Source organism: Falco rusticolus, chromosome 9, assembly GCF_015220075.1.
Source record: "Falco rusticolus isolate bFalRus1 chromosome 9, bFalRus1.pri, whole genome shotgun sequence".
NCBI lineage: Eukaryota > Metazoa > Chordata > Aves > Falconiformes > Falconidae > Falco > Falco rusticolus.
This window is the reverse complement of record NC_051195.1, coordinates 31,202,195-31,260,006: the sequence shown is the minus strand read 5'-3', so window position 1 is coordinate 31,260,006 and position 57,812 is coordinate 31,202,195. Positions and strand designations below refer to the sequence as shown.

The 57,812-nt window shown below is 38.0% G+C and overlaps 2 protein-coding genes across 5 annotated transcripts; one reads left to right on the top strand and one right to left on the bottom strand.

Annotated features, from left to right (window-relative positions):
* Positions 1–650: 650 nt before the first annotated feature.
* On the top strand, positions 651–51,868 carry CFAP43 (cilia and flagella associated protein 43). 2 transcript variants are annotated; one of them, XM_037400311.1, is made up of 39 exons: positions 651–755; positions 3,855–4,108; positions 4,903–4,999; positions 7,750–7,917; positions 9,299–9,449; positions 14,042–14,192; positions 16,201–16,263; positions 17,379–17,458; positions 18,187–18,318; positions 19,462–19,578; positions 20,677–20,757; positions 21,560–21,708; positions 22,735–22,838; positions 23,859–23,999; positions 26,064–26,233; positions 26,994–27,146; positions 27,585–27,715; positions 28,343–28,508; positions 29,087–29,197; positions 30,827–30,904; positions 32,296–32,421; positions 32,845–32,949; positions 33,638–33,754; positions 34,548–34,757; positions 36,480–36,686; positions 38,083–38,172; positions 38,947–39,024; positions 39,851–39,976; positions 40,503–40,622; positions 40,704–40,811; positions 42,394–42,480; positions 42,785–42,873; positions 43,271–43,478; positions 44,244–44,356; positions 45,186–45,342; positions 46,161–46,325; positions 48,287–48,367; positions 49,359–49,512; positions 50,159–51,868. In XM_037400311.1, the coding sequence occupies exons 1-39, from the start codon at positions 670–672 to the stop codon at positions 50,314–50,316; spliced, it is 5,082 nt and encodes a 1,693-aa protein (XP_037256208.1). In that variant the 5' UTR covers positions 651–669; the 3' UTR covers positions 50,317–51,868. The 2 variants fall into 2 exon arrangements, with proteins under 2 accessions (XP_037256208.1, XP_037256209.1); XM_037400312.1 differs by lacking the exon at positions 38,083–38,172.
* Positions 51,869–51,874: 6 nt separating this feature from the next.
* Positions 51,875–57,064, bottom strand: SFR1 (SWI5 dependent homologous recombination repair protein 1). Of its 3 annotated transcripts, XM_037400316.1 has the most exons (5): positions 56,517–57,064; positions 54,658–54,772; positions 53,263–53,451; positions 53,065–53,217; positions 51,875–52,857 (listed from the first exon to the last, which is right to left on the bottom strand). In XM_037400316.1, the coding sequence occupies exons 2-5, from the start codon at positions 54,751–54,753 to the stop codon at positions 52,666–52,668; spliced, it is 630 nt and encodes a 209-aa protein (XP_037256213.1). In that variant the 5' UTR covers positions 54,754–54,772; positions 56,517–57,064; the 3' UTR covers positions 51,875–52,665. The 3 variants fall into 3 exon arrangements, with proteins under 3 accessions (XP_037256213.1, XP_037256211.1, XP_037256210.1); XM_037400314.1 differs by having other exon boundaries at positions 53,065–53,451; positions 56,478–57,064; XM_037400313.1 differs by having other exon boundaries at positions 53,065–53,451.
* Between the last annotated feature and the right edge of the window lie 748 nt (positions 57,065–57,812).

Here is a 57,812-nt window from a genome sequence, read left to right as displayed (position 1 = left end):
TAAAATACTTGGAGGTTCCTACTGTCCCTTCTTTCCAGTGGTCAGCTTCTCAGCTCTCCTTGAAGCTTCAGGAGCACCACCTTATGCACTGCAAGAACAACTGCAGTACCTCATGCAAGGAAAACCACAAGAAGTGAGGGGAAAACAGGTGTAACTGCCTCACCAAGCAAAAGGCTAAACACCACTGGAACCAGAGCAGCACATGCGTGGCCACAGCAAGGACCCGTGGGGTAGCTGAGGAACAGAACCCATGACTACTCCCCCAAGGCTGGCCCCTCTTATCTGATAAAACCACTGCTTTCTAGACACAGCAATAATGATTACCCACGTTAAAAGATTACAGATGTCACAGATGTCTGTGACTTACAGGCAGAATTACCGCATTAAACATAGGTCGCTGCCTATGTGAGACAGTTAGGTATGCTACCGACTGCGCGACTCAACACATCACAACGACCCATCCCACCCGCAAACAAACACCCTACTGCCCCCTTCCTCTGGCGCTGCTGGCCCTTTAAATACCTTCCCGTGCTGGTTGGTTGGCTGGCGCACGGGGGCAGGCCAATCAGCTGTCTGCTTTAAGCCTGGCGCGAGGTGTCGCGTCAGCTAATGGTAGGAGCTGTTCTTGTTTCTAGGAGACGGGTGCAAACAGGCCGGCGGTGTGGGGCGATGGAGGCGGCTGATGAGGAGCCTTGCGCCGAGGCCCCGGGCGACCGATGCTGCTCCTCAGCGGAGGAGGCAGCGCTGGAAGTGAGGTGGGGGCCGGCCAGGACAGCCTGCGCCCTCCGGGCCTCTACATACACCTCTGACCTTCAGCCCAGCTGGGCTGCCCCCGGTACTCTGGGGGCCTCGCTCCTCTCGCCATGGTCAGCTGTAGGCAGCTGTCAGAGAGCAGGGCCGGCCTGACAGGGAGGGGAAGGGGGGCCGCTGTGCTGTGGCTCCGCGTCAGGGCGGCAGGTAGTTGCGGGGGTGAGAAAGAAAGAAGCTCTTGGACTGCAGCATATAGTGGGGACAGAGCCATTGGTGGATTTAGATGAAACTTAGGTTCTCTGCCCTTAGTATAAGGAGGCTCAGAAACAGGGAGTAAGCAACCCTGACTAGTTTCAAGCTGGAGCTTGGTGAGTTGTGTGGTACGAGTTGTTGCCTCTTCCTGTGTAGTGGTTCTGGCACCATGCGGTTCTGATGAACTCTTGGAGCATGCTTTTCTTTCAGTACCTGCTCTCATGAACCCAGGCAGTTCAGTTCTGTTTGTGTCCATGTTTTTCTTCTCTTTTACCCAGGCTACTTCAACCTCTAGGATTTCTGTGGCTGTTCTGTACCTCTTAAACCCCACTGTCACAGTTTTCTGCTATTGCTTTTAACTTTCCTGATACTCTAAATCCTCACTCGTGTCTTTCTCTCTCAGCATCCTAATCTGCATGTCATACTTACAGATTTTCATTTTCCACAAACATGACCCACAGTACATATAGAAAAACACTTCTCTTCCAGAGCTCTTGGTAATCCAACAATTTGCTTTCTGGTTCTGAACAAATAGGAGCTGTAATGAGTTAAGCCCTTCATGCTCCACCTTGATTGAGACTTTCACAACAATCTAGGATGTTCAGAAATTTTTTTTCTGTGTAATGGGACAGATGTCTTGACTTCCTTGCCCACTCTAAGTATTTCAGCAGTTTTATCAACGCTTATGGATAGTATGGGACATAGGTCCATAATTCTAGGTGCAGCACTTCTTAGAGGAAAAAATTATTTGTTCCAGTAATGTGAGAAATATGGTTCAGCCTTAACCACTCTGATACTTGTGGAGTAAAAAAGGTAGTCTGAAGCATGTCGTTGCTATTCAGAGGGGGTCCCTTGTGCAAACTGGTGTTACTCGGAAGAGCTGTGATGCAGGTTTTCTTTGTGAAAACACCATTATGAAATGAAAATATTATGCAAAACAAAACAAAAATGTAAGCCCTTTTGAATGTGAAACAAAACCTATTCCCATAAAATAGAAAAGTTTAAAGTTTGTCTTATAAATTAATATGAGTAGTAGTATGTATATTAGTTTTAGAAGAAAGTGAAAATTATTTTGTAGTGGGCAATTGGAATGCATGTCTTCAGAAAACAGAACTTTAACAAAACTCATGGCTTCATAAAATCTGTTTTGTACAAACTAGCATTTTTCAGTGGAAAAATGCTTTGTAAGGAAATTTCTAAGCAACTCTTAATTACTTTGCTCCATCTACATTTCACCAACTGGCAAAGTTCATGACTGAAATATTTTGACACAGTGTTTATACAAAGCTGGAGACAGACACAGCATGGAAAATGTGAGCAAGCTATGGGTAATTACCTGACTGTGTATAGTACCACTCAAAGGTGCCATCAGATAACAGCCTGAATCCTTGTTCCCTTAAGCCTTTACTGGTTATATAAGGATGATAAATTTCACTGTCATCCCATTAATTTATCCCTGCATACATACTTTCTAGATTTCATTTTATCCTTGCAAACAGAACTTAAAATATACTTCATTCCCACTGATTCAGATCTAGTGTTGGGGAAAAGCATAGAGCTGCTCCTGTGAGCATGTTCATAAAGGTCTGCTTATGTGCCATGGCATGCCATGCATCTAGTTCTTGCATAAAAGGTCCAGAAAACATTCATCAGCTAAAATGTCTCCTCTTTGTTGCCATGGTATTCAGTTCATCTGCATGAGCACGTGGGCAGTGTGCTCCTGTTCTGGTCTGTAGCAAAAGAGGCCAAAAGCAGACACTACTCAAAAAATGAGAAGTTACTGCTGGACCTAAATATCTTAAGACTAGTCATTTAAAAATGTTCCTAATTATGAGAGTGCTGAGGCTGTAATATAGTCTAGTAAGAGTAGAGGATCAGCAGCTGAGCTGATCTTACAACTGACTTATGTTTGTGAAAGGAGCAAAAAAACACTGCTTGCAATTGCAGAGGACAAAATTTTTTTTTGAGTCAAATGCTCTTGTTTGGAAGAAGAGAAGGAATGGAAAGTTTCTGAATAGAAATTAGAAGAGAAGGTGCTAACAGCAGTGTTGTACATGGAGGGTATCTGTTACACTGCTGAAACTTTTCTGCCATCGTACTACCTGGCTATGCTGTGGCTCAGTCAGACACCTTCACGTAGTGGTAAATGCAAATCCCTTTGATAAGAGGACCCTGGTGTTTATCCATGCACTTCCTGAAAGGTAAACACATCTGCAGGCAGTTATGTATTTGTTGATACGTAGTAAGTTCATAAGCTGACTCCCCTTCAGTAATTTATTTCAGTCCTTGTGTAACACATCTTGTTTATATACCAAAGTTTTACCATGTTAAAGTACTAGTATCTTTGAAGCAGAACAGTCCTCCTGGTTAGGTTCATATAAACGCAAGCTGTGCTTTGTAGTTTTTATTTTATGGGGATGAGATGAACTATGAAAGTGTAAAAAGGTTAAACAAAAAATTTGGTCCCAAGTATGGATTGTACCTGTGTAATTCTTTCAGAATAAAGGTACACTCTATTACTATGATATGAGTACTAAACCAGAGCCTGTGGAGTGGCTAACTATTTCTAGTGAAAACTGAAAGAAATATAAGCATCTCTCCATGTTCTTATTACAGTCCTTTGTACTCTATCAGGATAAGATTGACCCTATGTTTTTGGATAACGCCGAATGGATGATACATAACACTAGATCTTGAAGTAATTGTGGTTTTGCAACATTGGTATGAGGAGAAGTCTTAAATCCCAAGCATCAGTTCAGTGTAACTTAGGCTACAATATTCCCTTTATTACAGTATTTTGAGAAATGTGTGTCTTTGATTAATGTTTTAACATTCAGTTACTCTTTCTGCAGTTGGGTTCAGGGATTCTCAAACAAGAACTTTGGCTTTATCAACAATCAAACTGTCTGCTACCCTTGTGGCAATTACATCCTCTTCCTGGACATTGAAACAAAGATGACAACAGTACTGCACTGTCAGACTGGCCAGGTGGGAGCCTTTGCAGTGAATGGGAACAGGCAAGTGCTGGCCTTTTCAGACCGGAAGCTGAATCCCATCATATATATCTACACTTTTCCAGAACTGAGTAAACTGACGGAATTAAAAGGTAGTGATGTGATAACCCTCCCCTCACCATTTCATTAAAACAATAGTAAAGTCATGCATTTTCTGAAGGGTTTTTTTGATAAGACTTGAAAAACAGTGTTATAGGAAACTGTCTCATGACAAGATGCATGGAAAACAGTAGCAGGATTTTCCACTGCACTACTTTTAGTTAAGCTCAGGCTAAGGAGGAGTATGACAATACAACATGGAGCTGTTTTAAAGGGAAAAGAAATGGAATGAAATGGAATTCCTTCTAGGAAAATATAGTCAGAATAACGAAAAATAACATACTGCAGTAGGCTTCCAGGCAGACTGCTGAAAGCCACACTGGGAAATCCGAGATGTGAGAAGAATGAGAGTTCTTGCAGTTAAACTCCGGAGTCTGGGATCTAATGGGTATTTCTGGCTGCCTCATAACATTTCTCTCCTTAGTTAAGTTGCTTACACTATCCATGTTTCAGTGCCTTGCCATTTAAATAAGGATCATACTGCTTGCTTATTTCATCCATATGAGTAAAGTTATGACTGCAAAGGATTTCAGGGTACTTGGGGGAAAAATACTGTACAAAATCAAGGTGTTATTGAAAAAAAATTGAAAAAATTCCAAGCAGTGAAACATAGGGAACATTTTTATGATCAAATCAAAACAATAATCTGGAGTGAGGCAAAGGAATCAGGGACTTAAAGAATGTCTCTGAAAAGTTAAAGTGGAACTGAGAAGAGTACCCTATCTGTGATAGCATATGGTAAAGTCCAGGGCAATTAAAGACCTTGTTCTTTATTTTTACATTTCAGGTAATGCTCAACTGGATTACACCTTACTTGCATTTAGTTTCACAGGCCCGTATCTAGCCAGTTACTCTTCAATCCCAGAATTTGTTCTTTCAGTATGGTAAGAGTGAAAAAAATATCTTTAATACCATTTACATGTTGTTCATACTTTGTGTGTGTACTGTTTTAGCATGAATTAAGTAAACAAATGTGGAAGACAGACTGGTTGCCTTCATCTCTTTTTTTTTTTTTTTATTGATCATTGTCTGCAAACTTTCTGTACCAAATTTGCTGTTTATTTTCTAGTATTAGTAGCCACTAGTCAGAATGACTGTTACTTTGCTACAGCTGCCTTCTACCTTCTTCAAAATTTTGTGTTTTGGAGTACTTCTAAAGTCTTCAGCATCAGCTAATTATCTGTTCACCCTAGGAAGCTGAGAACCATGCTGTTTGTGAAAGAAAGTTGCCTGCTGAAAAGAGGAAAAGCATTCTAAAGCCAATTTCTACTTTTCTGTTCACCTGGAATGTTCAGTGTTCCTCTTAATGTTGTGTTTGATCTTAGTTCTGTCATACAGTTTTGCTCAGTGATTACGCTACCATGGGTCACTGGGTTAGATCATAATTTTCTGCTCATTGTCATGAAAAGAAATACTAGATAATACAGTGCAGATACAGAAAGTTGGAATATTTAATTTTTTTAATTTTCTGCAAAAATATAATCCTGCTCTTGCTTCCATTGCTTTCATTGACTGTAGGTTCTGAGCACTTCTTCAAAACAAATGGGGAGGGTGTAATAGGAGGAAGGCAAGCAAGGACACGTAAAGAATATTCTGTATACCCCCAATTTAATGATGACCTTTCCTTGTACAATTAGCGAAGAGGCAGAAACTCCTATAACTCCAGAATTTTAGTAATGATAGTAGATACTATTACAGATGCCGCTTCTTTATCTCTTGTGAAGAAAAAGAATGTTTGCTCTGAACTCTGTACACAGTAGTTCAGGAAGGATGTCTGCGTGTGTAGCACAGTAGAAACAAGCAAGACAGCCTCACTGGCCTGATGGGCTTACATGCTTGTAACTTACAGCAGAAACAGCACACCTGGGCTAATGTGTTCCTTGTGTGCACTTAAAACACCACCCTCTTGAAAGATTTCTCTAGTTTATTCTTAAAAATGGAAATATCTAGAAATGTTTAAATGCTTTGAAGTAGCGGCAGTTTCCGAGGCCAAACAATTTAAATCTGTTTGAATCAGCATGAATATGACTATCAGCAGCTAATTGTCATGAAAGAACCATCCTAGATTCCAGTTAGAAAGAATTTAGTTACAAAATGGAACCAATTTACAATACTACACTCAGAATTTCTAATAACTTGAACAGAGGTGTGTGAATTTACTGTGAGATCAGGACCTTCATTTTTGCAATTGGATTATATTGTGCATTCCTTGTAGAAATGAGTGTGTATGGATGCAAGAAATCTCAATCCTTAGCATTCTTAATGTGTCATTATACGATGATTGCACAGTTTCTGTATTTTAAGCAGATAGTTTGAAATCAGAGGTATAAGAGATGTTTTGAAAGTTATGTCAGTCTCAAAATACAGAAAGCTTATGGATAACCAAAAGCTGCCTTTCATCTTTTTCTGTTCAAAGGAGAGGCTTAATGCCAGATTCTTTTTCAGGTACATGTACTGTATAGTTTCAGATCTTAATAAATTATCTGCTCTAAAAGAGCGTTGGCACTATCTGTTAGGTATGAGGTGAGAACATGCTGACAGATATTTAGAGAGCGACACGCTGGTATCTTTTAAAGTCAGAATTGCAGCTTATAGCTTACTGTAATTTTAATGAGAGTTACTGTGTATGTGTGAATACTTCTCATTTTTTGCATATGCTATCAATATTAACCGTTGTCTTGCATTCTGATTTGTTTTTGTGAGTGAATTTATTACAGGCCAGAACAACAGGATTATACAAATCCATTTACAGCAGTGTATGCATTTCCTCTCAGCAGTAATGACAAATACTAAAGCTATAAATGTTATTTAGATTAGCAATCAGATATAATGTCCAAGAAATTAAGAAACAGTTTTAACCATTTTCTTCAAATGATGATAATCAGTTCTTGGACAGCACCTAAAAATGCAAATGCAGTCAAGAATTAATCTGGATAATGGAGAAATATGCAAATTAGATGTTGAGAATATAAAATAGGTTACAGTGGACTAAAGAAAAGTCAGTGGAAAGCAGATTCTCAGGCTTTTGTTAGCTATACATAACAGCCCCACACAAATTCTGCCCTGTTTTGTGCTCAAGTTAGTTAATGTAGCCATAGTTTGTATGTCTGCATTCACAACACAGTTACTGTATTACCTAAGTAATTCATCCATAGATAATCACGAGCTGACTGTGTTTTATTTCCTAATTATAATATCTTCCAAGTTCGAGTATGCAAGCCTTAAAATAATTGTTATGGACTGGAAAAGCAAGGCTGAGGTCTGGGGTGCTGAAGAGTTGTCTTGCTCCATTCAAGTAGTCACTGATGGAATGATAAAGAAAAAAACAAGTGTCTTGACTGTTGGTCTTTTCACAAAAGGAGGTGTATGATAACGTTTCTAAAATTCCATATTTCAGAATTATTTTTTTATTCAATCTTTTTGTAACAGTAATAATTTTGTGTGGCTAATTAATCACCTCCTTTTCATTCTCAAGGGGACCTAACTATTTTGCAGCAGAAATTTTTGTGAGTGACAAAGTTTTTGTTTACTATACTTGATATTGAATGTTAGTCACAGTCACATCCAGATCTTTGGCTTGAATGTTTTTAACTTATTTAATGGATTTGATTTTCTTTCACTCTCCCTAATGAAGGAACTGGCAAGAAAGTATCCTCCTGTGCAGTGAGTCTCGGCCAGGGGTAACAGCTACCTCTTTAAGTTTTAACCCTATGAATTGGCAACAACTGTGTGTTGTTGATGAGAGATCTGTTACTATCTGGTGTATTGAAAGGAATAATGATGAGCATCATCTTAAGCAAAAGTAAGTGGAACACCCTTCAGGTTAAGAGAAAAATCTAGAAGTATTTTTGCTAAGACTAGTAACCTATATCTGTTTGCAAAGAATTTAATCCAATTTAGTTCACCTAGCAACTGCAGTCAGTAATTGCTAAATCACAACCAGTGTGAATCTGTCTAGTCAATCAAGTGAACTGAATTTATGATTTCATTTCTTAGCACTCACATGTCCAAAATTATGCATCTCATGAAGGTAATACTAATCAGCTGCTTTGGCAGCCTCTATCAAAAGCTACATGACCAAACTCATGACCGCCTGGACTACTTTCCTGCAAGTGGCTATGTTGAGCCTTGCTTTTGTAGCTATGAAACCACTAAATTTGGGTCAGGTTGCTTCCTAGTAAGCATAGTTAAACAATATGTTGTTTTAATCACAAATTGTACCAAAAGCGGTATCAGTTTTCTGTGTAATTTCCAGCTTGTGAGGCCGATTTACAGATCCAGAGCAGGTGGCCCTGTCAATGCAGTTCACTGAGCACAGCAAACCTAGAATTTATGCTAAATTTTTTTTTGAGGCTGGTATAAAAGTAGTATGTATTATTCAGGTTGGAGTCCTTGAGGTGTAACACCTATGCTGTTTCAGTGGCAACTACTCCACAATTCCCAAGTGTGTTTAATCTTGTTAACTATGACTATAACCAACATATTGCCACTGATGAGGTTATACTAGTGAAAGTACAGACAAGGCCTTAATTTGTGATCTGAAAACCATACTGAAGGTTTTTTGCTTTTTTTTTTTCATTATATACATATGAAAATACATATATACTCCTTTTTCCTCACTTTTCATTCCATTCGATTGAGGTTAAACCTCCACTGAGAACTGTTCATTTTACAGAAATTTTTTCAAAGTCATAAATCAACAGTTTGTGGATATAGAATCCTCAAGCCAGTCATATGCTGATTACCAGAGTGCATCATGCAAATACTGCTGCCAATCTTTCATGATCGTTAAACTTTCTCCAAATAAACATTAAGCATAAATCCTTGCAGCATATAAAAGTTAGGAGTGTGACTATTAATCCTGGTTAATAAGGAAACAGTAATGTAGAACAGTTGTTTATACAAGGCAACAAAAAAAGACACTGAGCTAGAACATGGCAATCCATTTCTGCCAGTTAGGAACATTTTATTATTTTTTCTTGTAGTAGAATTACTATTACTTTTCAGTGAAATGGTATGTGGCATGTAGAATGATTGTTTACCACAATACTCCATTACTGTTGCAGAAGTAAAGCCCATTGACTGAGTTGGTGTCTCAAAGTTTTGGAAATGTGCTCCTCAGTTTTATATCAGCATTTGCTGTTAATATTTCTTCTCAGACAGTATCTCTTGATTTTTCACAGCCCTGTGAAACTCCCTGGTGGACAAGGGTCCATGAGTCCTCACAAGGATTGGTTTTTTCCGGTTTCTCATAGTGAAGATCCATACCATGGCCCTGATTTGCCAGTTTCAGCCATTGCTGGACTCGTAGGAGATGAAGCAGAAACATACATGGTAGTTACTGATTGTTTTCCTTTTTACTATTCCAAGTCATTATACTTTTATGCAAATAAATTAAAATTTCAATAAATTACATTAATAATTTTAATGTCTGTTAAACAGATAAAACCCAGTAAATAGATCTGTTTTCTCAACAATATTTTTAAAATCCGTTTTGACAGGCATGCTGCTACTGCACAGTGCAGTACAATGTAGAGATTTCTGACACAGGCACTAGCATAGTAATGTATGTGTGCAGTGGGGGTACTAATCTGTGTCCCAGAAGCAGTATAAAGCATGTATTTAACCATATCCAAGCTATTATGACCTGCTGGAACCTTGAAAACCTATTCCCAGGTTACTTCCCTTTGCGATTTTTTTCTTTTTAACTCTGAAAATGTCTCAGGCTATGGAAACGTTGAAAGCTTTATTCCAGACAGCAACGCCTGCTTCTGAAATACCTTGCCATACCAATGTCAGTGTTGGGACCTGGCCATTTGTCTCACTTGTATTTGATCATTTACTTGTTAGACTCCCTTGAGATGCCTTTTTTGAGAGGCTTCAAAAATGTTTTCATTTTGTTTGGAATTTACTTTCATCTGACTACCAACTAGAAGCATCTGCCAATGTGAAAACATTTAACTTGCAAATCTAGGATTCTTTTCTAAGATTAAGACCATCAATTTAGATTTTGTGACTTAAGATATATATTACACACCAAAACCACCATGCATAAGAGTATACCACAGTTTTCTGCTATAAACTTTATTCTTACAAAGCAGAATAAAAAATAGGGAATGGTGCTTTGCTGACCTTACCCTCTTTTCATGGCTTCATGCATTCAGATTCACAGAGGTTTTTAACTGTGTAACTGCTGATGCCCTTGTTTTCCAGGATAATTGATAACTGCAAACAAACATCCTCTACTGATTCTGATTACACATCAACTGCTTATATTTCAGATCACTTAGAACATGGAAGATGAAGATAATAGATGCTTATTAGGGGCATTGAATTTTTCTTCTGCTTTATTGCCTCTTACATTATGTGCAGATGATGAACTGCAAAAAACATTTTGTTCTTTAGCCTGTGAAGTGAATTAAGAGAGTTATTGGAGGGAAAAAACCAATTGTCATATTAGATCTGTAAGGCTTAATAGAATTTGTCTCTTCTTGAATGGATGCTATTCCAATCAGGAATGGTAAGTTCTTATGCTTGAACTTACAGAACCATGTTGTGAACTTTTCCACACAGAAAAGTTTGTACTTTCAACCATACTAGATACTACTATAGGGTCTTTGCATTCCCAGCTGCTTTCATAAAAACCTAGATTTCTTTTTAGGATCTTCAAGGTGCTAAATATGTTCTCCATATTTATATGTTCTCCATATACATAGAAATATTTCTGGAGTAAGAGTAGATTGTTCTACTAGTCTTTGACAAAGATTTCCTTTTCTTTCAAATCAAATTGTAAATATTTTGATAGTTTTTTGCAGTCCAAATTCCCTAGATGCATGCATTTTGGTTGTGAATATTGACAAGTTAATGAACATCAGGTTATTTAGAAATGAAAGTTTTTTTGCAGAAATACAAACTGGTTTTGAGGTGCTACACTACAGTTTAGCACCAGGAGGCACTGAATCAATTTCTGGTGTATTTTCTTGCTCCAGATTAGCTGAGTAATTTTTTTGAAGGACTTGCATTTATTGTGCCTTGCAGTGCTAATTCTCCCCTCTGTGCATGCCTGCCGCACGTATGCTCCATCTCTAACCTAACAGAAAAACCGAGCCACTACTGGATCTTGTAACCTTGGGGGGGAATTGCATGCATATGCCTTTTCAGGTTAAGCACCCCCTTCCAGCACCCCAACTCGGAACATAAATTTTTGGTAAAGCAATTCCTGCGTGAGTTGATCAGAATATAATTGATGGAGAAGATACTTCTTTAAAATACTGTTTCATCAAGACCCTTGTGATGAAAAGTGTCTAATGTAGCAACTGTGAGATTGAAATGACTGAACTTGCTGAGTTCCTCAGATACCCCGGTATCTTTGGATTACTTTTGCTGTAATGGACTAGAGTGTCCGAAATAGAGGTACTGTAACTACCATTCTTCAGTGGGTTTATAAATTGACAAGCTACTGCAGCAGATGTATCAATGGTTACTATCACTGATGATTTGTATGCCTTTACAAATGTCTGTGAGCAGATTGGCCTAAAATCTGTGCCTCAACATTAGTAAATACCTTGGAGTTACTTTCCTCTCTACTATCATCAATGCTTTTTCAATTAGTAAGAGACAACCTGCTTCTCTTGTGGTGGTTAATGAGGTGCATTCGGTTGAATCCACTGGGACCAGTATCATGGCCTGATGAAGCTCTACCTGTCTCTGCAGAATTCAACAGAAGGATTTTTGTTCTTTATCACTAAATCCAAATCAGTTGAGATCAATGATTTTCATATTGATGCAAGCGTCCAAAGTGGAGAACCATTTATTTACAATTTAAAGGAATCGTCTTCCGCCTGTAGTCTTTAGGCCTTGAAGGCTGTAGCCTACTCCTAAAGAATGTGTGAGAGGCATGTAAGAAAAGCGAGACCATCCCCCAGTACACTTGTTCGCTGCTTTGAAATGTGTTAGGGTTCCATAGTCTGCAGGATACTGGGGCTGGGTATGTACGGAAGTGTAACCACAGCGGGGCAGCAGAGTGAAAGGAATGGAAATATCCTACAGCTCTCAGTACTTTTCTTTCTAGCATTAGATTGATTTAGTTTTGTTTCGATATTTCTTACAGCTGGGACCTGAGCTTTCTGAATATGCTTTACCATGACAAGCCCATTTGAGTCCACTCTGTCCCCAATAACAATTTTATTCCATTGTCTTTTAATGAAAACTTTCATGACAAGGATTGATCCATCATGGATTTTTTTTCCCTAAAGAGATGCTACTCAAAAGGGAGAGAAGTTAAAAAAAAGATGTTATTATCATTATCGTTATGATGATGATTCAGCACTGTACCAATGCACAGTTCAAGAAGTGACCTGGTTTGGGATTTACATAATCTCATCCTAGGATTAACGGATTTATCTAGGTTATGTGTAAAGGCAGTCGTGGCAGCAGGTACAAAGGAACATTGCAGGAGCTGTCTTTACATAGGAAGCTTCGGATTCAAAGCAGTTCTGTTACAACTGTCCCAAAGATTTGTGATATTCAAGTCTCATAGAATCAGTGAAAATGACTATATCAGATTTTTCTCTGAGTGCTATAAAGCCCCATTTGTTAAAAGATTTATTACTGTTTAGTCCTAATTGATTTATAAAGTAAATGTTGGTATGTTTTATTTCTGTAGCAGCTTCCCCCTGAGAAATTAAAAATGCTTTGAAGGCATAAATAGAGAGTAAGTTACTTACCGAGAATCATACAGCAAGTCCTTGGCATATTTTAGTAATGAAATCTGGGTACTTATGATTCTCTGCCCTATGTTTTCATCACAAGTCCATCCATATTTCCTCTTTTTATAGAACCATTACTGAGACAGCAAGTGTTTTATAGAATTATAGTCTTCTGGTTTTTTCCACCCATTGTATTATCTAGTGTTCCTCACCATTTCTGCTCACATGCTTGGTTCTTTGAATCTTCTCTTTTAAACATTCTCCCAAGATTTTCTTGTATTTTGTTCCCCTCTCCCCATCCCCAAATTCTCTTCAATCTAGTTCTACCATGTTATTTATGGGGTCTCTGTTACTGTTGTATCTGAACTGTTTCACTGTCTTTAATAATATTTGGTGGAGAATCTGTTCTTCCTGTTTTATGGATGATGGTTTTATGAGATTTATTATAGCAAAATGAAATTCAAGGCACATGGGAAGTCTGTGGCAGGGATATTTCTAGAATTTACTTGCAGAAGATGCAAAGGTTGACAGAGCTCTTTTACAGAACAATTTGGATTATATGCGAAAATAAATTATTAAAAAAACGTGTTTTAGTACTGCCAGGTATGCAAGACCACATGTGCAGGTTTTTTCTACAAAGTGAAAGACTGTTCTGAAAAGCATTTGTCAGGGTGAGGTTGTAGTGGGTAACCATTTCAATTTGGGCTTCCAGTACTATTCTGACTTTAAAAAAATCCCAAAAGTCTAGGGGCTAAATGTGTTGAATTTTATCTTAACTTAATCATTAAAAAAATTGGGAGACGACCTGGTTGTGGTGGGCCAATATCTTTGTAAGGGTAGGGAGGATAACAGAGGGATTTCCAAGTTAGAGGACAAAACTGTAACAGATGCAAATGCTGGAGAATAAATCCAGATAAATTAAAATTTAAAAATATCTAATTTTTCAGTGAAAATATAATTAATCATTTAAACAGGTTCTATGGAGTGAAGTGAGTTCTGCACTGCTATCTCTAGACAGACTTTTCTGGAAAATCTTGTTGTTTCTTAAGTTACTAGCCTCAGTGAAGGAATGACTGAATAAAATAAAGCTGATGTTGTACAAGTGGTCAGACTCAATGATGTAATGATATCTTTTTTTTAATCTTAAAATGCATGTAACTGCTTGTACAGTGTACACGTGTTTGTCAAGTGTTGACTGAAGTTATTTTTGTGCTGAAGCCTAGAAATTATATTAAGCCTTCAGTGCATCCTACTGCCCACTGCTGGACCACAACCTCAGAAATTTACATGGGCTGTAAAGAAGGATGTATTTTGGCAATTGATGCTGAGACACGCAGTGTTTCTGTTCTTCAACAAAAACCTCTACCTGGTAAGAAATAGCTGCATTGTGTGTTTTATTCAAGTAGGGAGGAAAGTGGATAGGTGAAAGCTTTTTTTTGCTTTCTTCTGTTCTGCTATTCTGTACCTTACAGAAATTATAAAGCTATATTGTAGAACCATATTTCTTTTATTACTGTGATAAACATTTAAGAATGTCTTTTGAACTTCCGTGTGGGTTTCTTCAGCACCCAATAATGGGCTTTCATTTTTCTTTGGTAAAAAAAGGGAAAAAGCTCTAAATACATCAAAACTGATAAAATAAGCAATAGTTGCAGAAGCCCAGATCTTGTTAACCAGCCCTACTAGACTGACATTAAGCTATTAATATACCCGCCATACAAAGTCTTTTTACTATTAGTTAAGCACCAATAATTTATTTTATTTTGCATGAAAGATTGACTTGTCCACATTTGGTATGTTAGATAATGTTAGAACAGATCTTTGAAGACTCGTGATGAGTCTTCAAACAAGAAAACTGAATTTAATGTAATGTTGCTTAATAGAATTCCTTGAGGTCAGCTCTTACATAAACAATTTTCTAATGAAAACAAGGCTGTAAAGACTTATCAGGCTTTACTGCAGAAAGTATGAAGCACACAGAGTGAACAGAAGGTGTCTTTGGCTTCAAGGAAGTCTGCTTTTAATTTATTCTAGAATGGGAGGACCTTGGATTGATTGCAACTTGCTGAGGCAATTTATCTGCCCTATATATATTCCCACCTGTCTTTTTTCATGGGGACCTTTGGCAAGCTAGTGACTGACTAAAGTTTTCTAGCAACAGCCACCCATTCCATACCTTTTTTTTTCTGGGAATCACAAGGTCTCTCCTCTGCTGCCACCGCACACTAGCCTTCTGTGCCCATTCAGAGGACTCCCAAGATAAAGGACAGTGAGACACAGCCAGCATAAACTGTGCTGGCAATGACAGCCTGTACTCTATCATCCTTCGTAGGGATGGAAGTTGTCAGTCCTGCCATGCACATGAAGTTCACTGGTTCAGTCAGGTCTAAAAGGAGTACTGGAATATGCTTCTCCCTAACACTAGTGCTGGGTAATATCCTGTGGTAGACCAGCATAGCACAGTTGCTGTAATAAGTACTGAATCAATGGTAATAGATGGGCTGGTGATAATCTTGCTTTCTTCTTCTGCTATGTAATACATTATTTTTTAAGCTGCAGCAAGTATTTCTGACTTTCCCAAAGTACTGTATCTCTGATCATTTTTGATAATTGACACAGAGACGGGAGGTTGCTCTTAAGAAACCCCAACAAACCAGCATTATTTCTCTGCATTTGAAATTACCAGAGTTTTAAGTTTACCAAATCAAGAGTTGGAAATCATCAGTAAATAAAAAGCAGAGGTGTGACCAGAAATGTTTATGCCAGTTCAATAGAACACAACAAGAATATTTGCCATTCAGGCTTTTCCTTGGCCTGTATATTCTTCTTTGAGTCTTGTCCTAAAACTGTAACAGAATTGTGTGTATTCATATTGTACTGAAGCTTCTGCTTAATTTAAAACATATTGCAATCTGTATGTATTTAGCAGAATGCTTAAATGCATGTCCAACTTTAAGCACATACTAAATTCCTGTTATGGTGTTGCAAACAGAATCATAAGCAGCTACAACTTTTCACTTGGGCATGTTCTTTAGACTGACTAAAGTTTCCTTCATAACTACATCGAATGAAAAAAATCATAGTTAAAAATAACAATACCAGAACTTAACACTAGGAGAAAAATAAATCTGCATCTGTACCACTCTCCATGCCAGGTATTGCTGTCTCCCTTTTACAGCTGTAGGCTGAATCACAGAAAGATTGTAGCTGCTGAGTTGCATAAATGACAGAAATTGTGGATATTGAGGAAGAATTCACATTTTTGATTCAGTATACTGGACCTGGCCTTTTGTTCAGTAGACTGGAATACAATGCGTTTTATTGCAATGTTGACATATAAACAAGGTTGATGTTATAAATTGTTTTCTTTTGTGCAGATTACATGCGTAAAATATCGGACGTGGTGTCATATGTTCGTAGAGAAGTACAGAAAAAGAAAGGTATTTCCATGTTCAAATCAAGCTAATAGATTTTAGGCAGCACCAGTGATGCCTGGGAGTAATAATGTATGAGTAGAGCTGAAAGCCACCGGTTAGAAAAACTCAGCTCACACAGACCTCTGTAAGACACATTGATGGCAATCTTTTATATGCTTACATGACAAATGATTAATAACTTTTGTGCTAATAGACAGCCAAATTAATAGCCTCAGGAGAAACTGTGGCAGTGAAATAATTTCTGATCATTCTAATTTAAATTGGAATAAGTGATGCAGTAATAGGTTCCCTACTGCTCAGTTTTAGTAACTTTTTTTAGAACTGCAATCATTTGTAATTTAGTTGAGTTAGGATTTAGGGATTGTTTTGAACACTTTGTTTTGGGCTCCACAGTACAAAAAAGATATTCACATAACGGGTGAAGTTCAGCACAGGGCCACAAAGATTATTGCAGAGTCTAAGTACATGACATACAAAGATGGGCTAAGAGAACTGTGTTCAGCCTGGAGAAAAGGAAATGGGGGATTTTACTATTGCTTCAGCTACCTAATGAAAGGTTACGGAGAACATGGAACCAGACAGAAAAAGGACACAGTTTGCATCAACAGAAATTCTGTGTAGATATTAGGAAAAAAAAAATACTTTCTTGGTGAAGGTAGTCAGACACTGGGACAAGTTGCCCAGAGAAGTTTTGAAATGGCCATTCTTGGGTATGTTCAAACCTGGATATTACTCTGGACAACACGGCCTAACTTTGATATTGATTCTGAGTTTGAAGTTGGCTCTGTGTTGAGCTGGAGGTTGGATCAGAGGACTTCTAAGGTCCCTTCCCACCTAAATGGTTCAGATTCTATTACTGACAAACTTTAATGTGGCTATTTAGCAGCCTTTACAAAATCAAGTAACTTCTCATATTACTTTCTAGTTCATCAGACAACAGTAGTACTATCATTTCAAATTATATATACCAACATTTTCCTTCATTATCACAGCAGAAAGTCCAAAGAATATATAGCCCATGAAGCCCTTATACTCACAAATCATCCCAGATTTAAAATTGAGACACATTGTTGCAATAAATTAAATTTTATATTTTTGTCTTGGTTTTGTTCTCTCAGGTGGCAAACCAAAGGACCTGCAAAAACCAGTTTTGTTTGCCATGACATTTTGTAATGAGGGACTGTACGCAGCTGGAAGTGTAAGGCATCCTTTATGCTTTTAACTTACTCTTATTGCGTGAAATGGAGTATTCAAATGGGGTATATTTGCAGAATTCACTGCAAAGACAGGAGTTAGAAAAAAAGAGAAGGGCCACAGAAGTATAAAGGTTCTTTCTGGTGTTGTATATATTTTGTTTGTTAACACTTGAGATGAGAAATGGGAAGGGAGCAGGGTGGAAAGAGATTCCATTTTTGTAGTCAAAGAAGCAACAAAAGAGAACAATTCTATTTTTCACAAAATACAAGGAATGTTCTAGAGGAACAGGAAAGAAGGATGGAAAAAAATAGGAAAGGAGAGAAAATGGCCAAGAGAACTGCCAAATTGTTTTGTGCAAAATGTAGCTCAGTGTTTAACCCAAACTGACAATGCCATTGTACATTACTGCTTAAGAGTGGGACAAATTCTTATACTGTCTCAAAAAAAAAATAAATTCTTAAGTATTAACTGATGAGAGAGTCTGTTGTTATCAAATATGAACTGTTACTAAGACTTGTATGAAAGAACACTTTCATTTTTCAATAAATTTCTTATCCAGGGTGAGTCCTCTGGATTTAAACGTACTGGAGGCAAATGAGACCATTAGAGATGGGATACAGTTAAACACTGTTACTTTAGAGTTTTTCAGAAGTTCTTGCAGTTCATTTTGCCAGAGTGTGCTAGGATAAATGACTTAGACCTTATGTGGATTTGTACTTTTATCCACAGGAGGGCATTTTATTCTTCTATCACATCAGAGGTCTGCAGTATGAAATGAAAATCTGTGCTGATATCTTACAACCCATATCCAGCCTCATATTCTCTCCTGATTACACTGTACTTCTGCTTGTCACTGACCAGGTATAGCATTTGAGATAATAATATTACATGATTGGATGTTCCTGTGATTCTATATGTGTATGCTGATACTATTAGCATGGAATGTCTGTAATGTAATCACACAACTCAACAAATTATATCAGAGGTGAATTTAGTCCCACTTGTGTGTTTAATGAAAGCTTGGAAAGACTTTTCATGAAGCACAGAACAATTATCTCCTACAGATGGTGGATTATAAAGTACCTAATGCTGAGATTTCCCAACAGAAATACTTGTGTGTGTACAATGGAGTACATGTTCAGGGTCTCCAATGTGTCCAGGTCACGTGGGACCTACCGAGCATGAGCTTTAGGCTTGATGTGTGCCTGCACAGTGAGAAAATTGTAGCTTGGGTACATCAGACCTGCTGTGGCTATGCAGTATTCTGCATATGCATACAGAACAGGTGTTCTGTATATGCACCTGAATTTTTATGGCAGCCCTGTTCAAGATCCTTCTTTGACCAGCCTGATGTCCATAAATCTTGCATAAGGGTCCCAAATCCTGAAATTCCACCTGTTTTTCCAGTCCTTTAGTCATTTAATTGTCATTTTTAAGGCTCTTAAAATGTTTTTTGGGGTATATGTATTTGGATGTGAGTCGGGAGGTTCTGTGTTCAGGACAGAAGTGCAATGGTAACTTTGGTCACACTCTCTGATTTCATTATCCTTTTGTAAAATGAGTAGAGAAGTTCTAAAATCTTTGTCAATATTAGTTAGGAATTGTTTCTAAGACACTTTGAGACCTTTAGATAAAAACTTCTCTTAAAGCTTGATTTATGATTTCTATTTTATGTTGGTCTAGAATATTTATTGATTCCTGGAGTAAAATGAAATAGGGTGGTTTAAAATTATTTTATTAAAGCAATTTTGAGAAACAAAACTTCTTTAAAATGTGAGTAGCTGGATCACTCTAAAATGAACTAACCTGATCTTCAACTAGTGTAAATTAATATGATCCACTAAATTCAGCTGAATTCTACTGGGCATTTTTTACCTCAGTTTAGAGTCAATTACAAAACTTTAAAGAGTGGAGCTCAGAAAGATGGGTATTTTTTGTTGAAGTCTTCAAAAGCTTTTAATGAAAAGTTTCATAGCCCAGTGATGGATTATTTGTCTTTGTCAGGGCACAGTCTATGCTTACAAACCTGCCCACAGTGGAGAAGCTGTCAAACTCTTAGATGCATGCAGCAGTTTTTTTCTGGCAGCTGATTTTCTTACTCCAGGGAACAAATACTGTGTGGTAAGAAATGGTATTCTTTATTATATGTAATAGTGGCTCTTTTCAGGTAACCAATATCTTGCTAAGGCACAAAATCAAAAGCCTTGTAGAGATTGGGACTATCCTGCTATTTGTTAGAGTTGTGTAACTTCTCATTAAGGAAGTAAATAGCATTAATCCAGATATGTCCTATAAACTGGTCAGAACTTTTTCTAGAATGCAGGGTGAGTAATTCACAGATTGCTAAAATGTCATATTGGTTCTGCTGTTGATTTGTGTGACTCACTATTGTTCAGGAATGTAGCTGAGCAAAAGGTGGATTAAAATCAGAGAACAGGTGTTGGAACAAGAAATTCATACTGATCTTTCCAGCCTTCAGCACAAATTGGAACAGCCTGAGAGATACCTCTGTCCTGGGTCCAGGGACAAAGAAGGCCTTACTTATGGATCTGTCCATTCTGAGGAATTCCTTGCTTTCCTCCTATGTCTTTGACTCCTGCAAGACATATATTTTAGCCAGCAGTTCATCTCCAGACCATGAATTCTTCAAGTAGCCTGCCTAGGAACCCTGGGATCTTAATCAATTAGGTCTGCTGAATCAGTTTGTCATTAGCATGGCAATGATAAATTTTACCTGACTCTGAATGAGTAATGTGAGGGTTGATGGATCTGTAGCCATACTTTATTGTGGAATTACAAAATAGCCTGGATATAAGAACTCAAGCACCATTATGATATGCATAATTTTTCATGTGAGAAAACAAGATTTCTTAAGCCTTTCCTATGAAAAGAAAATTATAAGCAGTTTTTCTATTGCTGGCTGAATGATGGGAGTGTTAATACTGATCAAGCTTACATGTTTTGCCCTAGATTCTGCTTAAAGACCATTCCTTTAGTTGCAGCAATTCACAAAAATTATTAAACATTTTCCTTAGGCGGGCATACCTTGCAGCAACTGGACTTAAAGGAAAAGCAAGATAATTCCAAGCAAAACTAGTAAACTTTGATCTGTTATGCACAAACATTATTTGAATTTATATTCTGTAGGAGATCACTAGCCACTTCCAGACTATGTGGTTATTCCACCCTCTTTTGACTATGTTTTTCTCTGTTCAACAGTCTGTAACAATTTCAGGTGAAGTACAAGTTTGGTTTCTGGAAGATGGAACTTGCCTCAGCAAGCTAAACCTTGATATTGAGGTACATGTAACCAGGAGCTTGTATAGTGACTGATACTTAAAATTTTCTTTAATATTTTTCTATTCATAGCATAATATTCCACAGATTTGGATCAAAGCTCAGTAGTGTCTTTGAACAACCCATGAAAGATGAAAAAAGATTATAATTCAGAATGTTTCCTTGAACTAATAATTTATTTAACTTGGTCATAAAGCACAGGAAACGTTTCAACCTAATGTCCTAGTGATGTGTCTTTAAGCACATATTTGAAAATAATGATCTAAATTTTTATGATATTACTCTATTTTTTATATTTAATGAGTGTCAGACTAACAGAAAAATTTCAAACGTATAAAAGAAATAAATGCCTTGACTGATCAGAAAAACAGGTTTTAAGAATTGAGTTGATAAAAGTATTTCAAACTGCTAATGCTTTGTCCTGATTTAAGTGCATTCAAACCCTGAAATCTGACATAGTAAGAAAAAAAATAATCCCTTTCTATAACAGCTATACATGTAACAGTGCACTCACTGTTTTATTTAGGTGGACCTTCTTTCACATAAAATCTGGATAGTGGTTATAATTCTTTTTTCTAAGGTTTGCAGAATTAGCTTTTGATATGTAGATACAGAGCATAGGTATAATTCCTAAGATGCCTCTAAAATCCTTTGTTAAAAAAAAGAAAGCTTTTAATATAAACCACTTAGGCTTTCTTCTCCAGATTTTAGGAACTTTTAAATAGTAAAAGAAATTGCATACTAACATATAGCATAATACATAAAAAGGTATGGAACTATTAAGTATCTTTTACTTCTCAACCAGGCAACAGCTATGGCTTGCTGTCCCTCCTCCAACAGTGTTGCTGTAGGGACCAAAAGAGGTCAAATCTATTTCCTTGATGTTACCAAAGTTGAGGCTCCACGGGTTGTTCACAGAATTTTTCTTTCCAGTTTTCCAGTGCTGTCTTTGCAGTAAGTATAAAGTAACAAGGGCAGAAATATTGTCAATTTGTTGCTTGAGTAAAGCTGTTAGTTTAACAAAAACTTTGACAATTTTATTCTAAAAATAACAAAATAAAATATTTTAACAGCTTCGCTATTTTCCAACATATTTTGAATTGCTTGCAACAGGAGTAGTAGCAGGATTTATATGAAAGAGATGTAGTAAACCTGTATTTTAAGAAGGCTTAACCAAGCACTGAAGATAGTGATGTATAAGATCCTTTCTGACAGATCACTGTATGCAGTAATTATGCACAAATCCATCTATCTGGATTAGAAGGTTATTTCTCACTGAATATAGACTTAAGGTTTGTAAAGTTAAGTTTAAGCTTTTTGGTCATCCATTCTTGTATGGTGGATTTTTATTACCATTGTTAATTATTCATTTGCTTACTGTTCCAGAATTTACCAGTCCTCTTGTAATTAGCTCTAGTGATCTAAAAGGCTTTTTTTGTTTGTTTGGTGGTGGGTTTTTTTTTTTTCAATTACTGAAAAATCTGAGAGTGTTTTACTTCTATTTTTCAATAAATAGAATGGATTTTGAACTGTTAAACTTTAATATAAATCTGCCTGTTATTTGGAGACTCAGATGTGATCTCGTTTCACAGTTACCTAAGGTAAACCATTAAAAAGATATAGAAAGAAACTTATTAAAAGTCAAATCAATGCAAACAAAGACATGTCTGTTCAAAATAATAGCAAAATCTGTACGGTAGTTTTATTTTTTTAAAAGTGAACATCAAAGAAAGATTTAATAGAGTTGTTAACATAGACTGCTATGGAGTATCATTAGCTTTAGATTGACCACCCACTCAATTAGAAATTTCACTCATAGCACTGGACTTTATATCAGGCCCGAACCCTATAAACCTAGAAGCTGAAATTTCAGTTGTGTTTATGCTCTCTGAAGTTGGAAGAGTTATGGGAGTGGAATTATTTGACCCTTTTTATTGACTGTATTGAACTGTTTTCTGCTTGGATTTATATTTTACCTAGTTATGATCAGCGTGGTCAGTTCCTCATTACCAGCGCTACAGAAGGACATATCTTTATTCTAGATGCCCGGCCTTCAAAATTATTTCAAGTTCTTGGATATGTAGGTAATATATTAACAACATTAATGACATCATGTTTTCACTATTTGCGGTATTTTAAGTATCCTTGCTGATTATGCTAAGCCACTCTCCTTCATTCTACTTTTTTTTTTCTCACATATTCTTCCCACCTATTTCTCAACCATATTTTGTCCTGGCCAATATTTTTTTTGCCTCTGTAATTTTAGTTATCAAATGCTCCAATATTACTTTTCTTCCACCACATGTATAAATCACAGGGAAGAGAATGCATTAGCTGACCAACTGATCACAACTCCAGCAGAAAAGTTGTTGCCGTATGAGAATTTAGACTAAAAGCTTTAATTTAGAATTTAGACTAAAAAACTTTAGATAATGATAGCTGGGTGCAATCTCCTCTTACAAATGTCTGTCCCAGACATCTTTCACATGGGGACTGCTGAAATTGTAAGCTTTCCTGGTTGATACTGAAAAACGAAATATGATGGAATTTTAACACACAAAAAAATTATTCTGAAATTTGTAAATTTGTTTATGTAGTCTCTCCATTCCAGTACTGTTATACTTACAGATCACACCTGTGCATGTTGATCTTTATCATAATTTTAAATATAAAGGACACTATCATTTTAATTGGTTTGACAAATATAGAATTACAGCTCCTTAGATAATTTTCAGAATTTGCCTGATCATGTTCTCATTGTCTGGCTGGCTTCTTAGAGGAGAGCTTTTCTCTGCTTTATCTGGTGGTTATCAACAGACAGCCTCAAAATTGCTACAATTCAAGCTGAATGTAAACTCAGATTTGAATGTTTAATGTAATAACACTCTGGTACTTATTCTCAGCACCCAATGCCTCAAGCTAAAGTTGTGTGCACGCAGCACTTTCTGAAACCAGGTTTTGGCTTGTCTGACATTTTAATGCAAGTTGTAAACTGCGGTTGAGCTGAGATGGATTCTGAACAGGGATCTCATTTTGTTTCATATGATACCCTAGTAAAAACATGCTACCATGCTTCAGTAACAATTTGCATCTACCTGCATCAGTTTTGGCAGATGAAGTACTGGATCTTTCTGTGGTTTCTGACTTGAAGAATGACTTAGTTGAAGTGGTGGCTCTTTTTAATGCAGCAGATGCCCAGCGAGCAAGACTGGAATCTTTTTATCTATCTCCAGCACTCAGAACAGGTAAGAATTGAAATATATACTATGTGATCTTTTTCTAAGGCAAGAACACATTATTGCCATCCATTGTCACAAAATACTAACAATCTTAATCTCTTTCTTCTTCTTATCTGTACATTCTCTGGGGACATCATTTCTCATACAGCAGTCTGTAGACTTATGGTCAGCTGAATCATTTCAGCAGACAGACTGTGATATTTTGAGTGAAAGCCAAGGAAGGAAGAAGTAATTCACTCTCAGAATCACAAAGCCACCACTTAACTGCTACTACTACTGGTTGTTGTTTTTATTATTACTACCAAGTGGCCAATGCCCAAAGCCAGCTGCAAAAAGGCCTTCGGCTTGGCATCACCCATATGCTGACTAACATATCAGATTTTCAAAGCAGAATCAATCTCACCAGCTTCTTCAGCGGATTATTATAGGTATATAATAGCTCATTAGGAAAAGGTTAAAAGTTGATACATCTCAAAAAATAATGATTCCCTGTCTTTGTTATAGCTTTTCTATATAAAAGCACCAAGGGAAAAATCCACTGGATTTAAAAAATAGTAGCTTGTGTCCCAATAAAGAATGTTACAGTGAAACAGTCTATGAAAAAAATGGCACTATGAGGAAAAGGGGAGAATTAAGGGCACTTAAGGATGGCGTACCTCAATTCGCCTTCTGGAAATCTGATCCTCTGTTTCTGCAGTGTACAATGTATGTATTGGGACATCACAGTTAGAATTTCTATTCATAATCTGGAAGTGAAATGAAGAGAACCTGTTTTTCACTAAATTGGGTAACCCACACTAAATTCTAAGATACTGTTCATGATTTTTTTTTATATATGCCGTCCTCAGCTGTGAAACAACTCAGTGTCATTCAGGACACAGCTATAATATTGCAACATTTTAGAAGTACTGTAAGCAAGAAAAAATGGACCTGTGTGTCATGAGTGATCATAGAACTTTTAATTGTGTCTGATGTTCTAGGAATATCTAAAACTGATATCCTAGGAACGCACTGATTTGGGGCACTTCCTGGAATCAGCTGGGGAACTAGTTCAGTTGTCATGAAAGGGCTTAAATACATTAACTTAACTAAGGCACAGTGCAGAGTAATGTTGCACTTGCTGTCCTCACCATGCAGCCAGCACAGGACAGGCTTGGTTGACAGTGGCACCATGCACTTCCAGTGTGTCTTCCACGTAAGAATTGCCAAATCAATATAGTTTGAAGTTTCAGTGATGTCTTCTATCACATTGGAGCAAAAGACAGCCTGTGTTCGTTTATTAGCATAATTCTATTTTTATACCATTTTACTCACATTATATGCAATTTAATTACTAACAAAGTATTTTGTGGAGAAGACTTCTGTAAAACTGTTAGTAGGCCTAGTGTCAGATTTTCTAGTTATTTACATTTAATTTTTAAAATACCTCACTATTTGAAAACTTTTAGTTTTCAATGAAGTTAGTATTTTCTTTATACACTAAGATTGGGCTTCTTTTTGTGCCTGTTTTTAGACATAAAAATGGGGCTTGATTTTCAAAGTTGCTGAAGATCTACAGTTATTGCATCAGTCTGAATTTCAGGTGTCTCTTTAAAACTCAAATTAAAGAACCAAAAGAAATCAAATGTGCTTTTGAAGATGTAAACTTAAGTGTTTTAACCATTTACCACCCAGGCTGTGTGTACTTCATGGCAGAGATGCCTCAACAAGTTCTAGATGAAATTGATGACATGAACCTCCACATAAACTAATTGGCACTGCGTATGTAATACCCAAGAAGCAGAGTATTTCAGTGTATACAAATTGTCACATCACTATGGTTAAACTGTTTCTAGTACATCTTCAGAGCTAGTAGAGCTATCTCTCAGCTTCACTGCAGTGTGCTAGCTACATCAGCAGAACCCACAGAGTTAGTGTTAAAGCTAGGTATCTTAATTCTCAGTCTCCTTGAAAATTCACATCATGCTCACTCCTTGCTAAGATTGGTTTTCATAAATAGTTGATAGATGAAGCACCTGCATTAGTGGTAGTGATGTCTCTTCTCCCCTGTTTCTTTTTTCAATCTTTTAGATAATGATAAATATGTTAATGAACAAGGAATGCTTAATCCTAGTGCTATTAAAAAGGAGCAATATGATCTGGATTACCCTTTGAGCTCAGCAGTCAGATTGAAGGATAACATTGTGTATGGCTACTGTACCTGTGCACCTTTCATATGTAAATACCGTCTCTCTGAAGAGGTAATTCTCTGAAGTTGCTTTATTTTGGGTGGTGGTTAAATACCAGTGAACAAAGGATGTAGATGAAGTGACTATAGCAGGATATTATCTTAAAGAAATCCTCTCTACACTAAAAATACCTACTCCATCCATAAACATAAATTTTCAGTATCCTACCACCTGTTCAGAAATCTGGCAAAAGCAGTCTCCTTGTTCTGTTACACAGAAAGCCAAATACTGATTCCTAACACTAATACAGTTTGCAGACACTTCACATGTAGCTTCTGTATTGGAGATGTGCTTTTGTGCAGTCTGCTGTGTAACCTGAGCAGGCAGCGGTTGAAGGATCTGAGCCCATGTGAGCCCATGACTAAGACCCAACTGCAAACCCAGCCCAGCCCTGCCTCGTAAGGAAGTAATGGGGGCTTCAGGAAACCACTGTCATTGCCCACTGATGAACTGCAGCTCTCTGCAGCTCATAGGTCTCCCTCAGTTTAACAGTCAGGTCAAGCAAGAAGGTGAATTCCAAAGGTGAGCATTTCTCCTTGACATGATCTGTACATTCTGAGCCAAGAAACTCCGGGCCCAAATGTACTGAATACAGACCCTGTTGAAGAGAGAAGCAAATCAGCAGCATAGCAATGGTACTGCTTCCTGAGCTCAGTAATCCATCATTTTAAATTATAATGCATGTGGTAATCCACAAAGCTCTCAGTCCTCTCAAAATGGCATAGTTATTTCCATCATTTGAACTGCTGCTAATGTTTTTTTTGTTTGGCAGAATATGCTGGAAAATCCATCAGTATTTTTATCAGAAAGGAGGACTCCTAGCAATCAGTTTGGTTCAGGTTTCCTCCGTTTATCACCCAACAGCCAGTGGCTGGCAGCAGCAGCAGAGGATGGTGTTTTGTTCATCTATCATACTTTTACTATGGTAGGTAGGCATCCAGGCTCAGGCTTTATTTGGTTTACATGAGAAAGAGGTGGGAAAACGACTTTCCTCTACTGTAAGCTTTTGTTCACTTGAATATAAGGTGTTCCAGAAAAATTTATCTTGAACATTAACTGACATAGCATTATAAAGTACAATTGTTTTTATAATTACTTTGTATATGATCATACAATCTACTTACTTTCTTCTCCTGTATATCTTAGCATAATTTTACTACTCTTCTTTTATCTCCTGCAAAATCAATACACTACAAACTTGCCCCATCTGTAGTCAGAAATTCTAAACTCATACATCCTAGCCTTTTATGTATTTTGTATTGACATTTTTGTTTGAATTTTATGTAAAAATAAAGAAGCATGATTTACAGATATATTCCATTAGAAAATGTATTTGCTGATACTGTTTCTATGACTTTTCTAGGATGTACTTGCTCAAAAGCATTGTCACTCATATCAAGGAGGGGGAATCAGATCTGTGGTATTTTCACTGGATGGCAAGTTCATCCTCGTTAATGGTGAAAATGATGGTGCCCTCGTGTGTCTAAAATGGAAGTATGTACAAAGTGGCAAACAAATATTGGTGATGTAAATTCTTGTATCCTGACAGACTAATTTTTGCATCTCCTTGTGATACTAGACTTCCTTTTTATTAGTCTCAGGGTAAGGAGAAAAATTGGATAGAAATAAAATCATTCCTCTCCTCATTATAGGCGGTTCCCCTAGCTCATGAAAAGTCATGTACTTTAAGTATGGTTGCAGTACAAGATATAGGAGTATCTTCTGGTAATTATTACACATAGTGACCTTCTCACCACTCTCAAACCATCTGGAAGGGTCTTTCTGGGAGACGTAAGGGATGTAATCTCACGAGATACCATTTTATCTCAGCAATTAGGAGACATCATAGCCTTAATGGGAATTCAACTGTGGCTATAGAGAGCTCTTAGCAGACATTAGGAATAAGAGATACTTCCAACTACAGCTTTTCTGTCATAAAACAAGTGTTCAGGTAGATGCATAGATTAAAGATGACTCCATCAGAGCAATATTTCTGGTAATCCATCTTTCAGAATTTCTGATGCTGTGGAAACTTCACTAATTCATGCAATTCTAGAACTCAAACAATATTGACTCATGTAAAAATATTGAATAGGCATCTGTTTCCTTTCTGTTTACTAGGAAGATAAAGAAAATTGAAGTTAAGGAAGCTGCTTTTCATTGGCAATCTCTTCTTGCTGTACTGAATGAACCTACTTCGAATGAAAATGTTGTTTTAAAATCTATGGCAGAATGGCAGTTTGACCCAGAATTTACATCAGAATCACTTCCAGAAAAGAAATTTAAGGTGTTTTCTTTGTTTTTATGGGGTAAAAAAGTTTGATCATTATCCTAAAATTACACATGATAAAAACTGTCCTCAAAACAAACTCTGATCCTTTTGTAAAAATAGAGTACCCCTGAGGATAGGCCAAATGTGATTTTTTTATTAATTTGTGGAATAGTGTTATTAAGGAAATGGAGTAGTTACAGAAAGATGACATACACCGCTTCAATTTCACTTGATTACTTCAGCCACAGAAAACTCTGTGACAGTTTCTCCTCATGTGAAGCTGTGTCATTCTCAGTGTGATCTTACTGCTATACATTGTGTGTTATGAGTTGTATATTTTTCTGTTGAAATCAAGCAAAGCTGTGATTACAGAGGTTAGTACAGTCATCCCATTTGAGTCAAAAGGCTTTGCATAGTAGCAAGGGCTTGCAGGATTAAATCTGGGGACTGCTTAGGGAATAAAAATGTTGTAACACACTCTGGAATTTGGTGGTGATGGTGTTGCTTCTAATGTGAGCCCATTTTTTCTTTCATTTATGCCTCTCTAATTTTCTCTAAGTACCTGAGATGGATATTTATATCCTTAATTTCAGGAGGCACCACTGAAATCTTCCAGTCTAGAGATGACAGAAGATGGAAACGTCACCAGTTTGTATTCAACCAGTACCAATGACATGACATGGATAGGTCAGAAAATAAAGAAGGTACTTTCATAGAACAAGTATGAATCAAAGGCTGGGTTTTCAAGAGTTGCTAGTGATTTGGGGTGCCAACTCATATGCTGTAAAGGAATCTAGTTTCTAAAGCTTTTCTGACATTTGGACCTCTCTTTAAGGCATTATGATCTAGACTTTTAGAAATTCTATGTTAAGGTTCTAAACACATCAAAGAAGGTACCTAGCACAATAGGAGCTCTAAAGACCAAAACACCACTTCTACACAGGGAGTAAACTAAAAAAAAACATTGCCAGAGAAATTGGCTTCCTTTAGAAACTTATAAAGACATTTTTCTTCTAAAGGGCAAAATGTTGCAGGGAAGATTATTACTAGAAAGCAAGCAAGTGCTGTTTTCCTTGCAAGGGCCAGAATAACAAATTCTACAGCACTGATAAATCAATACTAAACAATATGACATTAATACAAAACCCCTGAAGTTTATTTCAGGTTAAGGTTGAGGTGAGTGTGTTATGTAACCGAAATTTTTTTATAAGTAAAAGTGCATCAAAGATCTAACTGTCTACAGAAAGGGGATTCAGCACTTTGTGAGCCTGGAAACTGCTATGTTAATGTTAATATAGTTTTTTTCCCCTCCAGAAATATGAATTTATGGATGCTAGAAGGTTCTTTCTGGGATGAGTCAGAGCTGTGTAATTTGTCCAGCTTTTGAGGTTTAGTGACAGGGCAAAGCAAAATATCATTGCTTTCTGGGTGATCAGGAGTGACTTCCCAAATTATGATGCAGTTTCACAAGTGGCTCAAGTCAGTCTAAGACATACTGCCAGCATCTTCTCCATCAGTCTCCCAGACAGGTCTTCCTGTTTCTGCTTTGATGCTGGCACTCATGCTTTGGTGTCTACTGGGATTTTTGGACAAATCCATGTGACTATGCGTACATGAGTACCACATGACTGTTAGTATCAGCTAGGGACAGGTGGTGAGAAGCAAAGGTTGAAGGGCACCAGTGTGGTCCTAGATTGTTTTAAGGTGCTCGTTAATGTCCTAAGAGACTTGCATCTGATTTGTAGAGGATGGAGCCCATCCAATGTCAGAATGATACACCTCTTCCTTTCAATCAGTAGCCATCATCCTACTTAAAGTTGTTAACTTATTTTAGAAAACAAATTCCAGAGATGCAGACTAATTGCAGAATTTTCCCAAAGAGATGAATTGGCAAGGCTGTAGGGGCAAAGAAAAATTCACAGCTTCCAGTATTAGTAACATGTTGGTTTATATTTGTCTTTAAATGTCCTACTGGAGATGCCCTAGTGACAATGAAGAATCTAAGGAATATGAAGCATTTAACAAATTCTGGCAGTAGGCTTTACGCAGTTCAATATGTCTGTAATTATTGCACTTGTAATTACTTCTTTCTTTAATATTTTCTTTCTTTTAAGCTCTATTGCTGTACAACCAGTTTACAATGTGACCTGGTTGTATAATCTTTTTTCTCTTGAGTAATTCTGAGAATCATTCTTGAATTAGGATTATGTCTATTTCAGCTATTAATCCCTTTGGAGTTTTGTTTTCTGTACAGATAATGTTCCTTTAGATTATTTCAATCTTTTTTCCTCTTGTGTATTTTGTCTTTCAATAATATATTTCATGTATTTCAGATCATTAAAGAAGAGACTCAGAGGTTTGCTAACCAGAAGAAAGAGCTGCAAATAGGAATTAAAAAGCTGCGTAAAACTGTGAGTTTCTTACAAGGGTAATGGCTCAGCTTACCAGTTTTGTTTATAAATACACTTTCTTTATGGGTATCAGCTGTAGTGCTCAGTTACATTTTTGTCATAAACTCTGAGCAGACAGGTAATGAAGAGACATGATTCTTCAGGGACTGTACACTGAACCTGACAGGAACTACTGTGTGGTCTCTTTGCTCCAAATACGTTTTTTTTGTACTACTGTCATACCTTGAGTAATCTGTCCCCTCAGCAGACTGGTTTATGCCTGTCTAATAGCATCCATTATAGAAACTGCTGTCCTCCCCTCTTCCTTCTGTTTCCTTCCATAAAAGCTGCTATCTGTGAGAGGATGAGCAGAGGGTCACCTAGAGCAGTCTGCCCAGGACCGCGTCCAGACTGATTTTGATTGTCTCCAAGGATGGAGACTCCATGACCTCTCTGGACAACTTGTTCCAGTACTCAGTCACCCTCACAGTAAAAAAAGTGTTGCCTGATGTTTGAGTGGAATCTCTTGTGTTCTGGTTTGTGCCCATTGCCTCTGGTCCTGTCACTGGACACCACTGAAAAGAGCCTGTCTCTGCCCTCTTAGCACCCTTCCTTCAGGTATTTATATACATTGATGAGATTCCCCTGAAGCCATTTCTTACTTAGGCTAACAGTCCCAGTTCTCTCAGCCTTGCCTTATATGAGAGATGCTTCAGTCCCATAATAACCTTCACTGGACTCTTTCCAGCATGTCCATGTCTCTCACATCCCTCAACCTGCTAGCAACACTCTCAATACAGCCCAGGATACCATTAGCCTTTTTTGCTGCAAGGGCACATTGCTGGCTCATATTCCACTTGGTGTCCATCAGAACCCCCAGCTTCTTTTTTGCAAAGTTGCTTTCCAGTTGCTCAGCACCCAGCGTGTCCTGGTGCATGGGGCTGTTCCTACCCAGGTGCAGGATTTTGGACTTCCCTTTGTTGAATGGTATGAGGTAGATAACAATTTAATAAAATGATAACAACTTAATAAAGTGTGCAGAACTAGGTGCAGGATTTGACAGTTCCTTTTGTTGAACTGCATGAGATAGGTAACAACTGAATAAAATGACAATGACTTACTAAAGTGCTCAGAGCCAAAGAATAAAGAATTGTGTACTACAGGTTCTTACAAAGTATATGCAACTTTACATATAACATCCAAATCTATTTTAAGAGAAAGATGAAATATATTCATGTAGTCACTAGCTACAGGCAGCATATTCTACCAATTACCATGAAGCTGTTAAATGTGGAGGCAATTAAAATAATTTTCCCTGATATCGAGTTCTATAGTGTTAAAAATAGTGTTTTCTCTATTCACATTCAAATTACTTTCTATTCCTTATACTTATTTAAAAAAACACCCAACAGATTCAGAAAATGATGCATGAAAATGAACAGGTGCCAGACATTGAGAAACTGGAGCAGCAGGAGTTCAACTTGGATCTAGAAGAACAGGAAAGAGCGCAGGCAGAGGCTGAACAAGAAGTTGCCCGGGTATGACAGAAGGCGGGGAAGAACATTTAAAAACTAGCAGTGAAAAGTAGAAAGAATGATTGAAGAACAGAGGATGATCTCAAAGTTGCTGTTCACTGCTTAGAAGCACAAAAACTTAAAAGTATTTAAAGTTATCTTTTGAAGCAGGTGAATCTGCTGATGCAGACATTGCTGATTGGAATATGATCTATGCTAGAATTTATAAATCTGACACTGTGGCCTTGGGCATGTTGCTTAAGTTCTAGAATGCTTTTCTTCATATATAAAATGATGCCTTTCAGTAGTATGCAATATAGATTTTGGAGAAGATCTGTGATAGCCCAAGAAGATGAAATATTGCTAATCCATTTAATCTGTTAGGTGTTTTTCAATAACTCAATACAAATTGCCCATCTTGTTATTTTCTTTTCTGTATCTTGAAAGGTGAGGATGGAGATTGAGATGGAGAATTTAGCAAACCGCTATTTGCAGGATGTCATCAAACATGAGTGCTGGGATGCTATGTGTGTAAAAGAATGTGCAGTTAAGGTAACCTCTACTTTCTAATTCCTTTTGGAGTAGTTTAGTATAGGTATAGGCAAAAACTTAACTTCTTCCCGAGGCTTATGCAAATCTTTCATTCTGTTCATTTTGTCAGCCTGACTGATTTTACCTTCTGGTGGATAAGAGTGCTGATAAGAAAATGAGTAACTATTTAATTCCTTGATCTCAGAGACTATCTTTATGCAGTACTGCTAGAAGGGGAGAGAATATTATTTTTCTGTGTGCAGTCAGTATGACTTCTGCTACACAGAAGATAAAGGCAATATCTGACCCTGATTTTCCCAGTTTTAAACAGAGGGAGAGTAGGCAAACTGATGATACTGAATTATCTCAGGGGTGGTGAAAGACCAAATCATTTTACAAAAAATCTAGTTCTGGTTGAATTCTGTGGATAAAGAGACCACATCCACAGACTAAAAAAAAAAAAGAAAAGAAAGAAAAAAGCAAACTTGGAACCAACCATTTTCACTACGAAAAAGGCAAGTGTTTTTGTCTTACCCCTGTATTTTTACGACATCGTCTTTATTAATTGATCCTCAATTTTATTCCTGATTTTAAGAAGACTTTATAACTGTTTAGCATTCAGGTATTGAAGAAATGAATTGATAGATGCATTCTGAAGAACTTTTTACTTTGGGGTTTTGTTTGTGTGTTTATTTTTACATTTGAACAGTGCTTCCATATGGCTTGTGAAGTGAAGAATTATCCACTGAAGGGACGTAGTGAAGAAGAGCTGGAAACTTTGGAGAAAGTTCTCCAGTTAAAGAAGATTGAGACAGCTGATCTTAAGGTACAATCTCTTTGAAGTACTGCATAAAGGCATGTTCTGAGTTGGCATCTTAACCCTTCTTTACATAGTTACATTTCTAAAGTCCATTTTCTTGCTGTAGAAATTGTCAAAAAAAATTAAAAATATAAAGAAAAATGAAATGTTGTGGTTTTACTCAAAATGAATGTGTTAGTATTAAAGAATCACAGAATAGCTGGGGTTAGAAGAACCCTTTTGAAGTCATCTAGTCTCACCCTCCTAGAGCAATTTACTCAGGGCCATGTCCAGTCAGGTTTGGAATATCTCTAAGGATGGAAGTTTCCATAACCTCTATGGGCTACCTCTTCCCATGTTTTGACAGCCCTCACAGGACAAGTGTTTTATTACGTTTAAGTTGGATGTCCTGTATTTTGATGTATACCCTTTTCCTCTCAATCTGTCACTGAGCACCACTGTGAAGAGTCTAACTCTGTTGTCCTTACTCCCCACCATAGTGTTTTTTATATGCATTACTAAGATCCCCTCCCAAGCCTTCTCTTTCCTGAGGCTAAACAATTCCAGTTCTCTTAGCCTGCCCTCACATGTTAGGTGCTTCAAATCCTTGATTGTATTAGTGGCCTGCCACTGGACTTGCTTCAGTATGCCCAGTCTTTCTTGTACTGTGGAACCTACAAATGGACCAAATATTCCAGATACGATCATTTCAACTTGTATTATTTAGATCACTGACCTTAATTAACCTCTAGATTTTTTTCTTACATGTACCACTGCATCATGTACAAAATTAACGCAATTATCACATTTGTGATATTAGGGTCAGAAGAAAAATCTTGCGATTGAGTCTGAGACTGTATTATCCAAGGAAAAAGGAGAGAAGGCAGAAGAAGTAGTGGCTGATGATAGTGCATCTTACTGCCTGATTGGAAGTCTGAGCTCTCAGTATGGTGGGGACACATCTATCCTATACCACCAATGGGACTTGCATACCAAGGAGCAGAAAGTCAATCAGATAGTATTATTGAAGGTGAAGTCTTCTTAAATTTGTGCTACTGCAGTGACACTGTCATATCTGTTTGTTCTTATAGCAGTCACAGTCACTGTTAGATTTTGGGCATATTGACATTATACGATGGAGGGTTGCAGAGGTCTCTGAGTTACTGAGATGAAAGCAGATAAATACACATAGTGCAGCAGAGCACCATATGGACTTGCCAGCTCAGGTCTGGAAGGAAAACATTTTTATGAAATTGGTTACCCAATTTGAGGGTATCTGTATTTGCCCAATGGTGCTTTAGTTTAAGAGTGTATAGTCAAAGCTAGCTTGTACACCTCAGCACACCCTGTGAAAACATGACCTCTTTCCCTGTTATTTGCTGCTGAATGAAAGGTCAGCTGGATACTCACCCCATTTCCTTTCTCTCCAGTCTTACCATACCTTCATTTAGAGTCTTCAATGTTTCTGTTATTTATTATTCATTGCTATCAAACTCACTCACTTCTCTTACTCTGGCCAGTTTATTAAGTAGTAAACATACTACAGAATAAGCTTTTTATGAAGATGATCTACAAGGGTAGAAATGGTTAAACTACTATAAAGCATCGCCTCCTCAAAGCTCTTTAAGGCTGTAAATGGTAGCAGAGCTCAATGATTATACATTGCAATACATAAAATCTACTAGGTATACTAGTGTGTAAATAGATGGGAAGAAACACAAGGAGCACTTTTAGATGTAAGATTGGATGTAATGAGATCTTTCTGCTGTATAGCTTTAAAGCCACATATTATATATTGAAGTGTAGATATATCTTCAGTGTTCTGGGCCAAAGCACCGAGCTGGCTGAGAGCTAGATGGCTGACTAGCCATCATGCACAGCCCTTTTTCTCCCAGCAACATTGTACCTTATCTGCCATTTTGCCTTATTACATTCTAACTTACTATTAGCTTAGAAATCAGTGGAATAATATGGACACAGATATTTATTGTAATACAAATTGCAAATGGCCAAACATCTCAAAACATGAAGTTTAAAGATAGAACGGAAATCCTTTTCATGTTTCATTTTAGTAAATTGACACAGTAGGAAAGACACATGGTTTTCTCTCTTTATAGTCTACTTTTATTTAGGATAAAGGAAGAATTTATCCATTAAGAATATATGCTTTTAAAAATCATTAGAAGGTCTCTGGTGTTTAAAAAAAAATCGTTTCCAATGTTTGTTTACTTAATGGTCACATTTTACTTACATATCTCAGACAGAAAATCCCATGAAAGCATATTGAAACTGCAGGTTGCATCACTTAAAAGTCAGGAAAGTATGTCCTTCAGTCTGCCTCCCTGCACCTGTGATTTACAGTCTCTAGGTTTACAGGTCATGTGTTTTTTTCTTTGAATCCCCTTCTTCTTTCAGCTGAAGAGTGAAAAAAACAGCAAATAGGTGGCAGCCTAATTTTTTATCTAGTTTTGGCAGCAGTATGCTTCTTTTAGAATCTTTGTCAGATGGCAAATATGTAGAAAAAAAGGAATAAAAATTTCTAGGGAAAAAAAGAGAGAAACCTAATATTTGCCCACTTCCATTTAACAAAGCTTGAATTCTGCCCTTACAATTTTCATGAAAGGGCTTTGCGAGCTTATCTCCCTGTCACACAAACACACACACATTTATGATTGATGGCTAGAGGAGTGGTATATAATCATGGATGGGTGTCAGCTGTGCAGTATTGCTGTTTCCTTTTTTGGTATTTCAGGACATCATTTACAAAGTGAAAACTGCTTTTAATAAGGAATTTGACATAGTTGCACAACAGAAGGAGCAGGAGATAGCACGGGTGAAAGAAAGAAACCTGAGGATCCGAGAAATCTTGGCACAGCTTGACGTCCAAGTGGAAGTGTGGGAGCCAGCTCTTACAGATGATGAGATACCAGAGCGAGCGCTGACTGTTCAGGATTCAGAGGTGTCTGAAAAATAATCTTTCACTTTCACTCACTGAAATACAGTTCTTTAATTATTCTCATTTCCAGACATTGTGTCAGTACTGAAAAGCCTTAAAACAGATGTGTCTGCATACTTAAAATTATCTTTTTGAATCTTTTGCTTCCCTTCCCTTTTTAGGGAGAAAGCTCTTAAGTCTATCTGAAATTAATAAGATATATACAATCTTAATTTTATGCTGTTAAAAGTTTTTAATAGCCCATAAATTAGGTAAAAATTCCCCCTGTTCCTGAGTATAATGTTCAAACCTGGCTTGCAGGGATTACTTCCATATGTAAGGGTTTCTGTGTTCTCTCTGAGCACCATTTTGAAACTAAGTAATTTCAAACTAAAGTATCTAGGTACTAAAGCATACTTAGTACTGTATTTATATATTCAATTGATAATTTATAAAGAAGCGCAATATTTCTTATGCAGTATAGTCCACTGATTTCATCTGCTTTTTTGGTCAGTCTGTCCTCACTTCTCTCTGCTTTCCCACCAGTTCATGTTATGCCACTATCAGAAAAGCTGTGCACGAAACACAACTAATATCAACAAAAATTGATGGCAGTAGCATTTTTTTAATATAGCTTTTGGAGCTGTTCAAAATAATTTTCTTCTTGAGCAATATTATCATAAAGCAGAAATATAAAAAGTGTTAACAATTAGTATTACACCATTGTCATGGTTTAACCCCAGCTGGCAACTAAGCACCACAGCTGCTCACTCCCTCCTCACCCCAATGGGATGGGGGAGAGGACCAGAAGAGTAGAAATAAGAATACTCATGGGTTGAGATAAGAACAGTTTAATAATTGAAATAAAACACAACAATAATAATAATAACAACAACAATAATAAGTTGTAATGAAAAGGAAAATAACAAAAAGAGAGAAATAAAACCATAGATAAATAAGTGATGCAAATGAAAACAATTGCTCACCACCAACCAACCAATGCCCAGCCTGTTCCTGAGCAGCAGCCCCCTGGCCAGCTCTCCCACTAGTTTATATGCTGAGCATGACATCATATGGTAATGAAAATACCTTTGGCTACTTTGGGTCAGCTGTGCTGACTGAGTCTTCTCCCAGCTTATTGTGCACCCCCAGCCACCTCGCTGGCAGGGCAGCATGAGAAGCTGAAAGGTCCTTGATGTAGTGTAAGCACTGCTCACCAACAACTAAAACATCGGTGTGTTATCAACATTCTTCTCATCCGAAATCCCAAACACGGTACTATACTAGCTACTAGAAAGTAAGTTAACTCTGTCCCAGCCAAAACCAGGACAACCATCTTTCCAAATGTTCTTAGCCCACATGTGACAATGTTTGGAGAAAAAGAACCCTGACAAGAACCTCATTTTCTTCCTTCCTTCAGATTAAAGTTGAAAAATACTTGATTCGACAAGAGAGAGAGAAAGCAGAAATGCTGGCTAAGCTTGAAATAGAAAGACGCCTTGCTGCTATGGTATTTAAAGTAGTATCCTTTTTACTGACTAGGCCTTTGTCTTTAGTTAGTCTTATTTATGCTGCACTGAAATATTCCAGTAATGTAGTATGGGAGAATAAATTTAGAATAGTGGGTAACAATGATGTGTGCCTTTTCCCTCTTTCTGTTGTTTACAATCAGAACTACACAGACCAGCTGGGAGAAGATTTAGTGTTAGGCTTCAAATTTTAAACATATGTGCTTAGTGGCAATTGAAAATACTGTACCAGGTAACTGGGGGCTAGATACATTTCTAAATGCATGCTTCTGCTCAATGAAGATGAAGATCTTTCTGCTTGATTTGTGTTTGTTGACTGAGCGACCTCTGTTCTTCAGGGCTTAGACTAGAAGATCATAATGCTTTGCTCTGCCTTTGAAATGCAACTTAAAAAGCCTAAGATGGTTCTGGCCCCAAAGGAGCTGCACAATAAGACAGTGACACTGTAACTTCCCTCATCCTTACCTGCCAACTGGCCAGCAGTCTTTGCCTATGTATTCTTTCCAAAACTGCCAGAATGGCAGTTTTACTAGTTATTTGGTATATGAACTTCTGTCCACCAGAAAAAACTCTTGACACTTTTAGCATATTTCACACACATCACTGAAGAACATTAATCTACTAGTGACAGACAGAATAATTGTATGGGTGATCTAGAGGTGAACTACCTTATTATCATTCCCCAAACTACACAGTTAATTCCAAGTACTACACTTTCTTTTGTACCCTAAAATATTTTTTGTGGTCGTTCCCAGGACAATAAAAGACTGCGTGCTCTTAATGACATGATGAGTGGAGTGCTAGAAGTCAAAAAGGAAGACATCTTGAAAATTGTGAGCTGCGTTTCTGCCATATCATTTAGGTAGCTTATGAGCTTTTAAGGAAATGTGAAATTCAGCTAGCAATTTTTTCTAGCCTAAGTGATAGAATAAAGTCATAGAACTGTAGAATTGCCTTATGCCTAGATAGAATCTGTAAGAGACCATACACTGGACTCAAAAGAGACCACAAGATTCTAGTGCCTGCATATGATTTACCCATCAACACCTGTCCCTATCACAGTGAAATACCATAGGGACATAATCTAATATTACTATTACAGCAACTGTGTTGCTGGGAGAAGGGTCTGTAATCCGTGGCTGTGATCTTACACAAAAATACTGTGTTCCAGTTAACTCAGCAAATATAGATAGTATAGTAGTAAAGGAAGGAAAGAATGTGAAGGAGTGTCCCAGAAAAAAGATAGCGCAGACCAAAGGGCTCTCCCTGGAATTGATCTGTTTTGGAAAATTAGGACTCCACTTAGAAGTATACATTAGCATGGTATTAGATTTGGGGTTCTGAAACAGAAAATGTGGCATAAAACAATAGTATGTTTGAGTACAAAATACTTGTATTTTATAAGATCCAGCAATGAATTTCTGTAAACAAGTAAGAGAGAACAAGCACAACAGATACACACCACAACTACTGCTGGAAGTAACAGACCAGAGGAACAGAACACATTATACAAGGCTTGTTTAATTATACTTAAGTCTTGTACCTTACTTACCACTAAGAAATACCCTTTCATTAGATTTGGTGCATGCTATAGTTTGTTAGTGTGCTGATAGAGACTTAATATTGCTTTTGAAGCATATTTGTCATTAATACTTCCAGGATATTCCTCCACCTCCTTTTATATCCAAGCCTGAGGATGTTTGGAATGATGAAGAAAAGAAAATATTTAGAGAACATGAAAAAAGAGTCAAGGAACTGAATGAAGAAAAAGACAAGTATAGAAGGGTAAATTAAAATGAGAAAAGGAGTGTTTTGTTCGCAGTGCTCATGACCAGTTTCTGATATTCCTTAGGAGCTACTTCTAAAAATGAACACTAATAAATAGAATAAACAAAAACCAAACAAACAAGAAAAATCGTGTGGCATATTAAATAAGTCCTAGCTTAGACAGCAAATTAAGGCAATCTCTACTTACACCAATTAATAGATGCCAGCACTTGTGATATCTGACAAAAGGTAACTTTCCTTCACAAATGTACCAGTATTCCTAAAATGTTTTTTTCAGGTTCCATTCCCAGAGTTGCTGGTGCCATACACAAATAATACAGTTGTATTTATCCTTCAAAGTGGTATTTCAATGACATAACTTGATAGGCTGATGGCACTCTCCTTCCAAACCAGTAATTTCTGGGACCTTTTGCCTGAAGGATACAGTTCCATATTGTGCATTCTTTAGCAACTGATATACTATATCAGAGCTTATTTGTTCCTCCAGATGTAATATTGCTGCGCCTGTCCTTCCCTTCCCCAGGCACTGGAAAATGAATTGAAGAAACTTGAAGCTTCTATCCAGGAAACAACACAAAATTTTGATGAGACTGTGTGCAAACTCTCTGAAAGGAAAATGAAAGTAGAGATGGTCATCTATCAGGTATCACAAAGAACATTAATTTTTCATCTCTGTCTCTGTGCAGCAGGAATGTTAACATTTTTTATTACAATCATTTCACAGGAAGAACTCAAAATAGTCAATCTCATTTATGCTTTACTGTTGGATGAAGAGTTGGACACTAGAGAAGCTGGACTTCGTAATTTCCTTATGAAAAAAGAGAAAGAAAAAGTAAGTTATCATCTGGAATGCTGTTCTTAGGCAAAGTGTAATATTTACAGTACAGTTTCTTGTGAAGACTACTTCTTCCAAATCAGAATTTTGCCATAAATGATTTTCTGTCAATTTGCAGGGTCACTGATTTTTTTTCAACTTGTACAGTTGACGTACATTATAAATACTTATGTTTTCTAATAGGTATCTGTCTTGGTTCATCTGGAGATCTTTGGTAAAACTCCGTACATTCAGAAGGGCATGCTTCTATTTCTTTGGTATACATAATATGTTTTAGTATCCAGTATCAAGCTGGAAGCACTACTTATAATGCTTTTATGGCAGGAAAATGCACAAAAGAATATGTAATACCATTACGTTTTTCACTGAGGCCAGGGCCATGCTGACTTGTGTTTGCCAGTTCAAAGCATAGACAGAGGTGGTATGTGAGTATCTGACCACAGAAGCAGAACATACCATGGCGTACGGTGCTGATAGTCTTATCAAGCAATTTAATCTCCTGAAGACTTTACCCATCCCTGTCAAACCATATACAAGTCAACAAAAGACTGGAGAGCACAGGTGGTAGATCTGGATTTCAATACAAGTGCGTACTGCCCACAGTAATAATTTTAGAGTGACATTTCTGATTCCTGTGTCCTGCCAATACTTGTGCGACTCAGGTGATCTAAGTGGTGGTAGTCTGCAGTTGGTTCTGGCTCTTGGGACAATAGTATCCCATTTGCCCACTTTGGCTTTGTGAAGCTGTTCCTGAGTCCACAGATAATGCACCAGTGCCTCCCCATGTCAGATATCCTACTCAGCCTGTACAGACCTCTGTGTCTGGAGCTGCAAGTAGCTATCTGTACATGAGCTACAGGGAGAGGTTCCACAGTAGGCATCTAGCCTCTATCACTAAACAGTCTGAACTAATTTTAAAATTATCTGAGGCCAAGTGTATACCAGCTTACACTTTTCAAAATACATCTTCTTTTTTTTTTTAAATCTATTTTTTTACGTTCCCATTGGTATATCTTTTGATCTGTGCAAACTGTCAAATACAACAGAACGGTCTCCCCAGCACAGTATAAGCAGTTAACAGCCTTGATAAAACAGATCAGTATCCTGATGTGTAGCAGAGCTGTCATGACAATAGGGAACCTGCATTCTAAAATGAAGAACCCTCCACTGAACAGATTTGAGAATTTTTGACTCGTCTTGAACAGGATTTGAGAATTTTTCACTGGTCTTACCTGTGATGACGTGAAAGGAGAAGGTAAGCCCTATGCAAGTGAAAACAAGTATCAACATAGGTCCATATATTAGAAGTTTAAAAAGAAGACTTGTAAGCATTTGTATAAGATATTTCTTATAGAAATTTATTTTCTTAAGCAGTGTACTAGTTTAATTTTACACCTGCTCACCTTTTAGCAGTATCTACAGGTAACCCCCTGAAGAAGACATTATATTGTTAGTAAAAATAGCTCACAAGGTTTTCTCTAGAAATAAGAAAGTGTGAGCTGCATCAGTGTATTCATCAGATCATTCAGTGCTTCTGCTGGCTGAATTTCATTCCTGAAATCTTTCGGTTTTGCTATAGGTCAAGGCTGCAAGAACAATCCAGGCTACAAAAAATAAAATTGAGGCTTACACAGACACCTATGAAAATGCAATATTTGAAGAGAAGGTGAGACTCTTGACAAACACAAGGAGATTCAGAAATTAAAAAGTTAATGCTACGTGTTGGTAATGAGAAGAATATACTTCACTGTAAGTATGGGATGAGTTGTGGTCAACTTGCTGATCCTTAAAATTAAGCAGTAAAGGACAGTATGCACATAGAAGAATTTCTGAAATAGTCCAGATCGCCATGATGCTTGGGAGCACTTGGAAGAGCACCATATTATTCTGTATTTCTAAGATATGGGCTGGTTGATACTTTTTTAAAAATAACATTGTGGTAACAAGAAAGCTTTCTGTTTCCCTCCTAGAATCTGGAAAGTGGTTTTACAAAGGAGTTTTCTGACTTACCTGCCAATCTGCTTGATGAACTTCTCCAACTTTACAAACATCGACCAAAGTAAGATCCCCCCTGATTCCGTCTGTTTAAATACTAATAATTCTTGTGAGTCAAGATTGAGAATGCTATCTATTTCAATAGTCTAAATCATTTTGATAATAAGTAGACTGCCTGCTTTTTGTTGCATAGTTAACAATGGTTGATTTCCTGTCATACTAACGGTTGCTATTTTGAGTACTTACATTTCCTTATTCACCCCACACAATCTATTTTAAATGCAAGCTAAACAATCGTCAGGTCTCAAAGACATATATTCTTATTTTGTATAAGATGCATTCTTACCTATTCACTCTTTGCAAGAGATTGACAGCATGAAATGTTCTTAGTTGTTTGTGAGCTTCTTTTATGCAAGAGAAAATAAAAAGTCAATACTGTATGTACTGTGTGTGTGCACTAGGATGAAAATGACAGAAATGCTCCTTGACACAGCTAACCCGTATGGGAATTGTTCAGGCTTAGTTGAAGATCACAAAGAAATGCTTCCCCTCTTAATGAAAGCCATGGATGAATTGGATAGTCCTGAGCACATGCCTAATGGCTTAGACATGTCTACATGGGAACATTTTTGTTTAGCTAGACGAAATAAAATGGAGAGTGAGGAGCTGGTATGTAAAATTCTTTATTTTGCCAGTGTACTTATTGGTATTTTCAGGTCTTAAATTTCTGTGGAGTTCAAGGGTAGGGTCAAGCTAGTGGTGAAATAATAATAGATAAACTGTGAGTTTGAAAGTTTCCTCTGGACACATGTAATTCAGAATAATAGAAATGTCATCAAGGGAAACCAGCTTTAGTTCTCCTTCAGAGAAAAAAATAGCATATTAATTTGGATGAATTTGATCAGAATGATTGTGTCCTTGATATGATTTCATTTTAAAAAACGCAGATTTTCCTTTTCTCTATCCATACCAAAAAACTGTTAGGGTATTTGATTGCCATCACCTGTTCTCTCCCATTGGCATTCTACATTTGCACCAATACATTCTCATATTTTTCTAGAACATCAAGAATAATTCTTAACGAAGTGTGTTTCTTGAAAGTTCTAGCAAGCTATTTGTTCAGTTTAAAAGCATGAAGGTGTAAATCTGAGTTATCCCGAGAGAGATACATGAAATTTGACCAGGAGAGAAGGAAGCATGATTTCTCTTCATGTGAATAAACTATGCATAAATGAATATATAAATTTCTGAGCAGTGAAAGGACTGTAACCTCAGTGTTTCATGTGCTCTACTGGGATTCTCAAAATACCAGGCTGTGTGTTGATACATACAAATGTCTTCTTAAGAACTTGTCTTCTCTGTTCTTGAAAAGGCTTGCCCTGACATATTGACAAAGTTGAGAAAGTTTAGAGTGTCACCATGTTGCTTGCTTAGGTGAAATGGAAGGCCCTAACACTGGCAGAGATGCAGGCATTTCTCCAGAGAAGAATGGATGACAATGAGAAGATTAAGTCAGAAACAGAAGACATTTTCCAAGAACTCACTTGGTAATTTTTTTTTCCTATGTTCAGATACATTTTAATATTCCACCAAAACAGAAGCAAAAGTTGCTTCCAGAATTACACACTACGTTCTCCAACAGCCTTTTATCTAGGATTCTTTTAAGAGACCTACAATATTTCTGAAATGAGGTATGATTGCAGCACATGTGTGCAGGCCAAACCAGTCTTAATCTACCATCTTAAGTAACAACACCAGTAAGGATAGCAGCATGGTCTTCAATGCATGCTGACTGCCCCAAAAGCTACATCATACAGTGAATCCCTCAAAACGTTTCAAGGCCATGTATGTGCTAGCTTGCTCAGTTAAATTTTGCTTGTGTAGGCCAAAGAAACAGTGATCACTCCTAACTGCAATAGGCCACGTGACACCTGATTTCATTGAACTGCTTGGACTTGCAATATTTCATTTTTTCGTGTATATGACATAATGTTCGCCATTCAGGTACAAACTCCAGGATAAATTACATACAAAAACAGGTGCTGGCTGGGAGTCTCCTCCATTTCCTTTTCAATTGTTGTTAAGATTTCTGCTCAGTAACACCACTTTCTCTCAGAACATCTGCTAGAGTATGTTAAACTGAATCCAGTGGTCGAAAACTTCATGTATGGAAATAAGTTGCAAATTCCATAGTCACTTTTGGAGCAAATAGAAGACAGGCTGTCAAAGAGTAACCCCTACATGCACATAATATTATATAATATATACAACATATAATATAAAAAGTAATAAATATAAACATTTTGATAATCATGGGAGGATTTATATAATTCTGTTGAAATCACTAAACATTGTTTTTGTTTTCTGCCATTTTAGGCTGCAGGAGGAAAAGCAGAAACTTCAATTGAATTTGACTGTCCAGTTTTTGCTAAAACAAGGACAGGTAGAATTGGAAAGTACTGAGATCCCAGACTACACTGATGCCATTCTCATTAATAAGAGTGTTATTGAAGAACTGAATTGCTCTATCATGGTAATTTGCATTATCTGAAGGAAATGTACTTTTTAAACAAATGTATTGTCCTACCGCAGCTCTGCTTTTTCTCCAGGTTTACATCTAGTTTAAATTCATTACTACATACCAGTAGGCTCAATTGTAGTCTAGGAGCTATTAAGAATTCTGTAATGTCTCTTATAAAAAAATGCAATACAGCCTACTTTCTTGATGTCTGATCAATACAATTTAGATCAATGAAATGGCAACAGCTTTTAGATACACCATCACTTACACACCCACTTGTAAATAGATGCTGGACACCACTCCAAAAATTCCCTCAAGGCAAACTTAGTCATGTTAAGAAGCGTTTGAACAGTAACTTATATTAAGATTTTAAAAATTAATACACTTTTTATTGTAAGGTGAAATCGGTGATCAGTTTTTCATACTCTCATTAAATGTTCTTTTTTTAGGCATTCTAGCTGTACAAAAAAATTGCTTGTTACTGCTATTGCACAAAGCTTTCAGTAACAACTGCAAAATACCTTATACAGAGCAAGCTTGTATTTGTAGAGCTAAAATGCCTTTTCATTCTTATAAAAGACAGAAAGGTGGAGAGAGAGGTTAGTTGTAATTTTCTTCATCTCCTTCTATGATCCAAGGCTGTGGCACAGAGCATAAAAGGGAACAAAATTCCACAAAAGATAACCATCTGGAATAAAGTCTGGATAGAAACTGCAGCATAGCATGTTTTCCTTACTAAAATTATACCTTTGGAAGCTTGCCCATCTTGTTGCAAATAACTATTCCATAATCTGTAATGTGTGCTAATTAAGATTAATCTTTTTTTCCAGGCTCAAGGAAAAAAAAAAATTGCTAGCATGGTGGAATGTAAAGAGTTCTCTAAAGGGATATTTCAGCTGGAATGGGAACACAAGAAAATGAGAATGCAGATAGAAGATCTGAAACAGAAGGCTCGGGATATTGTAACACTACCTATTTCAAAAGATCGCCAGCTAGTGAGCTACTTTCTTTAATTTATATTTTCACTGCAGAAAATTTTGCTGCCTATACCTGTAAGATTGTGTATACCTCATAAGTCTCTTACTGCTACGGAGAAACCTGATGCCTAATAGGTCAACAATTCAGCTTGCAAAGGGGAAGTTTTACTCTTGAGATTGATCAGTGATGAAGTTCAGTGGAATGTTCAGGTGTAAATGAAGGCAAAATTAGCCCGAACTCTTAGTGTTTCAAAATTGGCACTGAGAGTGAGGAGTCATGATTTTGCAGCCACAAGGAACCTACCTTTTAAATCAAGCACGGTAACTTCTTTCTAAGTGAAAGGTCTGAGGTGCCCCCGTCTGGTTATCTCACAGAAATACCGTAACTTTTGCTCAGTATACAAAGATCGAGCATTCCTGCAAGAGCCTGTGAGCCACTCTCACTGCTATTTGTTGACTCAGCAGCAGAACGACAGGGAATTGTTTGCCATACCTGGCAGGCAAGATGCAGCAGCTGGCCGCCTGTAGCTTTGAACAAAACTAGCTGGCAGGCCAGAAAACATAGGTAAAGGTTGTGGAAGAGAGCCAAGGACAGCTGTGGGAGAAGAGAGGAGGAAGAAGGGTTGTAGGGGAAGCCTGAGGGTATTGCAGTATGGGATGTAGAGGACTGCAGGGAAAGCTGACGGTTTTGTGTCGATGAAGTGAGGGGGCGTAAAGGTTTGGAGTAAGGGATGTTGGAGGATCGGTAGGTAGGTTGGAGATACTGTAGTGGAGGGAGCTATAAAGCATGGAGAAAATTAAGAATGTTGGAGAGCAGGTAAGGATATTACAATTCAATCAAAAGATTAAAAAAAAAATAAATCCAAAAGATGTTTTGCTCAGGCTTCATTTGTTTTGCTGCTCTCCAAACTGCTTGTTCACTTCTGAATCACAGCCAAGGGAATTCCATAACGAACACCAACAAAACAGCTCTCCAAAGAGGTGATGTGACAACACATTGAAAAGTTCTTGCAGCAAATTGATCACCAGTGTTGCCGTTAGCTCAAACTTCATTTAAACTGATGAGCAGACTGTTGCTCTTCAGGGAGTTAGATTTGCCCATATACCAGTTTAATCCGAATTTGAATGTTCTGAGGGGCTTGAGTTTACTTTGCTTTTTGAGTAGAATGTGAGGGTTAGTAGAAGAGATAAGGCAACAGAGACCCCAACAAAGAAAAATGGCTTACATAAATGCATGCAGTCAGAGACCTGAGAACACCTGGAATGAGGGCCATTAATGAAGCAGTGAGTAAAAGCAGCTTGGTGCTGCAGGCAAGGAGCCCGCTCGGTGCTTCCTGTTTCTCCTTTTCTAACTAGAGCACTCCAAAGAATTTTACCTGTAACTTCGGTGGGACAGTACTCTGGAAGGATGAATCTACATCTACAGAAACCTGTCTACTGCCCATTATGGGTCATACAGCCTGTTTTACCGTTTGTCATTTGATAAAGAGGTATTTTAGTAGCAGTGTGTCCAAGAAAAAAACGTCAATAGATTCTCTGAAACCTGAATTACTAAGCAGATATAAGAACAATAAAAGAAGTAAGAATTACTAGGAAGCCACTTGACAGAAAATAATCACTTTCTTCTGGGGCCTAAAGACAGGCTATATAACACTTTGGCCTCCAGCTGTGTTAGCTTAACGGCCTTATAAGGAAAAGTATAGTTTGGGTTTTTTGACAACCTCACAACAAATTTGCTTGGTCTTTGTTTCCATTAACACATAATAGATAACATTCTTTTTAACAGCTGTACAGTTTAGTATTCACACAGCATCCAAGAATATATTCACAATGTCCATTTATGAACACTAGTAAGCCTTTGCAATGTGTAGAATTCTAGCTTTTTGAGTTTCTGAGTATGATTATCTTTACAGAAGTGTAGAATTGTTGAGAACAAACAGGTTTAATAAGATGGTTTCTTTCTGGTTTTAATTCTTCAGTTCCTAACTGTGCTGAACCACAACAGCCACATCACCCACCATATTTCAGTGATGGAGCAGAGTCTTGGCATCATGGATAAGGTAAATCCTAAGTGAACCACAACATTTGAGAGACACATCCTTAGTTCAACTTCTTCATTAGAAAGAGGTGTTTGTAAGAAATAACTGCAACTGATATAGGCATGCTACTCAAGGACTGTCTCTCTCTCTCTCTCCATGTATTTATTTTTCTGGCTTTCAGTAGTTTCTTCAACTTGTGCTGAGCTGTCTTACAACAGCATTTCTCTGAAGTCTTTGGAAGCAGTCATCATACATGAATTGCTGCCTAGATCAACCCTATGGAAAGAAATCTACTTGCTCTATTACTGGAATTAAATGCTTTCCTTCCTGAACATCTAAATGCAGATCTGCTTATCACTTCTTGCACACCAATGCCTATAAAAGTCACTCTTCCGTTTCTAATGAAGCATTCTTCCAGTCTTCACTGCTTAATGTTTCTCTCCAGGAGCACCAGCCTGTTCACAATATCACTACCCCCTGCTATATTCAAAATAACAGAGACACAACAATCTGATTTGCTAGCTCCCTCATCTATTTCAACATTTGAATTATGATTATCCTTGGTTTTAAGTGATCCCACTGGGTTTTCTCCAGGTTGCTCTAGCTGGCATCAGCCTCCTCTTCCTTTTCAAGCTTTCATATTTATCTTGTCCCTCACAGCGCACCCGACAGCTTCAGCACAACCCTTTCTTCAGCATTCTCAGCTCACTGATTCCACCGACTTCCTTTCCTCCCTTTGCCTTTCATGTTTTTGTATCTCTTTCCCTGATGCACACCTCTTTGTTCTTTGTCTGCTACTTACATTAGAACTCCATAAAGCATACTGGAATGGAGTGTGGGTGAAAGACACTATACGAAGTAAAGCTAGAATGTGCTATTAGTCAAATCAAAATACATGAAAGTTTATTGAGCTACAATGCGGTGCTTAAGATTATAGGTTTCCATCATAAGTTTGTCTGAACAGCCTTTGTGTAATCTAACATATTTGCTTTATTCATTTGGAAATGGACAGCTGCACAAGAAGAATGTGAAAAACCGTCAGAAAAGAATTAAGGAGTTGGAGAAGTGCATCAGTTTAAAAGAGCAAGAAAACTATGAGCTCAGCCTGGAGCTGAAAGAAATGCTTGTCTCTGTTTCAGAAAGGAGGTCTATCTTTGAGGCAGCTGGTAAGTCACAGTAATGCACTTCAAGTCACAAGCAAAGAACATTCAGAAAGTATCTCCAAGGCTAGACAGTCCTGTTCTCCATCAGCATCAACTATGGGGCAAGGAGCGCCTATTCATTACTGTATGTGCACAATTAGCAGTGCCCTTTCTACCACATTGTTTCCTTAAGAGCATGTCTAGAGGTTTTTGCTCTTGTAACCAAAATTAATTGACTAAATTGCTGAAACTAAGTCAAAATATTATAATAATTAATACCTTCATTAGGCAACATGCTTTCATTCTTTCTCAGAATTGTTCAACCAGCTTCTTTCCACCCACCCAAGGGAACAATGGAAGTAACGTGAAGCTGAGAAGGGTATTCACTCTTAGGAAAACTGTAGTGACCCTTCCACTAGTGGAAACCAGTTACAGATTTTCAAAACAGCAGGTACTTGCTAGAAACTAAAGGAAGCATGGCCAGTGCCTTTTTGAATTTCTTCTGCTTTATTCGGCACTATAAAGATTCTTAAGCCCAAGTGTAAGCCTTTTTTAAAATGCTTGCCTATTTTATACAGAACTTGGAATAACCCCAGGACAAAGCCAATATAGATCTAGACTATGCATTCCCTAAAAGTACAGACTAACCCATATATTTTGTTTTATGCAGACACACAGCATATTTCTGAAAAGATTGCAAAGCAGCGTTACCAAGAGATTTTGAGGCAGAAACACCTACGGGGTCTTGTAAAGGACCAGGAAGAACAGTTTGAAATTCTTCAGGCAGAAGTTGAAAGACTGAGATCAAGAACATTCCCTATTCTTTAAAAATCAAGAGTCCAGGTAGATGTATAATACCATGGTCTGTCTAAGAAAAAGAGCTTGAACATCTACTTTTCCTCCCTGAACTTTTCTTTCCACAAATGATTTCTGCCATCATTTCTTTTAAAAGAACTTTAGTTTGAAAGATGCATGTTTGTCTGTTTTTTCCATTTCATAGTCTTATTCCCCTTATGTTTCAGTTCATGAAATTTATTTCTGCTGGTTTGATTATAAAAACCATATAGCTCATTACAGAAAACAAAGGGTACAATAAATTGTAGACTGATAGAAGAGTTGTGTTTGTACGTCCTTAGTCTGCACTATGCAATTGTACATTTTGAAGGTGAAGCACTGCAAGGAATCTATTAATTTGCATCTGCTAAAATTCCTGTCTGTGGCTTTGACTGAATTTTCCTTTTTAAAATATATTTATACCTGTGATGGCACAGGTGTAGGTTGCTGAGAAGATGAAGGTATACTTCAGCATGACCATGTATGCTACCTGGCCCAGTCCCAAAGGCTGGTGTGGTCTATAATAGCTTAATTACCCACAGCCAGCAGTAACAGTGGCTGGTGCAGCTGGCAGAATCATGGGAAAACCAGGTTTGGAAGAATTTGGTCCCCTGACATTGCTGCTGTCTCCTGCCCCCTTGCATTGACACGGAGTCTATTCTCCTGCCAGATCTCTCCAAGACAGCTCAGAAAGATAAAGAACCCTTAATAAAATTAACTACTGCTGGAGACTGATCTACCTGCTCAGGTATTCTCACAGATTTTTATTTCCCTCTTCCACAGTGTGTCTTGTCCTTCTTTCATAAATTCACTTAAAACCTAAACTCATTACATTGTGAGAGCATGAATAGCTCTGATACCTTAGTTTAACAATATACTTCTAAGGAAAACTACTGTTGTGATCTTGTACACCACCTCCTTACAGCTGTACATCACCCCTTTTTGCTTTACCATCTCTAACTGGGGTCTGTAATGAGTCCAAGTGCAAGACTTTCTCCTTCCTGCTGAAACTTTCCTAGAAGCAGCAGAGGATCTCAGGGAAGAGAGCCACCCCCTTCACCAGGCACCACCATCTTCTTTTTCTACCCTAAAAAGGCAGAAGAATTGAGTGCCTTAATACTCAAAATGTGATTAGGAATAAAGGTTGTTCTTCATTAATTGTCTGTAGACAGCAACAATGAGTATTCGTAACAGCAAGTTGTAGGTACAGGTTCAAGTCTAATGAGCCCTATCACTGGCAAAAGGGTCTGTATGATTTTTTATTTTCTTTCCCTTGAGATATGCAAGAAATTACTCCCTTATTAAGGAAACGTGAAATACCACTGTAAACAAAACAGTTAAGGTACAACCAGCAAGAAATGTGATCATATATAAAACAATATTCATGGCATGGAGAGGTGCAGTAGTTAAGATTTATGTGTTGTTACACTTGACAAGCAGCAATTTTAAGAACAAAAGCAGGCACAAGTCACCACACTGTATACATAGGCCATGGTGAGAAAATAAGCAATGTCAAGGTAAGATAAAAAAACATTTTGTAAAGACAACATTGATTGGAGGATAAATTAAATATGAACTTTTATTCAGCTTTATGATGCTGTATTAGACAAGGCCCTGTTTTTAATATTTATTTGAAGAAAGAAAACACCTTGGCTCTTGTAGTACAGTAGACAGATGTTGATTGCAGTTTTCTTGCCTTCCCTTGTATTATCTCAGGCTGTGGCAGAATGCCACAGAGACCGCCTCCTAGAAGACAACTGTCTGGGCTAGTATCTGAAAATTACTGCATTATGGCACATTTCCCTCAGTAATAATTAAAGCTATTGAGAACCTCTCGTTGCAGCTTGAGAATATTAAGATAACTAATTTTCATGTTGTTAACTTGCAAAATGCTGTCATTAACTGATGGCAGCAGGAAGACATTTGTAAAATGTGGATTTATCTATGCAAAGAACTAAACTTGTCCCCATCTGAACCACCAACAGGAATGACAATTAATTTGAGTTAGTTATTTCAATACAAGTAACCATGCAAAGACTAATCAAAGAGTAGACTGCCTTCTATCTGTTAATGACTCGATTCCATTTTATTAAATAACAATTCACTGATCAAGCTATTAAGACAGCTCTTCCAAGATAGCACGAGTTTGATCTTTTCCATTAAGTAATGCCTTTTACAGTGCCAACTGTACCTAAGTACCTAGTTTTACAAGTATCTCCCAAGAAAACCTCCTAATCTCAAAGCGTAAAGTCCACTGCCTGATTACCACTTCTTATGTGATCAAAATTTGTTCAGTCTTTCCTGCTTTTGCATGTGTGTAATTGAAAGCTTCGCACCTGTAGATTATGCATCTACAAAATCTTCCTCTGTTCTGCTGTAGTGCAGTAACTGGTCTTCTAATCCAAAAGAATCTATCAGCTGAGTGAGACTCACTTTCTTGCCGTCTGCAGAAAAGGCTGACTGTAGTTCGTACAGCATCCGTTGGGTACTACTTCTCCATTTCGCTATCAAAGCCTGCAGTTCAGACAGGTTGTTCTAAAATTGGGACAAAACAAAAAACCCCACCCTTTTGTTATTTGCTGAAATGAAGGTGTTTCTGCTAACCTGCACATCTATTTTTATAAAATACCTTGAACTGAGACAATATGCAAACACCACACACACACAAAGTGAGTCAGCACTATTGCTGAAGTTAACAAATGAGGATTACGCTATAAATTCCACTTCAGAGATTCACCTCACCTTAGATCGATACATCTTAACCAGTTTGAGCCTTCGAAGTAGTTCTTCCTTCTCTTGTACTTGTTTCATCAGCCTTACTTTTTCTTCCAGTAATTGTTGCTGACTAAGATCAACCTGTGGCACATGAGAATTCTCTGCTGATTCCCCAAGACCACTTTCCTGTACAGGACTTTTGAAACATGCATGTCCAGTGCTGTTTCTTTCCAGGTTTTTGGAACAGTCTTGTAATCGGGAGCAATCTGTACTCATCTTTGGCAGGCACCCTTTGTCAACATCAGCACAGTCTTTTTCTTCAGTGTCTATTTTGAGCCGCTTTGCAACTGTAAAATTAGTATTAAATGAACGTCTTGTTTTCCTTAATCGCTCCCTCAGAGCTGCACTCATTGGCTAAAAAACAAAACAAAAACCAAACAATCAAACATACAAAACAGAAGGATCAGAATAATCTGGTTTTTGACCAAATTTCAAAGAACTGTTTACCCTGGTTATTATTTACATAGAGTATGTCATATATGTAAAGACCATTGTAAAGCCAGACTTCCCGATTCTCTCTATAGCCTTCACAAACTTGAACAAAGTTAACTTGTTCCCTTCACATGTATTTGCACACACAGCTGCAAGGTGGAAAGATGTACCTCCACATTTTCCAGGAGGAAATCCTGTATTCTGTTGAGGCAAGCCTACTCGTCTAGTCTTTGTGCAGAAGATACATGGCATATTTCTACCTGGCTAATTTTATTCCATCAAGTTCAATTTCCCTCTCTAGTTTAATGGGGATATGGGTTGGGCTTTTTTGCTGTTCTATCCCACCACACAAACACTTTCTGTATTAGCACTAGTATAAAAACATCTATATTCTACTTGAGAGAATTAGAAATGATCTGTGTAATTTTTCACTTGCTCATGCTTTGAGATTCTTTACTGATAAGCATCTAAAAAGTGTTGGTTTTTTCTTCAAAGTAACTTAATTTTTTTTTTTTTTTATAATCTGTGTCTGACTTTTACCTGTGAAAATACATTAAAATATGCGAGGGAGGGATTAGTTAAGGAACACTTGCAAACTAGCCCTATCCTGCACAGGTCTGGATGCTGAGTATGACAGCATCACCATCATGTGCGCTAGGAAGAACACCAAAGTAGAGCCCAGCGGTATGGAGAGCATACAAACTGAAAACAGTGTACTTTGTTCAAGTGCAAGCAGAAGTCACACCAAGTGACTGCATACACAACAGCCCAGCAAACTAAGATTTAAGAAAAGTGACGATGACAGATTAACAAAAAACCCCATGCACCAACCAACAATAAAACCCACCACAAACCCTAAATAGTATTGAAATTTATTAGTATGGCATTTGGGTTATACTGCTCCATCACTTTGTATTCACAGTAAACATCTGCATATTCAGAGCAAAGCGTACCAAGTACAATCTCTTACCTGGACAACCTTGTATCTATCTATGGGTATTTTATATCCATCTTCATCCTTCCAGCAAACAGTATCTCAGTGATTTCCAACTACTTGATGATTTCACAAGCATTTTTTTTCTACAGGGTCACATTATTGGAAAAAAAAAAAGTAGTAATTTTTCTTACCTGTTTCCCTGAACTAGTCCGCTGGGGAGCTGGTGTCCCAGAATCCTTTGGAGTATGGCACAAAGATGGCAATTTCTCAAGCACAGTTTCTTCCATCTCGACATGGATAGACTTGCTGTTGAAAGACAGAATGAATTATGTATGGTGCCATTTTCACCCTTATATGAGCCATGTGGCTGCAGGAGTGAGTAAAAAGCTGTAATACGAAATACTAAGGCTTATTTGTTAATTGGTAAGTTCAAAAGAAGACATCTGCATAAATTACACAACTGTTTCACGCGCTAAGTTGCATCTTGCTTTGTGAATGGCTTTTCTTCAAGAGGACAAACAACTACTAGCTGGTATAAAGTATCTCTACTATGAATTGTGTATATTATTTTTGCCCTCACTCAAAGCTCTATGGAATTTTTTCTTTAAAAGATGAAAAATGTTATAACAAGTCTTTCAGGTGTTCTCCATTGTTTGTTTTGGGTTTTTTTTTCTATCTGATATCCTCTCTCAAGTGTTAAAAAGCAGCAAGACAACTTCTGAAGCAATCAAACACATTACAGCATGCCTATAAATCCAAGGTCAGATCCTGCAACATCAAACTCATCAAAAAAAGATCACTCCAAACAAACTGTATTTTCTTAACCTGAATGACCCTTACTTCTTGTCTAACTCAAAGGAATAATCCTTGCTGAGCCAGGTTCTGAAGAACCAGTCCTTTCATTTAACTATATCCCAAGTAGTGATAAAAGGATTGTTGGGAACCACAAGATTTTTATTGTCTACATGTATGAACAATTAATCTTTTCTATAAAACAAAATAATTGGATACCTAGGTCTGTGAAAATAAGCCACTGTCTCATTTGATCCTGGGGATGCTGCTTAAAAAGTAGTTACTCACATAAGTAGAATTTTAGATTAAAAGTACGCATCCTCAGTTCACTCAGAAAAGCGCTTTACTTAAAACATGAAGTCATACCTCCCAGCATGTACCAACTTCAAATCAATTTGGCAATGTTTAGCTTAGGTTAGCACTTGTGAACCATCGGCTAATAACCAAAATGCAGCTGGAAAATCATCAGCTACACCTTCGAAGCCTCTGAAAAATAAAAACCTGCAAACAAGTCACTAGGCAACGCCAGACTGGCATAAGGGGCTTCCTCTTCAGAGATGAAACATACCAAACCTTCAGTATGCCAAAGCCTTACTAGCTCAGCAACCCTGGTCTTGCTGGCTCTCTGCCAAGTTTATCTTACAAGTCAACATTCCCCCCCCCCGCCCCGTTGTTCAAAATTCAACATATGGTATTCTATATAAAAAACCAACAACCAACCAGACTTTAGTAAAGCAAGTCTGGTTAATTGGGTATTTTAGCAGTCTATTAATTAAACAGGTAGCCCACAGCACCCATTAAATATAATGCAAGTTATCAGTATTATTTCTTAACATAAGGAAGAGCTAGAAAAAGCTACATCATGCCTATGCATAAGCAAAATCATTTCAAGCCTGAGACTTCAACAGACTTGTTCAACTTTTTAAAAAGGATGCCCTGACTCTCCACCTTTACGTTCTAACGCGGATTGATCTTCAAATGACCAGGACTAGAGTGAATACTTTTTCCAATGGTTCGCCAATGCTGTTGCTTTAATTCTAGGAGCATATTCACATGGATCTCCTGCACTCTTAAAATCCTTACCCAGTATCTCAGGCTAAGAATCCTTTAAGTTTTCAAGCAGCCATGCTATTTATCACACAGAAAAATAATTTTCTCCAGCAAGTAAGAAAAACTTGGGCTAAGACGGGAAAAGACAACTTTGCACTTCAGTACTTACTCGATTTTTTACTTTGTTTGAGTCCCGGATGTTACGTACCGTTTTCCCGTTTATAGTGACATTATCTAACAGCATTCACTCCTTGTAGTTTTCCTCTCACCACCCGAAGGCTCTACTGACACTCTAGAACAACTTTTCCCTGGCTAGCTTTCCACCCTACAGAAAACCAGAAAGAAGACTGGGCAGCCCACAAGCAGAACCACAGATCCAGGGCGCTCTTTCTGAGGAGACGCACCCCGGAAACGGAGCGCAGCAGAGATCCGCAGCACAAGCGCGGACCAAGGCAGGGGCTGCTCACTCGCCGTGGGCTGAGGGGAGGCTCCCCAGGGAGCACAAGGCCCGCAGCCCTAGCGAGGCCTAGCCCGCCCCTGGGAGCCAACTGGGCCGGCACCCGCGGTGGGGGTCAAGGAAGGAGGCAGCCCCAAGGGACCCTCTCCTCTCTCTCCTCTACCCCAACACGGCCAGGTAGAGAGGCACAGAACCGCTCCCCTCAGACAGAAGGGAAAGCAGCTGAGCGGGAACAACCCTCCCAAAGCCGCCCGCCCCGCGCCGGCCCCAGCGCTTCAACCTCCCGCTTCCGGCGGGAAGGGGCGGGGCGCGTAGGGCGCCCGCAGCGCGCCTGGGCCGTGCAGGGGGCCTCGCGCCTGCGCGCGGTGGGAGGCGGGGCGGGGCTGCTGTGCGGGCGGGCGCGCGAAGCTTGTCCCCGCGGGTGGGCGGGCGGGCGGTAAATGGGGTGCTGGGGGTCGCTGCCGCAAGGGTGGGGGGCAGAGCAGCGCTGCTGCCGCCCCTGGGACCCTCGTACACACTCCTCTTGCGGCTGTGCGGGGCCGTTCTGTGTCACTTAGGCGAGTGTGGGCCTGTCACCCCATGGCTGGGGCCTGCCCGAGGCCAGGTGTCCTCTCACAGCACGTGCCCCTGTGGCAGGGAGGGTGGCCCACAGAGTGCTCCCCACCATGGCTGCCAGGCCCAGCCACGGCAGCCACAGCGCTCCACCTCAAGCTACCCATCGCCTCTACCTCACAGAAGGGGAAGAACTGTACCTGAGGCATGCACTGGGAGAAGTGCGATCAGCGCAGCACAGCCTTGGTTGTGAGGGGAGGAGGAAGTGAAAATGAAGAAACTTGGCTGGAAAAAACAGGCAGATTGGGCTGGTGACAAGGAACAGCCCCAGCTGCAGCCGCAGTGGTGTGGTTGGGAGCAGGACTGGAGGGCCACGGCACTCACGGGCACTGCCGAAGTGAGTGTGCTTTTCATACTTGTATCAGCAAACTTCCCTTCCATGCTGCAGACCTGGGTTCCCCACGTGGATTTACGTTTCTCAAAACTGATTTGTAT

Bases quoted from the DNA above. Each gene is read 5' to 3' on its own strand.
- CFAP43 (XM_037400311.1), top strand. From the start codon at position 670: ATGGAGGCGGCTGATGAGGAGCCTTGCGCCGAGGCCCCGGGCGACCGA. The intron at 40,812-42,393 runs GTAAGTTATCAT...GTTTTGCTATAG, and splicing joins TGAAAAAAGAGAAAGAAAAA to GTCAAGGCTGCAAGAACAAT. The intron at 49,513-50,158 runs GTAAGTCACAGT...TGTTTTATGCAG, and splicing joins GTCTATCTTTGAGGCAGCTG to ACACACAGCATATTTCTGAA.
- SFR1 (XM_037400314.1), bottom strand. From the start codon at position 54,753: ATGGAAGAAACTGTGCTTGAGAAATTGCCATCTTTGTGCCATACTCCA. The intron at 53,452-54,657 runs GTAAGAAAAATT...TTTGTTTTTTAG, and splicing joins GGACTAGTTCAGGGAAACAG to CCAATGAGTGCAGCTCTGAG. The intron at 52,858-53,064 runs GTGAGGTGAATC...TCCCAATTTTAG, and splicing joins TTAAGATGTATCGATCTAAG to AACAACCTGTCTGAACTGCA.